A 72,089-nucleotide genomic window follows, 5' to 3' on the forward strand; every position below is an offset into this window, starting at 1 on the left:
GATGCTGAAGCCTCCATTGCTACTCACACTGTTGTCTTATTAGAATATACTGATTCTTTAAGTTCTGATACTGCAAATGCTGGAGATACTGGTGAAGCTGCTCCAACTGTAGATGCTGATGAAGCAGGTCCTTCAGGACATACTCCTCAACAGACTCTTCCTAAGTCTGAACTGGTACAGAAGTTTGTTACCGGGGCTGCACCAGTACCTTGGAGTGAAACTCCTGCAGGTCAGGAGTGGACTAAGGAATGGAACTCAGTTTCATGTGTTCCAACTGTAATACATCTTGTTGAGCACTTGACTAAAGCTGATGAAATGTTAAATTCTGATGATTTAAAAACCCAGCTTAGAGTCACTGCATTGAGTATTAAACATCTACAAGGTCTTCATTCAACTACTCATGCAGAGCTACACAAGATTCAGGAGAACTTTATCAAACAAGAACAAGTTTGGAAAATTGATAAGAAAAAGTTCTTTCAACCTACCATTGACAGGATTGCTTATATTGAGAACACTCAAGAGAAACAACAAGCTCAGATTGATGACATTCTGACAAATCAAGCTTCTCAGCAATCGCAACTTACTGAAATCCAATCCTCAGTGGAATTACTTATCTCTCTTTTACTACCTGCTGATGCCAAAAAGGGGGAGAAGGTAATTAAGTCCAAATGCAACACTAACAAGACACTGCAAGGAAAGGATGATGGAAATGATGATCAAGGATACTCTGGAATGGGTAGCAGTCATAGTCAAGGTAGAAGGTTTACATCAAGACAAGCTAGTCACATGACAACTTCTGATACTGGGAAAAGAATAAGTTCTGCTGCTGGTAAAAGGATAAGTTCTGATGAACTTCTAGATCTTGATGAGGAAATGTCAAGACAGTTATTTCTTCAAGAAAATCCAGGAATGGACTTGGAAAGTTTAAAGGAAGAAGAAGCTAGACTTAAATCAGAGAAAGTCACATCTAAATCTGAAGCTTCTGGTAAAAATTCACTTCCAAAACTCAAAGGCATTGTGATCAAAGAAAGGACATATACTGAAGCAATGTTGGCTAGATCACAACCACAGATAGATCCAAGATCCAAGGGTAAAGAAAAGGTTGGTGAACCTATCAAGGTTTATGTACCTCCTGAGGAAGAAGAAATTACTGATGAAAAGGATGATCTTGCTCTGACTTCAAGAAAAGTTCTTAAAACAACCTCTGACATGGCTCAAGTTGTTCAGAGTCAAGAAATTGTAAGTTCTGATATTCAGAAGAAGCAAGTAACCTTTGACAGAGCTCAAGTTAACTTGATATCAGAAAATAGATCAAAGACACTCTTACCAGGATTCACTAAAGCAAAACAGACTCAATCTTTGAAGACTACCGCAAGTGGTTTTGAAGCAAGAGTAGTTACTGGAAAGGAAGCTAGAGATAAAACTGGATAGGGAAGTGCTGATGAAAGAAGAGTACACAACACTACCAATGATCCAACTTCCTTGAGTGAACCAGGTATTGGAGCAACTTCTGAGAGATTGAATCAACTGGAATCTGTACAGATGGTTTACCATACCTACTTGAAAGAATACATTATGTTGTATTTCATAACAGATGGTAGGGTTTATCATATAAGACAAAATGCCATTCCATTGAAGTATTTTGAAGAATTGGAGCATGTACTTTTCTTACTTCAAGTGGATGACAGAATAACAGAGACTGCTGCAAACTACTTAAAAGAACAGATTCAGAGACAGAAAAGGCTTTATTCTGTTAAGTCTGACAGCATATATGTTCCAAAGTACAGAGATCACAATGGTGACATTGTTGATATGAAGCCTAATACTGCACAGATCAGAACATATCTTGGTATTAAGGGACTTGAATTCAATCTGGATTCTGACAAAGCTTATGTCATAAGACTAGATCAGGAGTTGAGAAAAGCAAAGATCAATGATCTCAGAGCTGCAATCTTTTAAACTGGTGAAGATACTGCAGAGCTTAAAGATGTCAAAAGGAGAATGATTGATGAACTAAGATATGCTGAGAAATGTTTGTTGAAGAACTATCTCAGAACAACTCCTGACATTAGAGAGATCAGAAAATGATGAAGCCAAGTCGAAGATCTACAACTGCTTAAATACTGATATTTATACAGACTGAAGTTGTTATCAGAAGTTGAAATTGGTAAAAGCTTTAAGGACTGTAAGTTGTAGTTATCTAGTCTAATTCTCATGCATTTGTACTTAATGTTTTTGACATCATCAAATATCTGTTAAACTTGTATATTATGTTAATTTACAAGTTGGGGGAGATTGTTAGATATATTTGATAATGTCATGGCTAATATGTTTTATGTTTAGCTTTCAGATCTTACTTGAACAGGATAAATCAGTACTTAACTGTTGATCAGTACTTATACTGGAAGTCAGGACTTAAGGATATCAGTACTTATGTTATCAGGAGATAATCATCAGAAGATAAATATCAGAACTTAAGTGCTGAAGGACAATCAGATAAGGACAGTAGCTGATTAAAGGAAAGAAGATCATGATAAACATAAGAAGAGATATGCATGAAGAAGGAATTCCGTAAAGAATGGAATACTTGGAAGAAAAGATATCTGATTGATATATTTTAGGAAGCAGAATTATATTTCATATCAATTAGCGATTATCTTGTAACTGTGTAGTATATAAACACAGACATAGGGTTTACACTAAAAGTGTTATCATTATTAGAGAAGATTATTCATTGTAACCCTAGCAGCTCTCGTGATATTTGTTCATCACTGAGAGGTAACAGTTCCATACTGTAACAGAGTTTATTGTTTCAATAAAGTTTGTTTTCTGTTACTTAAGTTCTTAAAGTTCGATTTGAGTGTACTATACACTGTATTCACCCCCTCTACAGTGTGTGTATGACCTAACAGGATGCTTAGTTCAATAGCAGTTGATAGTGACAATTCATAAGCTGACAGAGGCACATGGGTTGACAGAGATAAACCGGAATGTGGCAGCCTCTAGTAGGAATCAAGAAAATGCAGCATTTCCATTCTGGTGCAAACTAGGGAGTATTCAAAGATTAACAGCTAAGCCTAAATTGCATTGGATAGAGAAATGAAGAAGAAACATGTGAAGAGCCTTTTAATTGTATTTTAGAGTTTTGTCTTCACTTGTAAACTTGGTGATATATAAACCAAGTAGCAGCTAGTAATTAGATGAGAATTTTCCAGAGCAGTTTAGAAAAATCCAGAGAGAAAATCATCTAGTTTGTACTAGGAAGCAGCTGTGATTTAATTCTTTGAATCACAGATTTTCTGAAATAACACATCTCTGGTGGAACAACAAATCTACCAGAAAAGTTTTTAAGTTCTTTGTGTTCTTTACATTTGTGTTTGAATATATATCTGTCTGTATTAGCTTCAAGCAATTCACACACATTTGCTCACTAAAACACTTAGCCTTAGAAACTGTTCAAAACTTGTAAAAGTTTTGAGATTTATATTCAACCCCCCTTTTGTAAATCTCATTGTTAGTTCACTGGGAATAACAAGCATCTCAATCCTTTTATCAAAATTTCGAACCAAACATATGAACTACATCATCATGCAATCTTATATCCTAACATGCATTCATTTAACTAGACTCTAGAATCAAATCAACCAAATAATCTTAAATCAAATCAAAAACCCCTTTTATAATAGTCAAATTTCGAACTAAAAACCAATTAATCAAATCAAAAGATTCTTTAAATACTTAAACCATAATCAATCTAAGCAATCAATCATTCTTCTCCTTTTAATTCACAAAATTCGAACCTCAACATAGCACAAAACCATCCAAAATCACATGCAACTAGTTTAATGCTATCATTTATACTAAAAATCATTTTCAATCAACCAAATCAACTTATCAACCTTAAACCAATTCAAGATCATTTGAAAATACCAAAGATTGCAACATGCATGCACTAATTTGAACTTATATCCCACAATTCATTCTATTCCATCAACAATTCCTAAAATAATCATCTATAATTCTTTTTCATTAACTAAAATCAACTTATTTACTTTCAAAAATAAAACCCATTCGGTTTTTAACAAAACAACGAATGCAACTTGAGAGAATCATGTCTTTTAATTTAGAGTTCAGTTCGTACATCATAACTCACTACCGGTTCACCGGAGTTCATCACCGGTAGCGGTGGTTTCATGGTGGTGCCCCCATTCGGTGGTTTCCAACCATAAAAACCTCCGATTTTACTATCAAACAACAAAAAATATCACATGCATTAACCATTTATCACAAATCAAGAAGATCAAAGTCAAAACTTGCAAGAAGACTTCGAACCAAGGTTCTCGGCTCAACATCACACACAAATACACACACATGCATGTAAACACCTACACACACATGGAAAAGATTTAAAGCCCATATATGGATTAAGAATGAAGTTTTATGGAAGAATCCATAAAAATTAAGTGAAGAAAAGAGGTGTAGAGAGAGGAAAAGAGAGAGAGAGAGAGAGAGAGAGAGAGAGAGACTTCGGGAGTGAGAGAGAGAAAAGAGAGAAAGGGACGGGGTGAAGAAAGAGAAAAAGGGACAGAGGAGGGAGGATATATATAATGAATGGCCAGGGGTATAAAGGTCTTTTGCCCACTAGCTTCTACGATTTTCTTTTTGCTACTTTTTCCTTAATTTTCAATCTAAAAACGAATTTGAATAATGAATAAGTCTCTTAGAAAAGATGGGAATGCGAAGAATAAAAATTTTAGAACGTAGATCTAGAATTTAGCTTTTTAGCCATATTTTAAAATAATTTTTGTGCGAACGGTTGATTTGATACGAATTTTACAAGATTATGTTGAAAATAACATTTTAACTCCATAAAATCATTTTAAAATTCACTGATCACGAAATAAATTGATCTATCATTTTTGTAAAGTTTCTAGGATTATTTCGAAGATAGAAAAACAAATTTCATGTCCTGACCATACTTGGATAATTTTATAAAAATATTTAAAGGTTCAATAAACCTTATTTTAAATCAAATAAAATCCCTTAAAATCATTTAAAAAAAATAACCAGAGCACATAGTCAAGCATATTTTCAAGTAATAGCACATATTCACATATTACAACTCATATCATAACACATTCGATCACAAAAATTTCCCTTTTAATTATTATACACTTTTAGCGTAACGGGTTGCGTCCAGACTGACGGCCCGACACTGAGCGTTTTCAACTACGCTTCTCAATCATTCTCTTTATACCAACCGACACATCACTGGAATATAATATTCTTTTAAACATTCTACTTTACATAACAACACATAATCACTCTTTATTCACGTAATTTATGATTACAACACAAAAGTATATTTTATGCACTTAATCACGTTGTTAATTTCCTAGTCGCTACATAGTTCCTATCTACTGTGACAACACAAGTGCCATAACAATCTCAAACAATCCTGTTCAGCACTCGAGGACCAAACATATTGATATAAGGTATCATTTCATACGAGAGCATATAATGAATGGTATTGTGAAATTTCATTATGTTCCCACAACGGATCAAATTTCCATCTTTTAATAGACAAGTGGTTGGCTTTAGGCCTCATACTGAACGAGACAAATAGCACCAAAAGCAAAATTACTAACTCTAATCATCACACAGTTTAAATATATCTGAAAAATAAGTTATAATAATTTATAAAATCTGAACTCGTTAAGAATATATTGATAGTCTCATAGTCTATGTCATCTCTATAAAACCCGCACTCGTTAAAAATATATTGATTTCCTGACAGTTGTGCTCATAAGAAATAGCATTGGCGCATACTTGAACAATTAGAATGTCATTTGCTAATAAACCTTTGGACTGGTCATATAATTTAATCAGTTCCAGAAATTTTCTTCTGATCCTGCAAGTAGTTACTTCACTGAAATAGTCGCTTCCTGTCAAAAGAATGTTAAGGTATCTCATGAATTTTGGCCTAAATCATAGTCATATATACTTGTATGTACATTTATTACCTTCTATGGCTATGTCCCTGTGATATAACCGGTCTTTGACAACAAGCATGTATTTTGCGTACAATTTATGGTCGCCATTTCTTTTTAAGACTTCTGAAATTCAGGAAGCCACTCATGTTGCCGCTGTTTGCGTTATTTGTCCCGTCCAACACAAGGCCTAAAGCCTACCACTTGTTCTCCCATATTGGGTAAATTATCAGGTTCCTAATAACAAAATATTGAAATAATGATAGATCACTACCAAATCATGTGAACTAAATAGCTCGGCTACATAGCGAACTGACACAACAAATCTTTATCAAAGACGCCTGGCTATCATCTGACACCTTCCGAAGCACAAAATCATTTTGTAACCATACGAAATACTCTTAACAGATACAAAAGACACATACAAAAGACTTGTAAACGGATTCTATATACTGAAGAGGCGATGCAGATAGCTATACTATTCTTAGGGCGTCAACTACTTTCAACAGATTAGAGATACAAGTGTGATACTTGCTCTGCAAATTGTCATGTTGCATGCTTGTGCTCCAATAGAAGTGCAATTTGCGTTGGATGTACTTGGTAACTAATAATAAACTTTATGTAATGACCAATATATAGCTTACCATTTTCTTTCTCCGGCTAGGAAGGGATGCAACTGATAGAGTTTGTTGTGCCTCTTGGAAAAATTTTCAATTTTCCATGTGAAAAGTTCTTCGCCATCTGGTATATTAACATTTGACAGACTTACGATTGTCTTGCTCACGCGATTCTTTACATAATAGAGCTCTACACCAAACACACAGCTTATGTCATCTTGTAGATATCCATTGGAAGTATCAGAAAATGAAGTCACCAAGATGAACTCCGAAATCCCATGTACACTCCTCGCTTTATCGAATCTCTTCACTTGATTATTGGCGTCTACAAGAAAATTTAAAATTTAATAGGCAAAAGAAGTAGTTTCTTGCATAGACAACTGGTAGTATTACAAAGGTATAACTTAGATGATGTTCATGGGCAATGTACCTTCTACCATCAAGTATCTCTCTTGTGCGTGGTCATACACGAAGAACTTAATAATAACATCGATAGGTGGATTATTTTTTTCTGCCAAAACCAAGTATATAGACATGTAATTTGTGTTTCTTCTTGTTCTGTTATCGCGAAACGGGTATAATGACAACCTCCTGAAATGAGATTTATCAAACAAGATTTTGAGATATTCATCCATGCTACATACAGAGAGAGGGGGAAGAGAGAGAGGGGGGGGGAGAGAGAGAGCTATAAATCCACGATAATAACACCCCCAATTTGCGACAAGAACCCTAGAAATTCGAATTCAAAATTACCACTTCTCGATTGATTTTGATGATTGAAATGTATTACCACTTCTCGATTGATTTTGATGATTGAAATGTGTAGAAGATTGTAAACAGATTATTTTGATTACTCGCACACCGAAAACAAACACTTCTAACCCCTTAAAAGTTGGATTTGATCTTTAAAACTCAAGTACACCTGTAAATCTTATCGTGGAGATATTTATTATTTTTAGTAAATTTCTGATTTTTATAAATAATTTTAAAAATTAAAAAGCTATTTATACTAACAGCCAATTGATACCTTAAAATTAATTAAGGGTGTTTTTAATCCCTTAACAAGAATAATTAGCCCCAAAATTAATTTTATGAGCAATAATTTAAAAAAATATTATTTTTAAATAAATACAATATATATGTCAAAATTCCAAAAAAAAATATGAATGATTCAAAAATGCAAAAAGAACGGATCTTTGAAATACCCATGATTTTATAAAAATAACAACATGAATTTAGAGGCTTTGAGGTCGCGGTAGGGGTCCGGTTCGATAAACTTTTAAAGAATGAAATATTTTTTAAAATAATAATAATAATACCCGAAAATAATTATAGAGCATGCTAAAACACATAATATGCTATAGAACGGATACCATGTAACACGTAGTGATAACGATGCTTTAAATTGCATTTTTGAAATTCTAGAAAAATGAAAATGCACGATAAGAAACATATATTTATTTATTAAATATATAATTATAGTCGCAAAATTTTCGGATATTACAATATCAGAATAAACATAATTTATATATTTTGATTTGAACTAAAACTTAAAAATTTTAAATATAATTATATAATGTTAAAAATAAGTTGTGTATCGCACGAGTTTTAAAATAGTAATATAATGGTGAAAACAATAAAAAAATGTTATGCATGTGAATTTCATTAATTAAAACCCAAAAATAAAAAGATTATGTACAATGTGTGCTCGGTTAATTGAAAAATAGAAAATTATATAATAATATTGAAGCTATACAATACCCCATTTATAAAGGCATATTAATAAAATGTCAAATCAAAATTTTAATTAATATATGGTAATATTAAATAATATATTTGGAGTTCATTAACTTTCGAGAATAAAAGACGAGAATATGATATTATTTACAAAAATTTCAAATTAATTTAATAGTTTAATTGATATAATAATGATAGTGGTAGAAATTATATACTATGATTATATTAACTAAAAGCCAAGAATATAATATGAGAATTATACTCTTTATTAATAAGGAAAACATTATTTCGATGGAACATAACGTTAATAAAGTAGTATAAGTTAGAGTCTATTAATTTAAAATTCAAGAATAACCACTTATTAATAAGGAAACACTATTTCGATGGAACAGTGTTACTAAAGTATCAAAATCCAAATAATACTTATAATTGTATAATATAATTAATGAATTTCAGTTCAAACTCAAGTTCTATTTCACGTAACTACATAGTTATACAAGATCTATTTATTTAGTTTCACAGTAATTTTAGATTTAATTGTCCCTAGCAATTTAATAATTATATAACGATTTATATATAAAACCTAATAATTAGTCTCACTTTAAACTCTGGTCTGATTCCCCATAAGTACATAATTATAGAAAATTTATTTATTTAAAATTACTTATTGAATTTCATCATACTTTTGGTTTCGATTTCAATAACAATATCATATAATTAAATAAGTTTTATTATTAATAATTAAATACTTGAAATTGAATAATATGACTAATTATTTTGGTCCCGTGCTTGACAAGACTGATCGGCTAGTAGTTATAAAATAACTAATTACAAAAAATTATACAAATAGGCTTAACCGGGTTCGCTCCATATCACATGGCCCCATAGGAATTTACAGGAATTTACAAAATTAATATACTACGTAACTAAGTTTATAAATAGCTCATTGTTCCCTGTAATTAGGGTTGTTCACGAACCGAGCTATTCGCGAACAAGGTCGAGTTCAGCATGTTAAGACCCCGTTCGCCTCGGCTCGTTAACGAACAAACTCGTGTGCGGCTCGGTTTGTGAACAGTCTTACCCTTAATGAAACCACAACATACTTTTCTCTCAATTGCCTCTCACTTTTGCTCTTAAAATCTGTCTTCTTCTCTTTAAATTCTCTCTCACTTATACTCTTTAATGTCTCTATCAAGAAGTCACAAATCGATAGAAAATAATAAGTTTTACGTTCTCTCTAATTGTAAAGCAATGTCATCTAATGCTAAAGCAGTGCCACTGTAGGAGGAGGAGACGTCCCCCGTTTTTTTGCCCAGATACTCTGAATAAAGAGAAGATCGGCCCCAACAAGAAATCCCAAACTGGGATTCCAAAATCAAAAAATAAATAAATACAAAATAAATTTTAAACAAAAATTTGTATACGGGAGTACAAACTGAACTCGGATATTTCAAAATTTTCAGGTGGTTTGTTTTCGACTAGCCACCTAAAGTTTATGTTGAAAAAATTATATGTTATAATTACAAAGTAACCTCACAACTGCAATTTACAGTATTTCTCTCAGGAAGGATATATTTATTTCGCTCTTGAAAATGTATATCTATTTCTTGAGTGATACCATACTACAGCTTGGTTTGTATACCACCAAGTTACATTACTTACTAGACAATACATAACACAATTTTTTAGGTCCAGTAAGTTTGCTTTTGTATTCTTTTCCATGAGAATTGACAAACGAGACTAAATTTTATCTTGATATATTACTTTGAATATCCTTCCAATTTGTCATGCATAGAAATAGAATGTTTCTTCTTTTTTCATAATCTAATATCACATTCAAAATTTGTTTTACCTTCCATTTTCTTCACTGAGATTCCCATTAATCCATGTGTTGTGTCAGACTCAGAACTTGAACATTATCAAGTCATGACCATAACTTATTTGAGTTTTCTTAGTCGTTAACAACAATTGGATTAGCCGTTGATGTAGTTAGTTGTTGATACTGTAACATCACTTAACAGTTGATAGCTCACTTCACTAAATCATAATTATATGTCATCAAGTATTTACAATGAACCACTCTATTCAAGATTATCCAGTGAACATAACTTCACAAGAATCGCACATGAAATGTTACTAAAACCTCATTAATTAATTGATGGGCTACTCCATCAACGGCTATTTCTTGGGATGGTTAGCTGTTGAAAGTTACAATTTGATTTAACATAACTATGTCACATTATTTTCTTATCATCAAGATTCAGGTTTGATTCTTAACAATTGTATATGAGATTTATTTATTTAATTTAACTGTTTTAATTTCATATGGTTTAATTCCCTTAAACTACGTAATTTAAAAGTATTCATACACTCTCATCAGGTACGATTTCATACAAGTACCAGTTTATTTAATAATTAATATTTAATTTCGACGAATTAAGAGGTTCATTTATTTGCAAATATTAGTTTAATATTTTTAATCTCGGACACGTGTTTGGTACATGTTATCTTTTAGTACTATTTGTAAGGACGCTACTAAAACAAAGATGAACTAAGACTTTAAGTTCATTTAGGTTCAATTTAATTATTCTGGTATATAATTGGCATGATTTGGTTGTCAGGGATATAATAGTAATGTCAAAAATAATAGTATCAAGTAGATATACACAGGTTCGACTACTCGGTAGAGCAAACATTAAACTTTAACTTATTATATTCTATAATATTTAATAATATAATTAAGATAAATGAGTTAACTTGATCAAAACTTAATCATTCCGCTAAAATAATAATTCAAAAGTATAAAACATAAGGTCTTTACAATAAATACATAAAATATCATTTGACAGGGTGAATAAAAACAAAAAAATAATTCTCAAAAGAATATAAAACTGAAGATTAAAAAACCGCTCGGGGTACAAAACTAGTAATAATAAAATAATTAATTACGAAATGTAGCTTAACCGGGTTCGCTCCGCATCAGGCCCACATGGGAATTTAGAGAATTTACAAAATTATCCGCAACTGAAAGCTTATAAATAGTTCGTTGGAAACCCACAGCACTATTCTCTCAATTGCCTCTCACTTCTGCTTAAAATCTCTCTTGCTCTCTCTCTCAATTCTCTTAAAATCTCTCTTGCTCTCTCTCAATTCTCTATCAAGAAGTCACACAGCGATGGAAAATAATAAGTTCTACGCTCTCTGTAATCCCAAAGCAGTGCCCCCACAGAAGAAGAAGACAACTCCCCCTCTCCGACGCCCAGATACTTTGGATAAAAAGAAGATCGGGCACAACAAGAAATCCCAGACTGGGATTCCAAAATCTAAAAAATAACTCATTTCTTTCTATATTATATGCTATTGTTCTCTCTTTATGCACTCTCTACTTATATATTTCACACATTATCACACACATTTGCTTTACTGTTCTTTAGTATTGACTCTGTCTTTTTGTGTCTTGAAGGTCCAAGATCGGCCTCTAAAATGGGTGCAAGTTAAACTCCTGTCAGCTTATCCAGGGTAATTTTTCCTTTCTTTTTCTTGTAGTCTTACATCAAGAATCTTGATTTGATCTTTTCAAGATTCTTGACATTTTTTAATAGTTCAAGATTCTTGAATTCTTTTTAACTGCTGTTTTATGTGTCTTGGATGTGACTTGGTTTGATGTGTTCTGAATGCAGCAGTACTTAATTTCCATCTTTTAATGCAGGTCTTTGTTGTGGAGGAGATGCTACTCAAACAAGTTCCAGCATTATAGATACGAAAATGAAGATTAAGCAGCTTTAGTTACGTATTTAGTTAATAGGAGGATATTCTGTGACGAATTATGGATTCTTGCGTTTATTTAGTTTGAATATGATCTTGAACCATTTACGATTTTTTGTGTTTATCTGGTTTGAATTTTTGATGTCTGGATTGTACTGTTACAACTTTGTGGACTGGTGGGAATGAATTGTTTACGGGTTTTAAATTGCATTCTAATATTGATCTTTTGCTTTTGAATGGTTGGTAATTGTATGTTGTAGTTTAGACTGAGTTTTAGTTCTTGTTTGGTTTGAACAATCTGTTCAAGATTAATTTTGAGTCTAAAAAAATATTTCTTTGGCTCTATTGATGTGATCTTAGTATCTAACTGAGACTGGGGTTATATTTTGTGTACAAATTGTGGTCGATGTTTCTGTTAAGAGCATCTTAGTGTGAAGCCACTCCTGACTCTGCAATTAGGATGCTTAAATATATCTGAAAAAAATAAATTACAATGATTTATAAAACATGTACTCGTTAAAAATATATTGATAGGTCTTATAGTCTATGTCCTCTCTACACTTCGTGACATTTGTGCTCAAAAGAAATAGCATTCATGCGTATTTGAACAATTAAAACGTCATTTGCTAAGAAACCTTTGAACTGGTCATGTAATTTACTCAGTTCTAGAAATTTTCTTCTGATCCTGCAAGTATTTACTTCACTGAAATAGTCGCTTCCTGTCAAAAGAATGTGAAAGTATCTCATGAATTCTGGCCGTAAACTTTAGTCATATATACTTGTATGTACATTTCTTACCTTCTCTGGCTATGTCCCTGTGATTTAACTGGTCTTTGACAACAAGCTTGTATGTTGCATACAATTTGTGGTCGCCATTCCTGTCAAGACTTCTGAAATTCAGGAAGCCACCCCTGCTGCTGCTGTTTGCGCTATTTGTCCCGTCCAATACAAGGCCTAAAGCCAACCACTTGTTCTCCCATCTTGGGTAAATTATCAGCTTCCTAATAACAAAATATTGAAATAACAATAGATCACTACCAAATCATGTGAACTAAATAGCTCGGCGAACTGACACAACAAATCTTTATCAAAGACGCCTGGCTATCATCTGACACCTTCCGAAGCACAAAATCATTTTGTAACTATACAAAATACTCTTAACAGATACAAAAGACTTGTAAACAGATTCTATATACTAAAGAAGCGATGCAAATAGCTAAACTATGCTTAGGGCGTCAACTACTTTCAACAGATTAGAGACTTTCAACAGATTAGAGATACAAAGTGTGATACTTGCTCTGCAAATTGTCATGTAGCATGCTTCTGCTCTAATAGAAGTGCAATTTGCGTTGGATGTACTTGGTAACTAATAATAAACATCACGTAACGACCAATAAGATAGTTTACCATTTTCTTTCTCCGGCTACAAAGGGATGCGAGTAATAGACTTTGTTGTGCCACTTGGAAAAATTATCAAGTTTCCATGTGAAAAATTCTTCGTCATCTGGTATATTAACATTTGACAGACTTACGATTGTCTTGCTCACACGATTCTTTATAAAATAGAGCTCTACACCAAACACACAGCTAATGTCATCTTGTAGATATCCATTGGAAGTATCAGAAAATGAAGTCACCAAGATGAACTCCGAAATCCCATGTACACTCCTCGCTTTGTCGAATTTCTTCACTTGCTTATTAGCGTCTACAAGAAAATTAAAAATTTAATAGGCAAAAGAAGTACTTTCTTACATAGATAACTGATAGTTTTACAAAGGTATAACTTATTATATAATGATCATGGGCAATGTACCGTCTACCATTAAGTATCTCTCTCGTGCGTGGTCATACACGAAGAACTTAATAATAACATCGATAGGAGAATTAATTTTTTCAGCCAAAACCAAGTATATAGACATGTAATTTGTGTTTCTTCTTGTTCTGTTATCGCCAAACGGGTATAATGACAACCTCCTGAAATAAGATTTATCAAACAAGATTTTGAGATATTCATCCATGCTACATACAGAGAGAGGGGGAAGAGAGAGAGAGGGGGAGAGAAAGGGAGAGAGAGGGGGAGAGAGAGAGAGAGAGCTATAAATAAACATTACCATCTGTATCCACCAGCTTTGAAACAGCCTGACTGATAGTTGTCCATGACTTCATTCATCTCCCTTAATAATAGAGGAAAGTCTTCGATCTTCAGGGTATAGTCTGCTGGAGGCATATCTCTAAAAGTTCTTTTCACCATAACCGCAGGCACGCAACAATTTTCATCTTCGTCCATTGTCAACTAATTTTAAGGGTTTATCGAATCGACTGTTTAGAGGTTGCAGGTACAAATATATATATATATATATAGTTCCATAAATAAAATTAAACTATGAGTCAAAAGATTTCAAAATCTTAATTAGAGTGCAACTCTAAATTATGAATACATGAAGAAATAGGAAAGGAAAAAACAAAGAGAACTCCATTATTTAGCACACTTCCGCTAAGTATATAGATCTGAAAAATAGTATTTTAAAGAAACCTCTAAAATTTATTAAAACCCTCAGATAAAGAGATTTATATTTATATTTCAATCTTAATTTGTGTAGGCAGAAAAATATTAGAAAATATTAAGACAGAAAATTTATGTTACTTTGGTGTTTGATTCCTGTATGAAGACCACATTGCAAATTATGAGTACATGTAGAAATAGGAAAGCAGAAAAACAAAGAAAACCAACTCCTGTTCTGTTTTGGAGGGTGTCTGGTAAAATAATATATAAGCAGATGTAAAATATCAAAGAAAACCTGGGAAATCAATAATGGTATTGCATAGTTCAATATCTCCCAAGAAAAAACAAGGTACTCTCTGCACCATCTTTATTGGTGAATTTAGAGAAAATTAAAGCTCATGTAATTTTTTTTTGACTAAAACTGTTGTGGTTGCAGAACTGATCCACGGGACAAGAGATGTACCTCCGGCAGATTTTCTGCTCAAAATCGAAAGTTTTTCCAAATTACCAGAGTTGATCAACAATCAGAAGAAGAAGTATTACGAATCTTGTTGTTTTGAAGCTGGTGGATTCAATTGGTATAAATTGTTTAAACATATTCGTTGAATTTAGAATCTACGTTTTACCTTAGATGGCCAACATGTTATTTTTATATATGATATAGGAGGTTTAGATTACTTGTACTTCGTGCAAACAGAGTTCAGGAGAAGAAGATTATTTCCGTCTACTTGGTGCTAGATGAGTCCAATGTTTTGCCAACTGGTTCTGATGTTATTGCCAATTTTAAGTTCTTTATATATGACCAAATTCGAGATAATTATCTCACTGTCGAAGGTACCTTTACATCTTCAGTTCATTACTACTTAAAAATATTGAACATATGAATTTTATTGTAGCTGAAATCTCACCAAAAAGACTGCCGTTAAGTATTAATTTCACCGTTGCAATATTTCAGATGGTGACAACCGGTATAAGCATTTCAACAAGGAGAAGACTTGTCAAGGGTTTTCAAACGTGATTTCCTTGAGTAGACTCAAATGTGCATCTAACGGATATCTAGTGAATGATTCATGCGTGTTTGGTGTTGAGGTTCAAGTAATAAAAAATACCAGAACAGCAGAGTGTCTATCATTTATACAAATCCCACCTGAAGATCTGTTTGTTCACTCTTGGAAGATTAACAACTTCTCTAGGAGGAATGCTCAACTTTGTGACCCTCAAGCATTTACATTTGCAGGGAGGAAATGGTAAATGTTATCCATACATTATAATTACTCTGTTGCATGAGTGATTTATTGTTCATTAAAGGTTTATATAATTGATTAATTGAAAACCTGACATCTATTATTTTCAATTGTGCTAGGAGGATTCAAATCAAGACTGATTACGTTAACAACTCGCTATGCATGAAGCTCAAATTGGATGATACTAATTACGGAACCTTGGCAGGGCTGATCGGATGGTTACGTAGGGAAAATGATCATAGATTGTATGCAATCTATACCTTGGGCGTGAAGAACCAACTACACAAAGACCAAGACGTGAAGTACAGCAGTAAGTCTAGTTAATTTGTTTTCGAGCTCCTCAATCACCTTCTTTTGTCCTTAAAACAACTCTCCAGTAGTTAATTAGCTGAATCAAAATAACACTAAAGTGCTAATTAAGTCTTAAAAAGATTGTTTAATTAATTTACTAGTCCTTGTTTTTATATTGACAGTTGGAAAGTGGTTCAATCCAGAACCAACAGTTGTAACTTGGGAGCACATAATTGACATGAAAGAGTTATATAATCAGTCCAAGGGCTTCCTGGTAGATGATGTCTTGATTGTCGAAGCACATATTGAATGGATGTTTGCTAGCAAAGACATTATTGTGGACGGAATGAAGGTGGGAGAAGAGGAAAATTAAAGCTCTGATAAGAGTGAGGAAATGTAAATTTTTAACCTCTCAAAGCAGCCAGATGAAGAAAAGGAAAAGATATCTAGAAATTTAACTGACCAGGATTCTATAGTTATACTATTAATTTTTGCTGATTGATTTGGAACAATGTTGCATAACATTGGCATATTAATCTATACGCTATCACTCATCAGTCAAGATTCTAAATGGAATAATGAATATACACCATCAGCCTGCAGATGTATTGTTCGAACTCAGTGCCAGTCTTGGTCCAGAGCTCTCCGGATCAGGAGGTTCAAAATTATATTATCCATGTGCATGCTTGAGTATACAAATGTGGTACTATTTTGTTCTAGTTCATATGACACTTTCTCACGGGAAGATTAGATTTGAGTAAATGATTTTTTTTGAATATGTGTTTAGTTTTTGTTTGATGCATTCAGATTAATTTGTTTGGATGAAGGTTTGAAAAATTACTGTTTAAGAACTTGAAAATTCCTGATCATGAATATTGATTTTGTTTGTTAGGCTGATCATGAATATTGATGAATGTGATATTAGTGTAACTTGACACTTAATAACCAATACAGATAAATGTGATATTTATGTAAACCAAGTTCTCTCCTGATTACAAAATCATGAGTAACTGCTTATCTTAAATCATGCAAATTAAAACTAAATATATTTAAAAGATAAATAAAATAAGATTAAATAATTGAATATCAAAAATATTGATTATGTGTAAAAAATAAAAGTTAAATTTCTAAAATAATTAAATTTGTATTTTAATTGATTGACATGTCTAGGATAATATATTATATAGAACATTTTCTAATAAAATAAGTTGTCTAAGTATATATCCATAACCAAATTCAGATTTTCAGTTAAAATTGTATCGTATATTCTCTCAAATTTTATTAAATAAAAATTCTCTCAAGTTTTATTAAATAAAATAAGTTTTTTAAAAATATACCCATAACCAACTTCAAATTTGCAGTTAAACATGAATTATTAGCGCGTGTTCTAGCCCTAACAAGTTTTTGGCGCCGCTGTCGGGGACTCGGTGTTAATTTTTAGTTTATGTGTTTGTCATCAGTGATCGTTAACGTTCATTGACTCGGAAATTATTACTTACTCTTTTCCTTGTCGTGTTTCAGGTACTCTAGCGAGCGTGTATGCATACGCGTTCGTGGTCTCACAAGAGAACTCTGGATCAAGCCGAGGAAGAAGTTGTGGTTCGACAAGAGGAAGAAGGGAAAGTTAAAGAACCAGCTCTTGTAGTGATGGGTGATCAAGCAGAAAATCCGAAGGCTCTGATGGACTATTCTAAGCCTATATTAACTGAAAATTTGAAGTTGGTTATGGGTATATTTTCGAACAACTTATTTTAAAAAATTAAATTTTGAGAGAATATTCAAAGAAATAATAAATTTAAATATTTTAAAAATTCCTAATTACAAATATTAACTTAATTTTTTTAATTTCACTTGAAACGATACCATAAATTTCAAAAAATCGGACATAACATTATGTCCTTTATATATAACTAGCTCGCACGAGCAAGATCTTATATCAACTATTATAAAATTTATATATGATGTGAGATACACTTTTTTTCAATTTTTTATCAGATGATTAACATATGATTTTTGTAAAAATGTACCTCAAAGTGTTCAAAATTTTGTTAAATTTCATAATTATTACTGTATAGCATTGAACTTCTTTATTTGACAAGATCATATTTATCAATTACGAAAAAAGTGAGTTAACTTGTATTAGTTACCTTAATTTCTTATATCTTGTATGTATATTTATATGTGTATATGCATGCATTTATGTATGTATTTATGTATATATGTATGTATGCATGTATGAATGTATGTGTGTATGTATGTATGTATGTATGTATGTATGTATGTATGTGTTTGAATTTTAAATGTGTGAAAATAAGATACTCCCTCTGTCCCTCCCAATTGTTATCGTTTCTGGGAGAGTGTCCGGCACGCATTTTAAGATGAATAGAAAGTATAGTTCTATAATTTTTTTTTAAAAATTTTCTTTTTCTGAATAAAAATAGAATGTTTAAATTTTTATTCAGAAAAATAAAATTTTTTAAAAAAAGTTAAAGAACTATATTTTCTCTTTATCTTAAAATGCGTGCCGGACACTCTCACAGAAACGATAACAATTGGGAGGGACGGAGGGAGTATAAGGTAATTAATTTGGCACAATTACGTGTGTATTGTGAACTTATAATACAAGTGTTATACATATTTAAATAAGAATACGATATTTGTTTTTTCGTTTGAATTTAAGTTTCTTCTACTGTAAATGGAACAATTAAAATGTGACATACGACATTAAATGCGATAATAATAATATATATATATATAAACATGATAATATTAGAATTTTTGTCTATATTTATAAAATACATATGTAATTATAAGTATAAGCATAAGTTCTTATTATACAATAATGGATTAGTAATAAATATTTAATTATTAGTAATTAATGAGCTAGATATAATTAATATATGTTATTAAATTTGATATTTATTAGTACATATTTATGAGGGGTAATTAAATAATTTCAAATGAATAAATTGTCTTAATGAACCCCATAATTGCTCTATTATATATATAATAGATAAGCGTAAGATACTTCTTATCCAAAACTTTGGTCATGTACCACCAAAATAATCTAAACTGTTTATTTGATATAATTAAAAATAAACGATTATGATTATATCTTATTAAAATAAATATATTTTTAATACAATCATAAGAAACTGATTATATCATTCGAATATTATTCAAACGCCTAATACAATTTTTAAATAGAATATAATTAGAGATTTAACCAATTATAAAAAGATTACATTATTCTACTGCTATTTAAACACCAAAATATTATACAATTATACAACAGTAGATAAAATATGATTAGATATTGTAATATATATAACTGTAATTCAATTCATCATCCATATATTTGATAACATAACACGTGTTATTAGTACTAACTAGCTTTAAAACTCGTGCGAGGCACGAGCAAGTTCTAGAATAAATGTAACTTTTTTTATTAATTTTAGATTTTTTTCGAGTTTTCAAAAAATTAAGTTAGAAATAATTGTTCCGGGGTTAGCATCCTCTATTTTTGTGTGATGTATTCGTTTTGTACGTAGGAAGTTCGATTATTTCCGAGTTATTCAAAAAAATTAAGTTAACAATTATTGTTCTGATGTTAACATCCAATTATTTTTGTGGGATGTTCGTTTAGTACGTAGGAAGTTCATGTAAGACACATGAATAATTTATGATGAAAGCGCTAAATATCACAGTTGAAATAAACGGTGCCCAGAATAATTACGAGCGGAATATGTGCCCGAAATAACCAAACTGTTGTGTATATGCTGTGTACTTGATGATTTAATGAACAAAATACCTTGGTAGATTTTACTTAGTGAAATTATGTAGCACTCGACGGATAAGATTTATAGTCCTGACGGATGACTCAATATAGTCCCGACGGATGATGACTTATTATCCATCGAGTGAGTAGCCTATGCAACAATAAGTTTGTAGCACATTTCTGCATATACCATTGTATAGATTCTGTAAGTAGTATTCAAGTCATGTTGACTTTAACTAGATATGCTGAATAGGTTGATTAATTGTACATAGATGATGTCTTGTAATTCTGCATAAATGACATGAAGTCAAGTGCCAGATTGCTACCCGACGGATAAACTACAATGAAGTCGACGGATGATCAACTAGACAACCTGACGGATGATCAATAACCCGACGGATGATCATGAACCCGACGGATAAAGAATTCAAATATCTGTTGACAGTGACAACACAGTCACATGCGTCGAGTGGATGCAAATGGAATGTGGTAGCCTATTCAACTGGGTTTTCGAGAACAAAGAAGCATTGCCATTTCCATGCTATTATGAAGATATTCAAAGATGCTAGAATAGAGTAATGAAGTAGCATTGTAATAGACTAGATAGTTTTTGTTTTATTATCCTGTCTCATTACTTTGTAATCTTGGTGATATATAAACCAAGAAGTAGCAACTAAGAAACTATTGAAATAAGCAACAAAGCAGAGACCCATTTGTAAGCAGAATTCTTAGCATTTCTCTGTACTCTTAGTTGTTCAATTGTTGTAAGCAGTTGTGAGCATTTTGCACACAGGGTTCTCTCGATATATAATATATATCTCTGGTGGAATCATTCAAATCCACCAGAAAGTTTTTAAAGACTCTTATTTTTAATTACTTGTGATTTGATTCATTTAAGTAACTATTCCGCATTGTGCTAATCAATTCACACTTATATATATATTCGAGTTAGAACATTTTTATTTCAAGAAAAAGTTTCATAAATTCCATTTAACCCCCCTTCTGTAATTCTTGTCATATTGTTAAGGGACTAACAATTGGTATCAGAGCGAGCTCTTAACTTACAAAGAGTTTAAAGATCAAAATAATACAGCAAGATGAACAAGAAGGATGTTGGAGTCAAGATCCCTTTTCAGGATAAAGATAATTATCATCATTGGAAGGTAAAAATGCATCTTCATTTGCTTTCTCAAGATGAGGCATATGTTGAATGCATAGAAAGAGGCCCTCATGTTCCAATGAGAGCTACAACAGGAAACGAGCCAGCAGTCCCCAAGCCAAGGCATGAATGGTCTGATCCTGACATTGAATAAGTCAGGAAGGATAAAAAGGCCATGAACATCCTGTTTAATGGAGTTGATGGAGACATGTTTGACAACATTATCAACTGCAAAACTGCCAAGGATGTTTGGGATACAATACAGATCATCTGTGATGGCACTGAGCAAGTTAGAGAAAACAAGATGCAACTCTTGATTCAGTAATATGAGCATTTTAATAATGAAGAAAGTGAGTCTCTCACTGACATTTTCAGTAGGTTTCAAAAACTACTAAATGCTCTAAAGTTGCATGGAAGGATCTATTAGACAAAAGACTCTAATATGAAATTCCTTAGATCTCTTCCAAAGGAATGGAAACCAATGACAGTCTCATTAAGAAACTCACAAGATTATAAGGAGTTTACTTTGGAGAGACTGTATGGCATCCTGAAAACTTATGAGCTTGAAATAGAGCAAGATGAGAGGATGGAGAGAGGAAAGAAGAAAGGAGGATCCATTGCACTAGTTGCTGAGTTGGAGAAAGAGAAGGAGATGAAGATGGAAGCTGTTGAATCAACTTCAAGGGTCTGTGAGAACAAGGGAAAGGGGCTTGCAGTAGAAAGTGAAGATTCTTTGAGCCAAGATGACATGGAGGACATTGATGAACACCTAGTATTTCTTTCCAGGAGATTTGCCAACCTCAAGTTCAAGAAGAACTTTGGAGCAGCCAAGCCAAATAGAAACATGGTGGATAAATCAAAATTCAAATGTTTCAAATGTGGCTTGTCAGGGCATTTTACCAGTGAATGTAGGAAGTCAGATTCCAGTAAGAAAAAGTTTGAGCCTGTGGATTATAAGCAAAAATACTTTGAACTGCTCAAATAAAAGAAAAGGGCTTTCATAACACAAGAAAATGACTGAGCAGCAGATGGTCTGGATGAAGATGAAGATGTCAGCTATGTCAATCTAGCCCTAATGGTCAAGTTTGATGAAACAGAAACAAGTTCTTCAAGTAATCAGGTAATTACTACAAACCTTGCACATTTATCTAAAGCTGAGTGTAATGATGCCATAAATGACATGTCTACAGAGTTATATCATTTACGTGTTACACTTAAGTCTCTTACTAAAGAAAATGCTAAAATCAAAGAAAACAATTTATTTTTGAATGAGAGAAATAATATGCTTGAGTCTCAGTTCATTGATTTCGAAAAGTTAAGAATTGAGTGTAAGATTGCCAAGGAGGAATTAACCGAGTCCTTGAAGATAGAAGAAATTTTGAAGAAGCAGCTCGAGCGTGAACAAGAGGTGATTAAGGCATGGAAAACATCCAGGGATGTCCATGCTCAAATCACTAAAGTTCAAGGAATTGAATCTTTCTGTGATGCTGCCTGGAAAAAGAACAAAGAAAAACTAGAACCAAATTTGGTAGATGGAGTGTTGACAGATGTAGACTCGACGGATGATGAGGATCATCCGTCAGATAACAAAAAGGGTTATTTGTCGAATGATGAAAATCCTCATCCGTCGGTTGTGAGCAAGCCTATCAGTAAAGCCAAATTAGTTAAGCTAAATGAGAATTATGGGTCTGTTTCCAAGAACTTTGTTTCAGGAGAATTGAGTCAAGTTAAGAAAGGGAAAAAGGCTAATGTTGGTCACATGACTGTCAAACAGTTAAGTGACAGACTTGAAAAGATTGAGGTAAAAACAGAGACTAAAAAGAAAAATAATAGGAATGGTAAAGTAGGGATTAACAAACACAATAACTACACACCTGATAAATATGCTCCTAGAAAAATTTGTGTCAAGTGTGGTAGTGTAAATCATCTGTCTGTTAATTACAAATCTGCCATGCCTACTTCCATGTCTGTGCCACCTCAATTTCATAACATGAATGCCATGCCTTCCATGCCTATGAATGCTATGTCTACACAGAATATGAATGCACAGTTTGCTAACATGCCATTTGCACCTAATCCTTATTATGCTGTATTTAGTATGCCACAAATGCCATTTAGCATGCCTTACTGGAATAACATGTTTACTAACAGCATGCCATTCCCTGTTGATTATAATATGCATGATAATTCTGTTGCAATGAATGGTTTCAAAGGCCCAACTCAAATGACCAAGGTTGAATCTGATGTCCCCAAGTTAAATGAGATAAAGCCTAAGAAATAAAAAAAGAAAGCTAACAAGGCAGGACCCAAGGAAACTTGGGTACCAAAATCAACTTGATTTGATTTTGATGTGTGCAGGGAAACAAAAAGAATATTTGGTACTTGGATAGTGGTTGTTCAAGACACATGACTGGTGATTCTACCCTGCTCACAGAGTTTAAGGAGAGAGCTGGCCCAAGTATTACTTTTGGAGATGACAACAAGGGTTATACTGTGGGATATGGCTTGATTTCAAAGGATAATGTCATCATTGAGGAGGTTGCCTTAGTGGATGGTCTCAAACACAATTTGTTGAGTATCAGCCAGCTTTGTGATAAAGGCAACTCAGTAACCTTCAATTCAGAAGCCTGTGTTGTGACTAACAAAAGAAGCAACAAAGTGGTTCTCACTGGTGTGAGAAAAGGAAATGTGTACCTAGCTGATTTCAACTCATCTAATGCAGAATATGTTACTTGTCTTCTCAGTAAAGCAAGTCAGGATGAAAGTTGGCTATGGCACAAGAAGCTATCCCATTTAAAATTCAAGACCATGAATGAGCTAGTAAAGAAAGAACTGGTTAGAGGCATTCCTCTAGTGGAGTTTTCTAAGGATGGACTGTGTGATGCCTGCCAAAAAGGGAAGCAGATTAAAGCATCATTCAGGAAGAAACTTGATTCAACAATTGAAGAGCCTTTGCAACTGCTTCACATGGATTTGTTTGGACCAGTCAATGTGTTGTCCATCTCAAGGAAAATATTTTGCCTAGTAATTGTAGATGATTTCTCAAAGTTCTTTGGACATATTTCCTAAAGTATAAAGATGAGGCTAGTGAAATCATCATCAATCACATAAGGCAAGTCAATAATCATCCTGATTTCAAGGTTAGAAGAATCAGGAGTGACAATGGAACTGAGTTCAAGAATTCTGTCATGAGAGCATTTTGTGAGGAAAATGGGATTCTGCATGAGTTTTCAGCAGCAAGGACTCCACAACAGAATGGAGTAGTGGAAAGGAAGAACATATCACTTATTGAAGCTGCAAGGACAATGCTTGAAGAATCTAAACTGCCAACCTATTTCTGGGCTGAAGCTGTAAATACTGCATGCTACACTCAGAATATTTTTCTGGTTAATCAAGCAAGATGCATGACTCCCTATCAATTGTTCAAGAACAAGAAGCCAACTCTAAATTTTCTTCATGTATTTGGCTGCAAATGCTATATTCTGAGAAATCAAACTGATCAAAATGGGAAGTTTGATGCTAAAGCGGATGAAGGAATTTTTGTTGGATATGCTGTTGGTAAAGCATATAGAGTCTACAATCTAAGAACCAACATTGTTGTGGAATCAATACATATTGTGTTTGATGATAAAAAGATTGAAGGACTGAAAGATAGAGATTACCATGAGAGCCTCAAATTCGACAATGTGGAGATGGTTAGTGATGACAGTGATGATGAAAGTGATCAAGAAACAGTGTCTAAGGATAATGCAGATAAATCTACTACCAATGAAGCACAAAACTCAACATCTGTCGAGTTGCATAATGCTTCATCTGTTCGAAGGCAATCTGTAACGACCGAGAAATTACGCTTGTATTATATCATAATAAAGATAAATTATGTGTATTATTATGTGATTAAATGTGTTGAGTCATTAAACCCAAACTGCTATGTGTTACGTGTTGTCTGTTTTGATCCAAACGTGTTTTGGATATTTATTGAGTGTTTTATCGTAAGTTATATATTTTATATCAAAACCCGTACAGCTCAAAACCATGTTTTAAAAGCCCGTATTTCAAACAAAATCATTGGCCCTATTTTGCCAAAAATGCCCTATACCATATCGCTATTCTCAACCCCTAGACGTTTTACAAATTTACTTTTTTCGCGAAAAATGACTTTTCCGGACCCCTTCGGGTACCAAAAACCCCACAAAAATCACATTTTTATTTTTATATGATCATAAAATTATCATACATTATTTTTCTTTGCATTTTTCTAATATTCACAATTTTTGGGAATTTTTAGCATTTATTTTGTATTTATTAAATATTTAAAAATTCATTATTAATACCCAAAAATTATAAAAATTGAGGCCAAATATTTTTATTAGGAGTGTAATTAGCCCCTTAATTTTATTTGGGGGTATTATTTTCACAAGTATAAATAGCTGATTTACTGTTAATTAATTAGTAATTAATAATAAAAAAATCAGAAAAAAAAAACAGAAAATCAAGAAATTCTTGTGTGGGTGAAGAACAGGGCAGGAAAATCAAAGCCAATTTTGATCGTGATTCTGTTAACCAAATCAGTCATGTAAGTATCCGTTTTGAAGCTGATTGAGTGTAGTTTTCAATTATGTAATCGTTTTTGTTGTTAGTTTAATCGATTTCTAATTTGTATTTTCGGGTTTTTATTTCAAATTCGGTCTGAATGAATCGTTAGTTGTTTGTTGATTCTGTTGATGGGAATGAATAGATCATTGAATTTACAGTCGAACGGCACCGGTTTCGTCAGTTTTGGTGTTGATTTCGTCCTCGTCGGAGAACTGCCGCCACGGCGGTGTTCTTCGTTTTTCCGATGACATCGTCGACGAACGGAGAAGAAGGAAGGTGGGAGGAGGTTGCTATGGTGGCCAGGAACGATCACGCAGAAGAATCGGACTGGAATCACACGATTTGGCCGTGTTTTTACTCGCCGGAAAATTCCCGCCGGCTTCGGGTTTCTGGGCTGCTGGGTTCGTGTTCTTCGCGACCCGGGTTCGACCCGGTTTGCAACCCGGTTTCGACCCGGGTTTGATCCTAAAAACCCTAATCTGAAATCCTGAAACATGTTTCTGATATATTATTTATTTATTATATTTTCAAAAATCAGAAAATCAGTTTTAATAATTCTAATAATTAATTAAAAATCAGTTTTAAATTCTTAGAATTATTTTCAGAATTATCTTATTAATTTATAAATTCGAATTTAATTAATTATTTAATTATTTATCTAATTATTTATTAGTTATCTAATTAATTAATAATTAGGTAATTAATTAATAATTAGGTAATTAATTAATAAATAAGTATTAAATAATATGATTAATAATAGGATAATTAGTTAATATTACGTGTAACTCGTATTTATGCGAGTAGTGATTCAATAATTAGAATTATTATTCGAGCGATAATTATTCGAAGAATGTCGTAATAATTGTTCGTATCGTATAATTAAATACAGATAATTAATTGATTAACGAATCGTATAATTTACAATAATAATATAATGGTTCAATATTTATGTGAGGATCGCTAATAGTTCGTATTTATACGAGTAATTAATCGTTGAGTTAGATTATAATTCGAGTAATAAGTAATTATTCGATAAATAGCGTATCAGTTAATTGAGTCGATTGATTATTTGTGAATAATCGATCTGATCGAGTGAGTATTAATAATTTGTAAATAATTGTAATAAATAGTAATTAATCTTAATAATTAGGGATTAATTATTTTAAAATACAATAATTATAAATTAATTATTTAAAAATATAATTAAGGATTATTTATTTATAATTAATTATTTATAATTAATTATTAATTAATTAAATCTTGTTTAATTCATAATAATTAAACCGTTAGTCCGATTTGAGCGAAACGAGGACCCCTAGACTCAGAAAAATGAAACGAATCCAATAAAAATAATTGTAAGTTATAATTTCTTCCGGAAGAGAGTGGTCTTGTGATAATTAATTATTTATAGGCCCTATTAGGGGTAGAATCGAGTCAAATAAATTCCGAAAAATTGTAATAAAATCAGATAGGGTTAGTTATTATAAATATGAGTCTAGTATCGATTCTAAAAATAATTATAAGTCTAAAAATTAATTATGTGCTTTATGTACTATGTGCTTTACGTGGTTATGTGAACCTTACGTGCTATATAATTATATGTGTATATATGCGAGTCAGATAGAAACGCATGGGTAGACTGATGAGGTTACATAGTATCAATTCGAGATACACGTATATAGAAAGTTATCTAAACGACTATCTTTCTATGATTGGTTCAGTGTCAGCAAGGCAGAGCAAGCTAGAGACCGAAGGTGCTGAGTTGAACCAGGTTAAGTATGCGCAACGCAAGTTTTCCCCTATTCTAAATTCAGAATAGTGAATTATATCTCATTTTCCCATATCAGTTATCTTTGATAATTTTGTTCATATACACTGTTACAAAATTATTGAATCTTGTTTCCATTTCATTTCGATTCTTAATATCTCCCAATTTATTGAATCCTCTATTCATATTCCAATATTCTTACCCTTGTTACATATATTATGATATATCCTGATGTTGGGATATATCAAAAGCATTCCGATTATTCCGGATGTTAAGCTTTGGACTGGATGGTTACGATGCGGACTGGGTTTTACCCAGACCTTTAATTAATAGGCCATAGTTGCCTGAGTACTCCTTATATTGGTTGGGTCTATGCAGTTGGGTATAGATCCGCACTGTATCTTGACTGATCAGCAGGTTCCAGTGCATATGTTGGTTCTTGTTTCCAGTCTTGTTCATTTGGCACTCGCCAGTGTTGGCAAATTATTATCCTATACAGATACAGATGGTTGTTCAAACCAGCAGCTTATTGGTTCACTTATTTCTTTCCAAGGAAGAGCCAAAGAAGGTAGAAGAAGCTTTGTTAGATCCTGATTGGATTTTAGCTATGCAGGAGGAGCTAAACCAATTTGAAAGGAATAATGTATGGAAGCTGGTGCCTAAGCCTAAAGGAAAGAATCCAATAGACACCAAATTGGTATTCAGAACCAAGATGGATGAAAATGGCATAGTAGTCATGAACAAAGCTAGATTGGTTGCTAAGGGCTATTATCAACAAGATGGTATAAATTTTGATGAAATATTTGCTCCTGTTGCAAGACTTGAAGCCATCAGAATCTTCTTAGCCTATGCAGCCCATGCCAATTTCAAAGTCTATCAAATGGATGTCAAAAGTGCCTTTCTAAATGGAGATTTGGAGGAAGAAGTCTATCTCAGTCAACCTCCTATTTTTGAAGATCCAAATTTTCCAGATCATGTCTATTATCTTTTAAAAGCACTTTATGGACTGAAGCAAGCACCTAGAGCCTGGTATGACACTTTATCAAAGTTCCATTTGGAAAATCACTTCACAAGAGGTACTGTAGATAAAACTTTATTTTTTAGAAATATTAATGGTTCTAGTATACTTGTTCAAATTTATGTAGATGATATTATTTTTGGCTCTACAGATGAGAAACTTTGTAAAAAGTTTGCCAAACTGATGCAAAATAAGTATGAAATGAGTATGATGGGAGAACTGATTTCTTTCTTGGTTTACATGTTAAGCAAGTCAGTGATGGAATATTCATTAGTCAAACTAAATACATTTTTGATCTTTTAAAGAAGTTTGATCTAGTGGATTGCACATCTGCAAAAACTCTCATGGCCACTGCAACTAAGCTTGAATTAAACACTATTGAAAAGTCTGTGGATATTTCAAGTTATAGAGGCATGGTTGGCTCACTTTTGTACTTAATAGCTAGTAGGCTAGATATAATGTTTGTTACATATTTATGTGCTAGATTTCAGGCTGATCCTAGAGAATCTCACTTAATAGCTATTAAGTGAATTTTCAGATATCTCAAGGGAACACCAAAACTTGGCATTTGGTACCCTAGAGATTCTGGTTTTGATCTAACTGGTTATTCAGAAGCAGATTATGCAGGTTGTAGAATTGATAGAAAAAGTACAACAGGAACCTATCAATTTCTAGGAAACAAGCTTGTGTCCTGGTTCAGTAAAAAGCAAAATTCAGTTTCTACTTCTACAGCTGAAGCTGAATATATTGCTGCTGGTAGTTGTTGTGCACAGATTTTATGGATGAAAAATCAATTGCTAGACTATGGTTTGCAAGTTGAGAGGATTCCTATTTTTTGTGATAACACAAGTGCAATTGCCATCACTGAAAATCCAGTACAACATTCAAGGAAAAAGCACATAGATATCAAGTACCACTTCATAAGGGAACATGTAATGAATGGTACCGTGGAACTATATTTTGTTCCAAGTGAGAAGCAGCTTGCAGATATCTTTACCAAGCCACTGGATGAATCCACCTTCTCAAGGTTGGTAAGTGAGTTATGTATGCTTAATTACTCTTAAATCTATATGAGTTAATTTGCAAGTTGAAATGCAGCCAAAAATTTAATTGATTTTTCAGTCTTGGATGAAATTTTGGCTAAGTCAAAATTTACATCTCGACAAATGATCTTTATCCATCGAGTTTGATCATCCGTCGGTATATTATTTGCTAATAAAAATCAATTATTTTTCTGGAATATTTTATGTCTCGACGGATAACTGTTTATCCTCATCCGTCGAATTGTCTTAATCTCAGCCGTTAATTCCCTGTACAATATCCATCAAGTATACTTACAATTTGTAAGCATAACACGACGGATAATGGGTGCAATTTTTACAGTTTATTTTTAAACGGCTATTTTAGGCAATTTCTATTGGTTACTTTATTTTACTTTATTATTTTTATCAGTTATTTTTGAGATAGTATAAAAGCTTATATTATTTCAATCGCTTTTCTTATATCATTCTCAATTCAACTGCTCTAATTTCATTCTCTCTCAAAGCACTTACTCTCTTTCTCTTCAAGCTTTTATTCTTTAATAATGGCACCTGTTGTAAAGATTATGTCTCAAACTGGGTACATTTATGAGAAGAACAATTTCACTGCACTAGTGAACAAGGGTATTCAGCAATCTGGTGACTATCACAAGATGACGGACTTTGTGAAGAATTGCAAGCTCAATTATGCCATGCTGGAATCACCCATAATCTTCTGTGAAGTTGTTGAAGAGATGTGGACCACTGCTACCTACAACTCTACAGATAAGACCATCATACTAACCATTAAAGGTAAAGAATTATGTATCAATAGTGATGTGATAAAAGCATGTTTCAAAATTCCTGATGATAATGTGACCTCACCACACACTGACACTGATATAATCAATATGCTTAATTTCATGAACTATGCACTTCCTACTTCTAAACTGAGTGACATTAGGAGAATGGGTCTTAGAAAAGAATGGAGTTTCATGTGTGATGTAGTTACAAGGGTTTTCTCAGGAAAGATCAGTAATGTTGATTCAGTGAATATTTCCATGCTTAACATGCTCTACATGCTAGTTACAGATAAGTATTTTAACTTTAGTGACCTTGTTTCATTTAAGTTAGGTTTTAAACTGGGAGAGTTAAATAAAAGAGGTAAGAATGTGTATTATGCTAGATTACTTATGATGTTAGCTAACCACCTTTGTGAAGAGATTGTGCTTGAGAACCCTAACAACAAATTAGATTGTTGGGTTCAAGAGAGAAGGCTCATTGCAGATTTGAACAGGGTCAATCATCACAAGGATGTGCCATTGTTCTATTTTCCTGTAATGCAAGCACCTCAGGCAAGTGAGGTAAGTTCATCTATCCCTACAACTATTCCAACCTCAATAATTTCTTTGAGTTCTAGTGTGGCTATGGCAACTGTGTCAATGACCAAATAGTTGCCTACCCAAGCTACCAAACCTACAATTATTTCAAAATCCAAATCAAAGAAAACCCCCTCTGGTATCTCTTAAAAGATTCCAGTTGCAAAATCCACTAAAGCCAAAGAGGGGAGTGTGAAGGAGGGTAAATTAGGTGAGGAAAAGGGTGAACATAAAAGAAACCCCAAGAATAAGGTTGGAGAGTTGAGTGGATCCCAGCCTAGCCACACTGCAGTTTCCCAACAAACTGCAGTGCTTAAAAATGACAAAAGCTCATTTCTAGCTGCATCCTCCCAAAAGGATGTAGTTATTGAACAAAGCTCTCAACTTAGAGCACATGCCAAGAGGGTTAAGGACACAAGCTCACCCCAAACTTATGCCAGAAAGAAGAAATCTAAAACCTTTGGGGATGCACAGGGTACACACACAGTGCAAACTGGTATAACAGACACAGTCATTACACCTTCACAAATTCAGTTTGATGTGGCTCCAATAAATGGGGAGTCACAACCAAAATCTCTAGTTATAGAAGCAGCTCAAACACCTAGCACACCAACAAATTCTCTGGATGTGGATATGATAAACACATCAATTCCTGATTCCCCTTCTTTAACTCTGTTGGGAAACCAAAATCTAGTATAAGTGAGCATCATCTTTTAGATGATTTATTGGCTCACTTGCCAATTCTTTCAGGAACTGTTGTATCATCTGTGCCCAAAATAACTTCAATCAGCACAGAGTCAACAATAGTTTCTATTCCCAGCTCATTCATTTCTACTCTCTCGACGGATATTGCTCATCCGTCGAGTAGTGATTGTATCCCGACGGATAAGCTTGACAGCAGTTATCCGTCGGATACCAAAACCACTCACTCGATGGATATAACTCATTCGTTGAGTATCTCTGCACAGCTTCAAACTTCATTTATTTCTAGTGCAGAAGATTTAGTGGTTGTGCAGTCACTCTTAGGATTGAGAGAGAAGAGTGTTTTGAGTGAGAGTCTGGGTTGCTCCCAGGAAAAAAGAGAGGAAATGAGTGAAACTATGCAATCCATTTCTTCAGGATTGGCAAAAGAGAGTGAGAGGAGTCCCACCTTAGTAGGTGAAGGTGAGGGTGTGAGGGTGGGGAGCCAGGGTGAGACCCTGATGCAACAAAAGAGAGAAAATGAGAGAAATACAGGTACTGGAGCTATAAGAATGGATGTCATTGCTAGTGAGTCAATGAATGTCCACTATCTCAGCATCCTAAAGCTGATATAGATTCCACTTCCCTTGATGCTGAGGCATTTACTCACCCTGTTCCAGCTTATCAACTTCTAGCTGAACAGGGCAATGACAATGCAGAAAGGATGCTGAATTTGGTGCATACCACACAGTCTATGATGAGAGCTAAGGATGCCATCACAACTTTGCCTTCTACAGCTGGTGATGTTGACTATGAGACTGGTGGTTCAATTAATTTCTTTAGAGATAGGAGTGGGGATAGTGAAGATGAAGCAATGGACATAGGGGGAGAAGTAGGCTCAAGTTCAAGATCAGGTATGCCTTCATGGGCTTTCTCAAAGCACTGTGATGAGCATTACTTCAAGACAACCCTGATCCAGCTAATTAATCAGACAAATACTGCTCTTCAAACCACTACTAATGCCAGCACCAAGAAGCTCCTTCAGGCACATCTAGCCTCCCTGCAACTTCAACAAATCCAGGGCTTCCAGCATGCTAGGGATGTAAACACCATGAAGGGTGATATTGAGGAGATGAAGAAGGCCATTTCAGATAAGATAGATTCTAAACTTCCAGAAGCTACAATGCTTGACGTCAAGAGGCAATTAAGGAAAAATTATGATCTGTCAACCAAGATAGATGCCTTGGACACAAGAATGTCAGCCATGGAAGCATCTTTAACTGCCATTCATCTTCATCAAGCCCAACAGACAAATTTACTGCAAAAAATGGTGGCTGCTCAAACTCCCTCCTCACCTCAACTTGATGATAACAAAAAGGGGGATAAAGGACCAAGTGAGGGGGGGAGACCTAGTGAGGGGGAGAGGCTACAAATTCAAATCAGTAAAGTAATTGTGCCTTCAATTACTGTCTCAAAGCCATCAGTTACAGATAGTATAGATCTGATCAATGCAGCAGCATCCAACATAAGAGCAGCTGATAAGGAGAAGTTGAGTTTAGTCAACTGGGAGAAGATTGATGAGGAAATACAGAAGAAGTTTGAACTTGTCAAGGAGCCAGTTAAGTCAGCCATCCATCACTCTCAAGTCAAGCAAATTAGTGTGAATGAGATGAGCATGAACTATCTGGAAAGAGGACAGCCTTCCTGCATCAAATCTCCAAAGGCTGAAATAATTCTTAAACCAAGGGTGAACTACTCAAAATCATCATTGAAGAACCCCTTGGATACTGTATATAAGACACCCAAGCCTGATGAAAAGAAACTTCTGTCAAGATCAATTGCTTTCTACAAAGATCCAGCTGATTTAGCTTCTAAAAGGAGAATTGCCAAGATTTTCAGGAATGGGAAAGAAATTTGTGTGGTGGCTGGACATCCTTAATTTGCTCAAGCAAAGAGAGAAGAAAATGCTAGATTGAAGCAGGAAAAGAAGCAAGCTACTCTAGATGCTAAAAAGGCTAAACAGAAGAAAGAGAAAATTGTTATCTTAGCCAAGCTACATGCTGTAAATTTATCACAACAAATTCCTGTTCAGCCATCTGAAATTACTGAATCAAAGAAGCAAGTTGAACAACAGAAAAACTCTCCAAGAATCAAGGAATTGGCTAAAAGAACTAAAAGAAAACTGGATATTGTTGACAAGGAATTGAAAGATCAATTTCCTAAGGAATCCACACCATCTACAACTCAAGCATCAAAGCCCTCTATGGTTTTTGAAGATATCAGGGTGGTGGATCCCTACAGGAATATTCATGGTGAACCTATTGTGCCCAAGGATGAACCTATAGAATGGGAGAACATACCAATTCCTGACTTCAATCTACCAATCCTTAGCAAGCCAAGAAGAACAAAGTCAAGAGCAGTCAAGAAAGTGAAGCTGTCACCTCTCAAATATAAATCTGTAGTCAAAACTCAGTCCAAAGTCAATAGAGGAGATTACATGTACTTGTGTGACATCAAAGAATTTTCTGATCTAAACCTATATCTAGATGAACTAGATGAAGTGAGAGGAATTGATGCATACAGAAACCTACCTGAAAGGTTAGTGTTCAAGTACAAATGAGGAAAGGAGATTCAGTGGCCACTTCACAGGATCCTTCAAGAAAGCCAAACTGTACTGATAAAAGTTTATTCATCCTTCAACAAGAACTTTGGGTTCAACATTACTGCAAGAAGATTGGTACTGAAGAAGATTGAAGAGCTAAGGAGTGTTAGAGCTAAAGATGCACTTCCAAAGACTCTAATTATCCCTTACACAGGGAGAAGAGTGCATCTAAGACCCTACTGGCTGATGGAGTTTATGGATAACAAAGGTGTGAGAAGATTTTTCAGATTAGAAGACCAATTGAGCATCTCCAGCAATGAGACTCTTTTGGAAATGCAAGGAAAGCTAAATCTCTCAGAATCTGATGAACTGGAATTCCACAGGCAGCTCCAAAATCCGATTGGAGAAAATAACAGAAAGCTTGGAAAGAGATCTAGACCTTTAAGGAACTAGACAAATCTGCTCAGGCTGGAGGAGCATTTTGAAAATGACTGTGAGCAAAACTTTGTACATTTTGTTATTTGAAGCACTTTTCAGTAATATCTACTTTCTTTTTAAAGTTGTATTTTTAGGGTGTTTTGTTATCATCAAGTATCTCTTAATTTATGGCTACAATTCCAATAGACATAAATTGGGGAAGATTGTTGTGTATATGTTGTGTACTTGATGATTTCATGAACAAAACACCTTGGTAGATTTTACTTAGTGAAATTATGTAGCACTCGACGGATAAGATTTATAGTCCCGACGGATGACTCAATATAGTCCCGACGGATGATGACTTATTATCCATCGAGTGAGTAGCTTATGTAACAATAAGTCTGTAGCACATTTCTGCATACACCATTGTATAGATTCTTTAAGTAGTATTCAAGTCAGGCTGACTTTAACTAGATATGCAGAATAGGTTGATTAATTGTACATAGATGATGTCTTGTAATTCTGCATAAATGAAATGAAGTCAAGTGCCAGATTGCTACCCGACGGATAAACTACAATGAAGTCGACGGATGATCAACTAGACAACCCGACGGATGATCAATAACCCGACGGATGATCATGAACCCGACGGATACAGAATTCAAATATCTATTGACAGTGACAACATAGTCACATGCGTCGAGTGGATGCAAATGGAATGTGGTAGCCTATTCAACTGGGTTTTCGAGAACAAAGAAGCATTGCCATTTCCATGCTATTATGAAGATATTCAAAGATGCTGGAATAGAGTAATGAAGTAGCATTGTAATAGACTAGATAGTTTTTGTTTTATTATCCTGTCTCATTACTTTATAATCTTGGTGATATATAAACCAAGAAGTAGCAACTAAGAAACTATCGAACTAAGCAACAAAGCAGAGAAACATTTATAAGCAGAATTATTAGCATTTCTCTGTACTCTTAGTTGTTCAATTGTTGTAAGCAGCTGTGAGTATTTTGCACACAGGGTTCTCTTGATATATAATATATATCTCTGGTTGAAACATTCAAATCCACCAGAAAATTTTAAAGACTCTTGTTTTTAATTACTTGTGATTTGATTCATTTAAGTAACTATTCCGCATTGTGCTAATCAATTCACACTTATATATATATTCGAGTTAGAACATTTTTATTTCAAGAAAAAGTTTCAAGAATTCCATTCAACCCCCCTTCTATAATTCTTGTCATATTGTTAAGGGACTAACACAAACATATACAACATCGCCACCGACTGACTCCCTTTTTAGCGTACATTAACGAAATGATACAACCTCTCTATTTTCATACTCAAAAAATTCATATTCAATAGAAAGTAATCAAATCTTAATTTCAAATTATAGTCTAGTGATAAAGCTTACTTCAAATTTGAAAAAAAAACCCTGTATTTGGGCTAATTAATTAAGTAAATTTGTGTATGTACGATTGAGTTTTCCGTGTATATATGAGTGTTTATATATCTTTAACAAAGTATAAAAGAATGTTATGAGCGTGAATTTTGGTGCCAGATTAGAAAAGGAGGCAGAGATGGAAAAATGTGACCAACGTTAGAGTTATGGTGGTTGCAGGTATGGATTTGGTGTACGCATTTATTGAATGGGAATTCTCCTCGACAAAAGGGCACTCGGCCCGACAAGTGATAATTTGGACAACAGGTATATAAAATAATATTATTTAGGGCATTTTCTCTATAATTTACATGTAATTCGATTTGTAAGTAATTATTTGATATTATGTAATATATTATTTACTCGACATGGTTTACATGTACTTAAAGCTTAGTTGATGATGAATAATAAATTTTGTCATTCCATCATACTAATTAACATGATACGAAAATATGTCATATTATTAAAATTCGGATACCACGAAATCATGTTATATTTGTAAGTTTTTGAACATCATTAATTTGTTAATAACATTTTATTAGTTTTTATGTGATATATTATTTAAAATAAAATAATCAAGATTAGCTATTAATGGGTAGAGAATTAAATATGTTATAATAATGAAGGTATTAATACGAAATAAATAGGATGAGAGTTAAAATGTCATTTTTATATCTTAGGGGGTATAACAATTATTTTACTTGATTAAATTATCTCATTGAAACCCCCATTTGCTCTATTATACTCCCTCCGTTTCAATATAACTGTCCACTTTCAAAAAAATTACGCATATTAAGAAATTATAACATTGTTAAAAAAGTTATATTAGTTATCATATTTATTGTATTGACTACATTAACTACACCATTATTTATGATAAGGAGTTAGCCTTGGAAATAGAAACTAGTGATATAATAATTGTGTGTGGTGTAGAATTTATCTTGAAAATATAAACTAAATTTTATATCTTGCATAGCGACATTGAAAATGTAAGTGGACAATTATTTTGAAAAGAATTTTTTCTTCAAAAGTGGACAGTTATTTTGAAACGGAGGGAGTATATATAATAGATGATAAGGTTCAGCCGGAGAAATACTACTAAATAATAAGTTCAGTTGCTAAGACAGAGATGTATCATCGTTATCCCATATAGTGCGAGACTGTAAGTTTGTAACTCTACTCTATAAAATATAGAGCATTATAATGAATAATCAACACACAAGGTGTTGAGTTTACTCCTATGTTCATTTATTTTATGGTATCAGATCTCAGATCTTGTTGAAGATCACATTAATCTTATTATATATACTTTTTCCACCCTCTCTTGTCATTCTTATGGCAGCTTCTAACAACACCCTCCCTTCCTTTTCCCCATCGTCTATTACAACTTTGATTTCGATCAAACTTACTGCATCCAACTATCTACTTTGGCATTCTCAGTTTGTTCCTCTCTTGCGAAGCCAAAAGCTTATGGGTTATATCGATGGAACTATTCCATGACCGGCCTCTCTTATTTCCAATGGAGGGAGCGATGCTACCGCAGGTTCAATTCCAAACCTAGCGTTTAACAAATGGCTTACAACAGATCAAGTGTTATTGAGTTGGATTAATGCTCCACTTACGGAGAAGTTCTTGTTGAAGTTGTCGGTCTTTCCTCGTCAAAAGATTTTTGGGAAAAGCTCAAAAATACTTTTTCACAGAGATCAAAAGCCCGGGAATATCAATTCAAGCAAGAATTACAAAATTGCAGGCAATGACAGGGAGAATTTATTCATGATTATCTTCGTCGTTTTACGAATCTCTGACTCATTGGGTGTTATTGGTCAACCAATCTCGGATGAAGATAAGGTTATCTGTGTTCTAATGGCCTGCTTCCAGCATATGATTCCTTTGTTACTTCAGTATTTGCTCGTCCACATGTTCCTCCATATGATGAATTAGTACCTAATCTTCATGGCCAGGACATTCGTATGAATTCTCATCATAATTTTGATACTGCTTTTTTTGCAAAGAAAAACAAATTTAATTTTGCAGGGTAACAAAAGCAAGGAGAATCATTCAAAGGCTCGTACAAGAAGGGTTATACCAAATCTAATTTTGGTTCATCGCACCCCTCATTTCCGTCATGATTCAGTGATCCATCTTCTTGCCAAGTTTTTGGAAAACGTGGGCACACTACAATTAAGTGTTGGCGTCGGTTTGATAATAGCTACCAAGATGCCAAAACTCCGAAAAAATTCTCTGCTCTCACTATCGCATATGTTAATGATCCAGAATGGTACCCAGATTCAGAAGCCGCATCTCATATGACAAATTCTGAAGGTAATTTCACTTCCATGACTCCCTTATAATGGGGATAATACAGTTCAAACTGCTAATGGTTATACTTTATATATTTCTCATATTAGTGACATTAAATTTGGCAAACTTCATCTCAAAAATACGCTATTAGTTCCTTTGATAACCAAAAATCTTATTTCCATTAGCAAGCTAACTAATGATATGGATTGTCATTGTGATTTCTCATCATCTGAATTTCTTGTTAAGGATCGAAAAATGGGAAAGATACTTGGGAAAGGAAGTAGGCGTGATGGACCATATATGTTTGACCATTTATTTGATCCAGGAGACATAAATTTAAATTCATCGTCAATTGCTTTGGTAGCTTCTTTATAGTAAGAAGGATCTCATGAACGGTGGCACACACGATTGGGGCATCCCTCAAATCGTGTTCTTTCATTGTTAAATAAACAGAGTTTTATTTTATTTAATTTGAAGTTTGGTCTAGTTTATTCTAGTTGCCAATTTGGCAAACAATGTATGTTGCCTTTTTCTTTGGATAATAAAATTGCTCCTGGATTATTTAATTTAGTCCATGCCGATGTATGGGGAACTGCTCTTATTTCGTCACCCCAATACTTTCGTTATTATCTGGTTTTTGTCTATGATCATTCACGTTATACTTGGCTTTATCCTATGAAAAACAAATCACAAGTAATGGAAAATTTTCATAAGTTTCGCATGATGATTCTTAATATTTTTGGAAATGCTATTAAAGTGTTTCACTGTGATGAAGGTGGAGAGTTCACTAAATGTGCATTTTAATATTACCTCGATAATAATGGGATTATTTATCAATATTCCTGCCCGCATACACCCCAACAAAATGGCCGCGCTGAACGAAAGCACTGGCATATTACCGAGACGGGTCTTTCATTATTATATCTCTGTAAAGCTCCTATGTTTTTGTGGGTCGAAGATTTTCACACAACGGTTTGACTTGATCAATAGGATACCTTCTAAGGTTATTGGAATTATCTCTCTATATGAAAAGCTTTATGGCACAACACCAACTTATTCATCACTTCGTACATTTGGGTGTCGTTATCCGAATTTGGCTGATTATCAGAAGACTAAGTTTGATCCAAAATCTATACCATGTGTTTTTATTGGCTATAGTCAATATTACAAAGGTTTTCGCTGTTATCACCCATCTACACGAAGAGTATATATCTCCCGTCATTTATTATTTGATGAATCATTGAGTATAAACTGCTTCAAGTGGTATTTTTTGCACGGTTTATATAACACCCTCCAAATTCGGGGTATAGATTTGGGGCATTATTAACAACAATTACCAACGATACCTGCACAAGCGGAATATTAATATAATAATTACCCCGAACTATCACTACTCAGGATCTTTTAAGGGTTGAGTTTGGAAACAAGAATCATGCACTACACTTTATTACAAACCCAACTAAATAAAACCTGTCTCAAGAACTCTCTTTATTACAAAACTTTATTCTATCTACAGTTTCACTACGCAATCTTTTATTCAAACTACACAAAACTTTTATTCAACCCAACATTACTACTTATCCTGCTACACCTGATCTGGCAATTCAAAGCTCTCTTCGGGAATAGGAAGGAACACTCTTGGTATAAGAGGGTCCCGCTGCTTGACTCGCTTCTTGACTATGCGGGTCCTGATGGGTTTCATTCTCTACCTTAACTGTAAAACAATAGGAGTGACAATAAAAGAAATGAGCCAAAATTGCTCAACAAGCCTGCAACAATATATATATATATATATATATATATAAAGAGAGAGAAATAAATGAACCAATAAGCTGCTGGTTTGAACAACCATCTGTATCTGTATATGATAATAATTTGCCAATGATGGCGAGTGCTAAATGAACAAGACTGGAAACAAGAACCAACATATGCACTATAATCTGCTGATCAGTCAGAATATAGTGCGGATCTATACCCAACTGCATAGACCCAACCAACATAAGGAGTACTTAGGCAACTATGGCCTATTAATTAATGGTCTGGGAAAAACCCAGCCTTTATAGTAACCATCCAGTCCAAGGCTGAGCATCCGGAACAATCGGTATGCTATTGATATATCCCAACACCAGGATATACCAGAATATATGTAGGGTAAAAGAATTGAAATATGAACAGGGAATTCAATAAATTGGGTAAATCAAGAATTGAAATGAAACTGGAACAAGTAATAATAAATGGACAACAGTGCATATGAACAATGATTATCAAAGAGAATTGATATGATAGAAAAGAAATATAATTCACTATTCTGAATTTAGAATTGGGGAAAAACTTGCCTTGTGCGTACTTAACCTGGTTTAATTCACTGCCTTCTGACCCTAGCTTGCTCTGCCTTGTTAACACTGAACAAATCATGGAAATATAGGTGTTTAGATAACTTACTATATACGTGTATCTTGAATTGATATCACGCAACCTTATCAGTCTACCCATGCGTTTCTATCTGACTCGCATATATATACATATATTTACACAACACATTTATGCACATAATCACATATAACACGTAACACGTAAAGCACACAATTAATTTCTATATTTATAATTATTTTTAGAATCAATTCTGGGCTTATACCTGCATTACTAGTCTTATCTGATTTTATTATAATTTTTCGGGATTTATTCGGCTCAATGATATCCCTACTAGGACCTACGAACTATCAGTTATCACCAAACCACTCTTTTTCAGAATAAATTATAACTTACAACTATTTTTATGGGATTCGTCTCATTTTTCTGAGTCTAGGGGTCTTCGTTTCACTTAAATCGGACTAACGGTTGAATTGTTATGAATTAAACACTGATAATTCAATTTATTATTCAATATAGATAATTATTACAACCTTTTAAATCCTAAAATAATTTTTAAATAATTATTTAATAAAAATCAAAGTCAAAAATAATTTTTTTATAATTTTTGGAGTTAAAACGAAGAAGTTACGATTTATTGAAAATTATGTGATTAATTATTGAAATAATTAATCACTTAATAAATAAATAACTAATAAATAATTAATAGATAATTATTTACTAATTTAAAATAATTAATCCCTAATTATTAGGATTAATCACAATTTATTACAAATATTTACAAGTCATCGTTATTTATTTGATTAGATCGATTATTTACAAATAATCAATCAACTTAATTAACCGATACGCTATTTATCGAATAACTACGAATTACTCAAATTATAAACCAACTCAACGATTAATCACTCGTATAAATACGAGCTACACACTATTCTCGAATATTACCGAACTAATATATTATTATTGGAATTTAAACGATTCGTTAATCAATTAATTATCAGTATTTAATTATATGATACGAATAATTATTACGATATTCTTCGAATAACTATCGCTCGAATAATAATTTTAATTATCGAATCATTATTCGAATAAATACGAGTTACTCGTAATATTTAACTAATTATTGCATTATTAATCATATTATTTAATCCTTATTTATTAATTAATTACCTAATTATTAATTACCTAATTATTAATTAATTAGATAACTAATAAATAATTAAATAAATAATTAAATTCGAATTTCTAAATTACTAAAATAATTCTGAAATTATTAATTATATATTTTTTTTCAGAATTTAAAACTGATTTTTAATTGATTTTACAATTTAGTAAAAGCTAATTCCTAAATTATAAAATAAAAATAATTAATTAAATTCTAAAAACATAATTCAGGGAAAAGGATTGGGGGTTTTTGGATCGAAACCGGGTCGAACACCGGGTTGGAACCGGGTCGCACCCGGGTCGTCCAAGAACAACCCCTCACCCACACAACACCGGCGCCGTCACCGGTGATTTTCCGGTGAACGAATCCGGCGAACCCAGTCGGCTGACACACGAGTTTTGGCCTGGTTTCTCCCACGAATTCAATCCGTAGCATCTCGTGTGTCTTTCCCATCTTTCCCTGTCTCCCTCTATCACAGCTTCGCCACCAACCGAGCCGGAAACGGAAAAACGCGGCGGCGGCGGCGTCAAAATCCGGCGAGCTCGCAAACGGAAGCCAAACACAACGATTCTGGTACCAATCGACTGTAAAAACGACACCCTACTCATTCGTAGTAACAGAAACAACAAACAATCATTCAACTAAAAACCCGAATTCAAAAACGGGTTGAAAACTCAAAAACTCGAATCACAAATTCGGGAATAGAAAAATCAATTAAAAATACGTATAATCATCTACACAACCTGAGCAATCTATTCATATAACTCCCAGCAACCAAAACACAATGATTCACAAATACCCAATTTAGTTCAAGAACCCTAAAAAAATCGAATTTAAATTCGAAGCTATAAAACATGAAATTGATTACATAAATAGAAAGTAGAGATCAAGAGGATCGTTTTGGTTACTCACATGATTGAATTGGACAACAGAATCACGATCAAAATCCGGTTTGATTCTCTGCCCTGTTCTTCACCCACAAACCCTAATTCTTAATTTTCTGAATTTTCTGATTTTTTTATGATTAATTAACTAATTAATTAACAGTAAATCAACTATTTATATTTATGAAAATAATACCCCTAAATAAAATTAAGGGGCTAATTATACTCCTAATAAAAATATTTGGCCCCAATTTTTATAATTTTTGGGTATTAATATTGAATTTTTAAATATCCAATAAATGCAAAATAAATACTAAAATTCCCAAAAATTGCGAATATTACAAAAATGCAAAGAAAAATGATATATGATAATTTCATGATCATATAAAAATAAAAATGTGATTTTTGTGGGGCTTTTGGTACCCGAAGGGGTCCGGAAAAATCGTTTTTTCGCGAAAAAGGTCAATTTGTAAAACGTCTAAGGGTTCAGAATAGCGATACGGTATAGGGCATTTTTGGCAAAATAGGGCCAATGATTTTGTTTGAAATACGGGCTTTTAAAACATAGTTTTGAGCTGTACAGGTTTTGATATAATATATATAACTGACGATAGCACGCTCAATAAATATCCAAAACACGTTTGGATCAAAACAACCAACACATAACACATAGCAGTTAGGGTTCAACGACTTAACACATTTAATCACATAATAATACACATAATTTATTATTATTATAATATAATACAAGCGTAATTCCTCGGTCGTTACAGTTTAACTAAATTATTAGGGTCCGTACACTTTATTTCTAATAAAACATGTGCAAGTTAGAATTTTAAAAATTACATAAATTCCAGATGATAGTATAATGGGCATTCACCTGCTCTTTAAACTTACGAGACGATTTATTTTTGGATGCCAACATGTTTAAATTATCCATAGTCAAATGAAGATATTTTTATACCCTCCCTCCACGCCCGTGTAAGAGGCGTATTTGCATTCAACTAATAAAGACTAAACATGTATTAACATTTTCACATAAACACATGGATCTCCGTACCACCCCATACCCATAGTTAAGGGTGATCATCAAAACGCACAAATCAAAAAAACCATTCAAATCGTCCCACACCGCACCACAAAATACGGTTTTTTATTTTTTGTGATGCGACTGCAGTTTGAATTTTAAAAAACCGCGTGGTACAGTGCAGTTTACGGTTTAACATTTTAACATTACGATTTAAACCGCACCGCACTGCAATTTATAATATATAAAATATTTATATCTATACTTATATTTATATTATAAATAAATTTTTTTGTTTAATATAATTCAGGTTTGAATGATAATCACTTTCATCTATTAGGTTACATATTTAGGTTTAAAGTATTAGTATCCAAGTCCAGGTCTAATCTATTTAAGTCTGGGTCTATTACTAGTATTAGTCAGTTTAATTATGGGTAAGATGGTTATTAGTGTCATTGTTGATCTTAGCTCTTGAAGTTGTGTCTCTCCTGAGTTCAGTTCATTTTCCGAAAGTCATTATATTGTTCCTGCAAATTCTTGTAATGAGCTATTTCAGTCCTACATGGTTAATAATATAAGCTTTGATGATTAAAAACATGATAACTTAAATATCACAAATCACCGACATGTATTTATTTTTAATTAAAGACATTATTTTTGGCCACCATATTGGCTAAAATTTTATAATATTTCTATGTAATTAGATTTTTTTTTAAAATATGTAAATAGCACACACCGCACACACCGCACCGTATTTTCATAATACAGTTTATGCGGTTTTTAAGTAGCGTGACACGGTTTGAAAATTTGACCAAACCGCATTTGAGGGTTGATTTGTGGTTTGAGTAAAAAATCACAGCGCTCGCACCACGATCACCCCTACCCATAGTAGTCTACCAAATTTTACAATCTACTAAATTTTTAGTATCTCTCTATTTCCAAATCTAAATTTCAATTTTTTTTTTAAATTAATCAAAAAACCCAATCTTCCCTCTTCCCTTTCAAATATACTGGCACACCTTCACCATCTTGATATAGATACACACGCTATATTGAGAAGTATCAGATCGAAATACTTGATTGTGTGAGGCGTATGAAGTAAATATGATAGTATACCACATGCAGTAATTTGGAGATGATTAGAGCCTCAAGAGGTTCTACCTGATTATATAGGTGTTATTTATTCAGCGGTAAGGACTGTGTTCGGACGTTATTAGGAGATACTCATTATTTTTCAGTTGAGGTGGGCATTCTTTAGGACTCGGTATTAAACCCCTTGATTTTTATTGTTATTTTGGATGTGATTACTCGTACCATTCAAGCTCCTGTTCCTTGGTGTATGCTGTTCACTAATGATATTGTGTTAATCGCGGAATCTAAGGCTGAGATTAATACAAACTTAGAATGATGCCGTGCATCATTGGAGGCTAAAATATTGCGTTTGAGCCGTTCTAAGACTGAGTACCTTTGAACTAATTTCAATGAGGAGAATCAAGAGAAGGGTGCTGTCATTTGTATTTCAGATGACCGTGTTTCACAAACTGATAGTTTCAAGTATTTAGGCTCTATCGTAAATAGCAATGGTGATACTCCAGCCGATGTTACGCAACTCGTATTAAGGCATATTGGATTAGATTGAAGGCTGCTACATAAGTGTAATGTGATAAGAGTGTACATTTAAATTTGAAGGATAAATTTTATAGACTGACAATTATACTGACTTTGTTGTATGGTTCCGAGTGTTGGCCATTGAGTAAAAACGAAGAACGTATATTGGAAACTGCAGAAATGCATATGTTGCGATGAAATTTTGGTTGCATAATGGCAGATTATATTCCAAATAATACTTTAATAAGAATTTTGGGTGTTGAATCTATTTCCATGAAAATAATGGTGGAACGTTTACGTTGGTATGGGCATGTTAGACGCAGACGTACTTCCACCTCAGTTAGACTGGTTGAAAATATTTTGAAGAGAAACAGAGGTAGACTGCGTAGAACGTGGCATGATTAATTGAATTTGGATATAGAGGCCTTAAATCTCACGGGTGACATGACATTAGATAGGATTGATTGGAGATGACATATTAGAATAGTTGAGGCTGAATATCGTGACTTGCACCGGATTCGGTTGTAAAGTTTCATGTACACGTATGTGGTAAATGGTTTTCTTTGTAAGTTGCAAGTGTAAAGTTTAGATTTCGATAGACACTGGTGTAGTTGTTCACATGTAAGTCTCATGTGAAGTATGTCATGACCTCAGTTATCGCACATATACACATTTATCTTCCCTTTCACTAAGTCGGGGTTATTCACGAAAACAGGTACCCTATTTTCCAAAATAACAATATGGCTACGAAAATTTTACTTTGTTCAGACCCCGCTCTAAACGGGACCCCGCTCTAAACAAAGTATACTAAGTATATTTGGTTTGATTTACGGGACCCCGCTCTAAACAAAGTATACTAAGTATATTTGGTTTGATTTACCCTTGACCTAAACATATAACACTAATTCCTGAGTAGAAAACGGAAAGAGAAGTTTTCATCATATGCACCAGTACTAGTGGCGTAACTACTAATACACCTCACTTAAGGCGCGACTTTATATAGAATAAGAGGATAATGTGATTATAAGCCGGGGTACTAGATGAATAAGCGTAATATAATGATACGCACTTGTCTCATACACATCATCTAGGTATTTGATCACTGCTACCGCTCACAGATATTTCTCTTGTTCAGTCAAATAATGAGCATTAAATGCTTTTACTCTTTTATTTTTAGATATTTCTTAGTATATTTTACCGATCGAATCGACATTTCACTACTTAATATAATTTCTGACGATTTTTAACCGTTTCTTATAAAAAAAACATGTTTAATATTGGATCAAAAATCTTTTAATTCATTTTTTTATAATAAAGTCTATTAATTACGGCACAATCTATCAATTAATCACCAACTTTGGGGAATATAATTTAAAGTGATATGTATAAATACATTGGCTCCGGAAACACACCACCACCTAATACCTATCGCTCTCAAAAGCTCTCAAAAAATTCAAACACCTTCCTCCAAGAATGGAAAATAATAAGTTCTTTGTTTTGTTTAACCCCAAGGCCAAAATCACCACCTCCCCCCACCTGCCATGCCACCAAAACCTTACCGAGATGAAATCTTCAACACAACCTTCCGTCCAACCTAAGAAAAAAATAGGCGCCAACAAACGATCCCAGATGGGGATTACGAAAACCAAATCATAGACTATACATTACTGATTTTAGACACACACACACACACAGTTTCTTTACTCTTTGTTCTTCTGTTGATTACTCATTTACTCTGTTTTTCTGTCCTTCATTGCAGATGTAAGTCAAAACTGGTCCAACATCGTCGCAGCTTCTCCGGGTTTTTTGGTGCGTTTCTTAATTTTACATCATTCTTGTTTTCTTTATTTTACAGCATTCTGGTTTTCTTTATTTTGCATCATTCTTGTTTTCTTTATTTTGAAGTTCTTGCGTCTTGCTTTACATTCTTGAAACTCAACTGTAGGAGTAAGTAATTAGTGGGTAAGCGTATATATGTGTAATGTGTGTGAGAATATCGAGTAATCTTTAATCTTTAATTCGTGTATTTGGCTTTTCTCAGCATATATGTGCGTGGAAATATTGAGTAATCTTTAATACTGATGAATATCTGGCTTTAAATGTAATCTGGTTTAGTAGTTTATGTTTATAGTTCAATTGTTATTTTTACTGTGTGTTAAAGACAAGATTGTGTGTTAAAGACAAGATCTTGTTTTTTGACTTCAGGGGTTTAGCCCACTTTTGTGGTTTTAATGATGTGTTACAGTCCGTGGTGAAAGTGGACATTGAACAGTTTGCAAGAACTGTGGCACTTTAGGTTTTATATTCCTTAGTGAAAGATGATTTGGGGTTGTTTTTTTGCACTTGTTTTGATTAGGTTATCTTAATTTTTATTCATTTATTCCATCTTAATTTTATTTGTAAACTCTCATGTGAGGTAACAGATCATACCTCGTGATCGTGTCTTGACTTGTACGAAGCGTCTTCAAACATTAATCTCTCCCAACTCAAGTATAGATGTCTGTGCTGCTATTACTGCAGGTAGCATTTTCCCTTACTACCTTATATATTAAATTTAAATTTTCACTTGAATTCACAACAAAGTTTGTATTTTACAGAAACTTATTATGAATGACCACAAGTTATCTGAATATGAAGTCCATCAAGTGTCATCTCATAATAGTAGTAAGTCTCTACCTCCGCCAATGTCATGTCCTCATTTCTTGTAGATCTTTCTGAGTTTCTGACTAGCCTAAGTTAACAATGTGGCTTTTCAAATTTTTTGATACATTCGTTTCTTTTTAATTTGATTTTTCTGAGTTTCTGACTAGCCTAAGTGTTAACCATCTTAGGAAGGTATAGAGTTTTAAAGAAATGAAGGGGACAGCTTTTAAGAAGTCATTTCCAACAATGTGTCACCATTTAAGTAGAATTGAAGCCATCAGGGCCCGGACTTTTGTTGACTGCTAGACCTTTTACCGCTTTGAACAACTCTTCCGATGTGAAATCGACATCTAGATTGGAAACTTGAACTTCAGTAAGGGTTAGGGAAGGCAGAGTAATGTCTAAAGGGAAAGATGACGAAAGCAATTTTTTTGTTGAGCCCTCGCATGTTGCACCAACAAAAATTCACATTAAGTAATGATTTTTTGAATCTAAAGTTTTACACCAATATACTCATATGCCCATGTGATTTTAAAGTATTTCTTTTTATCTCTGAAGTACTGAAAACGTATCTTTTAAATTTTGGACCGCCCGGTTTGTAAAGGTTTATTTCTGCGGTCCTTCGTTTTTTTTCCCGATCGAAGATTTAAAAGGTACATTTTCAGTATTTTAGAAAAAAAACACTTTAAAACCACCGGGACAAATGAGTATATTGTACAAATCTCGAAATTCAAAATGCCATTAAGTCTTAAAAATATGTAGTGGAGAGGAGTTTAGCCCACGTATATTGTTGCGCACAGAGCAGATGCTCCTGCTGCAAGTATTCTTACAGTTACTTTGTATTGATATCATTTTTACTTTCTTAGTTCTTCTTACAAGGAAGTTTCGAAGATACTGTTTGATAATGCCATTGCAAAAATGCACGAGCCCAAATATATGATTTTTCGTTTTCAAAAAACACACATAAAAGGAATGAACGGAAAAGAAGGGGGCAGTTAGTTACAGTGGCAACTGACAATTATTCTGCAGACAAGATATACAAGTGAGATAATTTAACAAATATGACATTGTGCTCTGCATATTATGTAGTAATCATGAGCTGCTGAGCTCAATCATTGTGCAGGAGCTGCTAAGTTGCATAAAATCGCCAATAAAATAAAAGATTGCCAGTAAAATAAAGCATGTGAATAGACTTTGTCGTGCACTATAAGTTTGATGAACATTTGACAGACATACCATCTGTATAAATATATAGATATATCTCATCTACAATCAGTAATCTGTTACCACAATTCTGCATCCAAAATCTAAATAAATTAAATTTCTCTGTCATAATATATATGATGAATCTCTACTCCAATAGTCAAGGCATCGTTTAGCAAGAAGCTTTTGGAAGTGTCATGCAGCTCTGTCAAGTCCATGAATTTTTTATTCACTTTGCAGGTTGTTGCTCCACTGAAAACTCCCCAACCTGCAACAGTTGGCATATAAACTAATATCAGCAACAGACTATAAACATGTTTAATAGAATTGTGTTTACTCAAGTTGGTTGTATATACAAACATAATGAACTATACTTTTGGCTTGAAATGAAAATTACATCACTCACATGCTTTTCCAAAGTTGGTGTTTACATCCGAGACACCAAACTGATCATGCACGACAAGTCCGAACATTGCATACAACTTCTGATGATAATAAGACCTTTTAAGCCATTTATCCAAACGAAACAAGCTACTTGTATCCGCTAGTTCCACGCCAACTGCTAAGTACTTTTTATCCCATCTGGGATGAAGTAGCAGTCTCCTAGACACATTAAAAAGTAAAATTTACACTAACTATCAGAAATCTGTTACAGAACATTAATTACCGCATTGTTAGGAAGAAAAAAGACTTATATAATACCATTTTCTTTCTCCGGCCATGAATGAATTGGAGTAGTAAACTTTGTTCTTCCTCTTGCTAAAGTTGTCAATCTTCCAAATATGAGCTCTCATTATACAATAGTCATTCTTTGGCATTTGAACATTTGACAGACACACTGCCTTGCTAGTCATGTTCTTTATAACAAAAAGTTCTACCCCAAATATGCACGAGTCATTTACCAAGTACCGGCTAGTTGAGGCATTACAAAATTCATGTACCGGCATCATATTCAGAATCCCATGTGCACGCTTTAGCTTGTGAAATTTCTTCGTTTGCACGGTAGCATCTGTAATATATTAGTAAATGCTGTGAAATTATAGTATATATGAGATGAAGTGACAGACAAAAAGTAATTGGCGGGAAAGTACCTTCAAATACGTTGAAATTCTTCTGGATTTGGTCATACACAAAGAACTTGAAATTAACATCAATCGCTAATCCATTTTCTAGAACATCTGGCTCAGCAAAAACCAAGTATACTGATATGTAACTGCCCTCTCCCCCTGTTCTACCTTCACCGGAATTCTTATTACAATTAAAGTGTACAGATAACCTCCTGAAACATTACTTACTAGCTGTTAACCGGAGAATTTAATATTTAAATCACAGGGGTAACATTACATAAAAGCTACTTGTATATACAGGATTACAGATAATTACCATTTGTATCCACCAGCTTCAAAAGAGTTGGATAGGTAGTTCTCCATTGCTTTGGACACGAGAGAGAAGTTTTCAATCTTTAACATGAAATCTGTTGGAGCCATGCGTCTAGCTGTTCTTGTCACTTCTTCTAAATCATAATACAATTAGTTTGTTTAAGTACTAAATTATGAAACATATAAGCCAATTTTAAAATTTTCAATTACTAGAATACACAGATTCAGTCGACAAATAAAACCTAAATACAATCATTACCGCCAGACGAATAGTTTGATTCTTGAATAGGAGAACATCTATCGATTTCGCTTGACAGCGTCATCTTGATCCCACCAATATACCGAGAGATGATAGGGGAGATTCAATCCATGCATAATGTGTAACTTCAAATTGGAGAACGGGAGAACCACATTCAAAAGAAGCAAGAATGCTAGAAAGATGCACATATTGAATTTTAGTTAACATATTTGACAATATTATACGCATACTAAATTTTTTTTGGACTTTAGAGTTGAGATTTTACTATTCGGTCAAGATATAATATAAACACAAACTAAAGGTCGACTTATTTCAAATATATTTTCCAAGAATCTGATTATTTAAATTTATTAGTATTTAGCAAAGTATTTTACGAACTACATTAATTAAAGTATATATGAGCATAACTATTTTCCAAATTTGTTTTAATTTAAACACTTATAGTTATTTTGTTTAAAGACATTTTTACTGGCGTCATATAAAATCTATTTTAAGAGTTTAATTCGTTAAAATTATATTATAACTAAAACATTTATAATACTTAAAGATATTTCTATGAAAACTAAAGAAAAAATAAAAAATCAAAATCATCCACCAATACTCTCTCAATGAGAGTCGACCCCCAAACCCTAGTTAGCCGCCTCAAAAATATTTAGATCTACTCCTTCTTCATTAATTAAGCCCTCTTCCTTTTTCCAAAATCACTTCCATGTTCTTCTCCCTCATCTAATAATCAGTTTTTTATTTTTTTTAAATAATCATCCTTATTTTGTAAGGATTACTATCGTACCCAACCTTTTTGGGTCTTTTGTTTGTCCTCCTTTTGGAGTGGTTGTTTGTCCTCCTTTTTGAGTGCTCCGTATGTTTTTGATATTTTGACTTGTTGGTTTGTATCGTTGAGAATGATTCAATTGGTGTTTCAGGGAATCTTGAAAGTTCGCATCGAGTCTGAATCGTTGGTGAAATTGCAAAAACTCACCTTTCACAACGGAAGATTGTTCTACAAGGGCATCTGTACCTCCAATCACTTCTAAACATTGGATTACAACTGGAATTAATTGTGTGAAGGTCAATTGTGATGCTAGTGATTTTGGAGATAGTGTATGATGGATTTCTTGGGAAACTATTGTAATCTTTTTCAGTTTAAATAATATTTATATTATGTATGTTAAGCGATCTGGAAACAAAACGGTTATTCATTTAGCTCGTTTATTTGTTTGTCAACCTGATCGCAGTTTTGGGGTTTGTCCAAACTGCATTAAGTCTTTTTGACAAAATGCATAATATTTTGGCAAAAAAATAATAATAATAATAAAAATAAAAAAATATCATACTTCTAAAAGAACTTAAAAAGTTAAAATAAAATGATGGAAACAGAAAAGGAGCGGGAAAGGTATGGTAAAATTCGAATTCTATTCTGAATTTGCTAGGTATGTAGATTATTAGATGGCTGAGCCCTAAACCCTAGCTAATTTATACACGTAACAGGTCAGGTGCATATGATTTGGTACATATACAACTACTTGAGCTTATATTCTATACTAGATGAGAAGTTAGACTCTGATTTATAATAAAAGATTCGTTCATCTCTTCTTCCCAAATCCTCTTCCTTTGCCTTCTTCGAGCAGATTCTATTTAGGTTTCTGGTGATACCTGGTTTTTTTATCGTTAAACTCGTGCACACCCCATGAGTCGCACCTTTGACCTCTGTTAGAAAAGCTAAGAACCACTGCAACAACCCTTGGTCAACACTAGTGTCTCGCGATACCGGTCAATTTATATTGTACTTTTTGGTAAACTTCATATTTTCAGAAGATATTTTATAATTGGTTTGTGTGTACAAATATTCTTCTGTTGTGATCCTTTTATTGGTTTAAAATTCATCATACTTTCAGTTTTATGACTCGGTATATTGGTGGGATCAAGATGACGCTGTCAAGCGAAATCGATAGATGTTCTCCTATTCAAGAATCAAACTATTCGTCTGGCGGTAATGATTGTATTTAGGTTTTATTTGTCGACTGAATCTGTGTATTCTAGTAATTGAAAATTTTAAAATTGGCTTATATGTTTCATAATTTAGTACTTAAACAAACTAATTGTATTATGATTTAGAAGAAGTGACAAGAACAGCTAGACGCATGGCTCCAACAGATTTCATGTTAAAGATTGAAAACTTCTCTCTCGTGTCCAAAGCAATGGAGAACTACCTATCCAACTCTTTTGAAGCTGGTGGATACAAATGGTAATTATCTGTAATCCTGTATATACAAGTAGCTTTTATGTAATGTTACCCCTGTGATTTAAATATTAAATTCTCCGGTTAACAGCTAGTAAGTAATGTTTCAGGAGGTTATCTGTACACTTTAATTGTAATAAGAATTCCGGTGAAGGTAGAACAGGGGGAGAGGGCAGTTACATATCAGTATACTTGGTTTTTGCTGAGACACTAGTGTTGACCAAGGGTTGGTGCAGTGGTTCTTAGCTTTTCTAACAGAGGTCAAAGGTGCGACTCATGGGGTGTGCACGAGTTTAACGATAAAAAAACCAGGTATCACCAGAAACCTAAATAGAATCTGCTCGAAGAAGGCAAAGGAAGAGGATTTGGGAAGAAGAGATGAACGAATCTTTTATTATAAATCAGAGTCTAACTTCACATCTAGTATAGAATATAAGCTCAAGTAGTTGTATATGTACCAAATCATATGCACCTGACCTGTTACGTGTATAAATTAGCTAGGGTTTAGGGCTCAGCCATCTAATAATCTACATACCTAGCAAATTCAGAATAGAATTCGAATTTTACCATACCTTTCCCGCTCCTTTTCTGTTTCCATCATTTTATTTTAACTTTTTAAGTTCTTTTAGAAGTATGATATTTTTTTATTTTTATTATTATTATTATTTTTTTGCCAAAATATTATGCATTTTGTCAAAAAGACTTAATGCAGTTTGGACAAACCCCAAAACTGCGATCAGGTTGACAAACAAATAAACGAGCTAAATGAATAACCGTTTTGTTTCCAGATCGCTTAACATACATAATATAAATATTATTTAAACTGAAAAAGATTACAATAGTTTCCCAAGAAATCCATCATACACTATCTCCAAAATCACTAGCATCACAATTGACCTTCACACAATTAATTCCAGTCGTAATCCAATATTTAGAAGTGATTGGAGGTACAGATGCCCTCGTAGAACAATCTTCCGTTGTGAAAGGTGAGTTTTTGCAATTTCACCAACGATTCAGACTCGATGCGAGCTTTCAAGATTCCCTGAAACACCAATTGAATCATTCTCAACGATACAAACCAACAAGTCAAAATATCAAAAACATACGGAGCACTCAAAAAGGAGGACAAACAACCACTCCAAAAGGAGGACAAACAAAAGACCCAAAAAGGTTGGGTACGATAGTAATCCTTACAAAATAAGGATGATTATTTAAAAAAAAATAAAAAACTGATTATTAGATGAGGGAGAAGAACATGGAAGTGATTTTGGAAAAAGGAAGAGGGCTTAATTAATGAAGAAGGAGTAGATCTAAATATTTTTGAGGCGGCTAACTAGGGTTTGGGGGTCGACTCTCATTGAGAGAGTATTGGTGGATGATTTTGATTTTTTATTTTTTCTTTAGTTTTCATAGAAATATCTTTAAGTATTATAAATGTTTTAGTTATAATATAATTTTAACGAATTAAACTCTTAAAATAGATTTTATATGACGCCAGTAAAAATGTCTTTAAACAAAATAACTATAAGTGTTTAAATTAAAACAAATTTGGAAAATAGTTATGCTCATATATACTTTAATTAATATAGTTCGTAAAATACTTTGCTAAATACTAATAAATTTAAATAATCAGATTCTTGGAAAATATATTTGAAATAAGTCGACCTTTAGTTTGTGTTTATATTATATCTTGACCGAATAGTAAAATCTCAACTCTAAAGTCCAAAAAAATTTTAGTATGCGTATAATATTGTCAAATATGTTAACTAAAATTCAATATGTGCATCCTTCTCGCATTCTTGCTTCTTTTGAATGTGGTTCTCCCGTTCTTTTAGCAAATCAAATAAATGGGGTAGATGATAGGGGAGATTCAATCCATGCATAATGTGTAACTTCCAATCTAGGTTCAATCTACCCCATATAAGTTGTTTTATCTTAGACAGAGAGAGCTGGAGAATTATATTGATAACTATATTTTTATTCATCTAAATGATTCAAGATAAATAAGATTACAAAGCAACGTTAATGCTAAAAAACAGGAACTACAAACCACGATTCCTCCTACTACTTTGCATCTATCATTTATTCAAGTTGAACTCCTAAAAACTCTCATGCAGTTGGTGACCAGGTCATTCGGCTACAAACACGACGAAAAATAAAGTACGACACATAAATAAGTAATACAAGTTAAGATTAAATATGCAACAACAATTTCTTGCTTCTGAAACCACCAGAAGTTGATCACCCACCAGGATTCACTGACCGTCGACCCAATACCTTTCATTTCGTGCCCAAATCCCCAAGAGCTCTCAACTTTGAGTCAGAAACCAAAGATGAAATCATGCATACCCCGGAAGAACAAAGGACCATGTTTGCAAAAGTAGAGAGAGGAAAAGAACTCCATGAGAAGGCTCCATGAGTAAAGCAGGCGATAAGTCAATAAGCCGAGAAAAAATCCCAACTTGAGATTGCAGGCACTTTGCCTGCAAAGAGAGGAAATAGAACTCCATGAGCAGGCTCCATGAGGTTATGGAGACCGAGGAAACCCAGAAAACATACTCAGATGTACGAAGGGAGAAGAGAGGGCTGGCCGACTCAAAATGGGAAGCGGGCGACGGAGGCGAGCTGATCAAGACGAATTTTTAGATTCAGAATCATATTCGGGGAGATCCCGGTCTAACATTGTACTATCATCAGATTCCGAAGAGGATGAGGAGCCTCATATTCAGGCCGTATACGTCAGATGGAGAAATCCATGTTCGAAAAAGGAAGATTAGCCATGAGGCAGTGGTAGTTGAAGAAATTGACCTTCGCCTGGGAGGCAGTTCTTGAATATGACAACCCTAATCAAATTCCAAGTTTTTTTTGAAAATCGGGTCAAGTCTCGATTGCGAATCCAAAATAAGCCAAAGCCTACTGTCCTGAGTGGAGCAAACTAGGATAAAAAACATGCCCACCACAGGACCCCAAAAGATCATAATTTGTTGGTGCATGCAGTAGTAATATTTTTCCTTATAAACATAATAAAAGTCCCAAATCTCCTCGATGTGGGATTGGGATGTTACAAACGCTCCCACTTAAACGCCTGATGAGCATACTCGTCAGGATAAACAGACAGCCTATAGGTCCAAATTGTTCCTCTATATCAATTGTGCGATAATACCAGTTGGTTACGTGTCCCCACCTCTGGCCCTTTTGCCATTATGGGATAATATAACCAGCCTTCGTTCCCTCTCCTCCGACAACTTGATGCACCAAACTTTCCAGAGTCGGCTCTGATATCATATGTGACAACCCAGATCAATTTCCGAGCCTTCTCCGAAAATCGGGTCAATTCCCAATTTTCATATGTATGAGTTTAATAAAAAATTCGAACACGAAGACCACTATGAGAAGTAGGGAAGAACATGACTGATTCATTTTTGGATAAAAGCACAACATGAGGTCTTCATTTTTTTAATTGAAAATCAGAACTGAACCATTAATTCGGTTTTGGTTTTACAAATCTCAGTTCATTTTTTATCGGTTAGGTTTCGATTGTAAAACTGAATAATATTAAAATGAGAAAAAAATTACAACACAAATAATTTTATCTAGGTTTACCGAACTCGAAATATAGATGTCAAAGCAAAGTGTGTCTTGCTGGAAACAAGGTCGTTGACATATGTGATAACTAGTGCAATAAAAAAGATAAAAGTTATAATAAATTTAATATCAAAATTAAACATTGTTGTTGTCTAATTGTCATTGGTGGCTGATGTTCTTACATATCAAGTCTTCTTCATAAACATATAACAACCACACTCATTCTTTAATATATCTAAGACAGCCTCAACTCCGAGGGCTAGATTGACATTATAAATAATAATAAAACAAGAATATATAGTGATTAGAATGAAATTAAATATACAACCATAACAACTACGACCCCCTGACCAAGTTTTTGCCAGGTTTAAGTATGAACAAGATTATACAATTATTAAACTAAGGAATACTTAAAATAAATCTGGTACAAACTATGTCTATCATACATACCACAGACCTAACAACTGGTCTAACTAGTACTACCTCAAAAGATCCAAACAAGGGAGGAGCCGACACCCGGCCCTGAGTACGACCAATAGAAGCTCTTCTAGCGGGAACACGGTCTCTAGGCATCTGAAATAGGTTAATATAGAAGTTTTCAAGGATGAGCTATCAATCGCTCAGCAGTACAAAAATATATGAATAAACAAAATATATAGATTTCCTTCTAAATGGTTATAAGAATAAAACATTTGAAATCATTAAGAACTGGAAAACCACCATATACTAGCATGTTCTTTTAAAACGGGACACAATACATAGATTAATGAATTAAACAGTTCAATTTTAGCATGCAATCTTTTATCTGAATAAATTGACTATAAACATTTCAGAAATTTGAATAATCAGATACATTGGACGTTTAAACGGGTGAAGATAGCTGATCAGTCTATCAATCACCGAACAACTCTAATGGCCATCCAAATTATGTGTTCCGGAACTTAAATATTAGCTAGGTCTTTAATAACATTGGACTAATCGGTTATGAGAATATGCACAACCGACTTAGCCTCTTACGCCACCAATGCTGGGCAGTTACCGAATAACGGACCTCTTACGCAACTCCAATAGAATATCCGATTCATTTTAGTCCAGTTCTAAAGTTTTGATTTGATTATACCTATCTTTTCAAAAATTTCACGACATAGGTGAACATAATTTTCATTCCAAACACGACTTTAATCACGAAATTTAGTAATGATTGATTACTAAATATTTTCCGATTGCAAAGCGCAACTTATAGATAGGTATCGCTATAAGTTACTCTTCCTCAAAACATTATTAAAAGTAAACCAGGAATTTCTAAAAAGGGGATACGCAACTTAAAACGTATTAATCAATTATGAAATATAATCAACAGTTCATTCATATAAAACACTGAACCATAAAAGATATGATCAGAGGTACTTGCCATGCTGCAGTGGGCTACAGAGACACGAACCTATCCTAGGTTGACCTTAGAAAAATGTGACCTTTGACTGGGTACTATAGAATTGAAACACTTTAGATTAGATATTCAATTATGCTACACATATCCTCGGTATTTAGTTCTACCCGATAAAATAAAAGTGAGGCTATAACACATAATTATATATCGTATAATACAGAATTACTGAAAACGAATATTTTCAGAATAATAATATAATACCAGATACGCATCGAATTTAGTTATATAAAATAGGTTTTCAAAATCCTTTTTACAAAATATTTCACCAAACGAATTTAATATTAATAGCTGTTTGGAAATGAATTACTTGAAATACGAAAGTAAATTTGTAAAAATAATTTATAAAAAATAATTATATAATTGATTGATATTCCCGATAATTAAAGGATATACTCCTGAATTTCTAAAATAAATATTTTCTAGAAAACCGGCAGCACCTCATCTATTTTTGAATATCAGCTAATATCATATCGACACCAATCAACAACAAGCACCAACAACAATACTTCCAATTAATCGAATTTCTAAATTCACGAATAATAAATATAATCATTTTGATTTTTAACTTGGATTTTCTGCGAAATAATTACGTAAACAATTCAGAATATTTTATAATGCAATAAACAAAAATAAAATGAAATGTTTTTCACATAATAGGGCTCAGGAGTACATCATGGTCCACCACCGATGATGACACCGGAGTTCATCACCGGTGGCGACAAAATTCGGTGGTACTCCTTTATTTCGGGTTTCCGATACGAATTCCACCGATTAAATTATAACATCAATTAATTTCATCAACCATATGAATTTTGGATGAAAAAAATTTGAAGCCAGAGACACATATAAACATGCATGACTATTGTCGGAAAAACAAAAATAACGGAAACAGAAAGGAATAGAGGCGGCGGCGGGAAAAAGAAGGGAAAATCGAGGGGACTATTACCAGGGAAGGAAGGACATGGAGGATAAGGAATATCGAGAGAGAGATAGAGAGAGAGAGAGAGATGATAGATGCGAGAGAGAGAGACGCTGACGTTTTTGTGTGTGTATGTTTTTATAATTTTTTATAACAATCTGTGAATAGGGCACGTGTCCCTCAAATAAACAGGATGAGTGTATATGTATTGTCATGTGTCTCTGACTGTTATGCATGCTTGGTTTTGATGCCCGCTTCTGATTTTTAACGATACAATTTGCGGATAAAAATAAGTCAAAATAATTTCAAAATAATTTTAAAATTCACGAAATACTTGAAACTAATAAAATAATTTTTTGATATTTTTTAAAATATTTTTGAATTTAACATTGAACCATCAAATAATTACAATCAGAAAATAATTTGGGACTGAATATTTGACAAAATATTATTTTCTAAATTTTATAAATTCCTATAAATAATTATTAAAATTATAGAGCCATAAAAATAATTTTACCAATAATATTCATATTTATAAAAATTAAACTTTGAGATCCCTTTTTAAATAGAAGAATAAAATAATGCAATTTTAAATATTAAACCGAAATAACAATTAATAGTAAGAATAATTCAACACGTATATAATATTTAACATGCAACACATAATTTGCAGAATAATATTTTATTTTATATATATTTTAATAATAGAAAATACAGAGTCGTTATAGCCCCCTCGTAAAAAGATTATGTCCTCAGAATCTCACCAATCTGAACAAGTGAGGATATTGGTCTAGCATATCAGACTTTAACTCCCAAGTAGACTCTTCTACTCGAGAGTTTCTCCAAAGTATAACTATTGGGATAGACTTATTTTTAGAACTCGCTCTTTACGGTCTAGGATCTGGATTGGTTGTTCCACGTAGGACAAATCTGGCTGAATTTCGATTGGCTCATACTCGATGACTTGATTTGAATTAGGGTTTTACTTCTTTAACATGGAGACGTGGAACACATTCTTAATATGACGCAGATGTGGCAACAAGGCTAATTCATAAGCAACTTTTCCTACTTTCTTCAAAACTTCAAATGACCCGGTATATCTGGGACTTAATTTGCCTTTTTGGCCGAATCTAACCAATCCTTTCCAAGGAGAGGCTTTCAATAACACTAGTGATCCAACTTCTATTTCCATGTCATTTCGATACAAATCTGCATTCTTTCCCTGTTTGTTCTGGGCCGCCTCTAATTTTCTCTGAATTATGATTACTACATCTTTTGTTTGTTGAACTAGTTCCGAACCTAACAATTTTCTTTCACTGACTTCCTCCCAATAAAGTGGAGATCTACACTTCCGACCATACAAAGCTTCATAAGGCGACATTTCAATATTAGCATGATAACTGTTATTATAAAAGAGTTCTAGTAACGGTAAATGATCATCCCAGTTTCCTTTGAAATCTAAAACACATACTCTTAACATATCTTCTATTATCTGAATCGTCCTTTTACTTTGTTCGTCTCTTTGGGGATGGTAGGCAGTGCTCATCTTTAACTTGGTTCCCAAACACTCCAGTAATTTCGTCCAAAATCTCGAATTAAATCTTGGATCTCTGTCGAGAACAATTGATACTGGAACTCCATGCTTGGTCACAATCTCATCCAAATATAACTTGACCAACTTATCTAGAGAATATATTTCGTTGATTTGAAAAAAATTACCCATATAGCATCGTGATTCGATTTGGTCCTTGGTAATCCAACCAAAAAATCTATAGCAATCTCGTCCCACTTCCACTGTGGAATCTCCAAAGGTTGCAGCAATCCGCCTGGTCTTTGATATTCTGCTTTCACCTTCTGGCATGAATGACATTTACTAAACCAGTCAGCTATCTCTTTCTTCATTCCTGGCCACCAATTTTTTTTCTTTTGATCCTGATACATCGTAGTACTCCCCAGATGGATTGAAAATCTTGAACTATGGGCTTCTCGTAAAATTTCATTTTTCAATTCAGTCACATTCAGAATCTATATTCGGGAGGAAATTCTTAACACACCTTTACTATCCTTCTGGGTATAAATCTCTTCTCCGGTTAAATTATCTAAGCTTCGATCCATTACTTCCTTCTGATATTTTTTAATCTTTTCCATAAGTTCTGGTTGGAAGGTAATCTCATATAAGTTTTCTTTACTACTTCCCGACATACGAACCTCAATCTCCAGTTTCTTCAATTCTGATGACAATTCCTTAGTAATGTCCATCATATTTAATCTTTTCTTTGTGCTCAGTGCATCTACTACTACGTTAGCTTTCCCCGGATTATAGTTAATAGAACAATCATAATCTTTAATTAACTCCAACCATCTCCGATGCCTCAAGTTTAAATCTTTCTGAGTGAATATGTACTTAAAACTCTTATGATCCGTATAGATATCACACCTTTCCCCATACAAGTAATGTCTCCATAACTTCAGTGCAAAAACCAATGCCGCTAACTCTAAATCATGTATATGATACTTTTGTTCATGAGGCTTTAGTTATCGGGACGCGTATGCGATAACTCTATCATGTTGTATCAACACACAACCCAATCCTTTCAAAGAAGCATCACTATAGATTACGAAATTACCTTTTTCATCTAGCAGTGCTAAAACTGGAGCTGTCACCAATCTTTTCTTCAATTCCTGAAAACTTTCTTCACATTTATCATTCCAAATAAACTTCACATTTTTCCTGGTTAGCTTCGTCAATGGGGTTGTGATCTTCGCAAAATATTTTACAGCTCGTTGGTAATAACCTGCCAGTCCAAGGAAACTCCAAACTTCTGTCGACGTCTTTGATTGTTCCCAATTTGATACAGCTTTGACCTTTATGAAATCTACCTTTATGCCATCTGAAAGGACATCTTCGATTAATTATTTATTTTGATATTTGCATAATTTAACATAAAATTTGAAACACGTATATCCTCTCCAAAGAGGCATGAATTTAATTGACATAATCAAAAGTGAAAAGCCATATCTAGAAAAAAAATTCAAAAATGTTTTTTATAGTGTATTTATATTTTTAAATATAAATATAAGAGATATTCCAATTTACTGAAAATCAAAATATAGTTTCAAAAGAATATACTCTAAAGCAATGAGATCGTAAAGAATTATCGGAATATGATCTTTATTAGGCTCTCTTGCAATATTAGTAAGGCAACCAGTTTGAAAAAGGGATACCAGAACTTGGATATTCTTTAGAAGGCTCGTGCTAAATTTATTTCAAAAACAGATGTTTTTAAAAGGGATAAAATATATATCTTTCACTCCATAAAACATTTATAAATCAAAAGATATATTTTTACATTCTTAGAAATTAATATTTGATATAGGAATATTAATATCTCATTTTATCCCCCTCCTCAAAGTTTTCAAAGTAATTTTCTCTCGGATCTCAAATATATTATTTATCGGAGAAAATACTTTTAAAATACTTCAAAATATTTCCCACACTCTCAAAATATTTTATATTTAAAGAAATATATTCTAAGTATTTATTTTAGCCCAAACTAGGCCACCAAAGTCTATCTGATTTCATAAAAGATCGTTCGTATTTTATTTGGAACTAAACCCTGATTTAATCATTTTAAATCGAAATAAAATACTTCCACTTGCTAGAAAATCTTGAAGCTTAAGATTTTTCACTTAAATGGTATTTTCTATGGATGGTTAAAGTTTCATATTTTTAAGAAATTTTGTCCGGGTGTGATTTTTCTGGGTGTTGACAAAGATTTTGACCGAGCGTTTGACCAAGCTACCTTTGACCAAAATTGACAAAAACTTGCAGATCATCATTTTATGATATTTAGGTAATTATCATATTTTTGGTTGTATTTATTAAAGGGTTTTCAAAGTTGTTATATTTAATGGTGCTAATTACTTAATTAACTAAGTAATTAATAATTAATTGAAAAAGCTAAAAACTATTATTATATAATTAATAGTTTCTGGGATTTTTCTTATTTGTTCTATATTCAAGTTTCAAACAAATACACCTTATCCTCCATGTCATCAATCCACACAACTCTCTTCATCCACCATTCATTTTAACTCAATATCAACCACTCCCTTCAACTAACTTCTTCTGTAAATAAACACCCACCCCCCACCATTTTTTACACAAGCTAAAAGCTAATAGATTTCTGGGAATTTTCAAGAAATATTCTCTCTACACACTCTCTAAAATCCAAACCCAAATACTTCATCTCAAAAACCTTATCTCTTACAAATATATATCATATATTCAAGGTTTTTGATCTTCAAGCTTAGTTCCACTAACCAAGCTCTATCGTCCCAAGCAAAGCTCATCCATACCACTTTTTTGCCTCCCGGAGGGCTGCCCAAGTTCGACCAACAAGCTAAAATCCGGCCGAACCTCCGACGAATTTTTCCGGTGAAGTTTTCCATTCATCTCTTAAAAGTGGTAAACCTCTTAGCTTTCATCCGAGTCTTAACCGACCACTCTTAATATTCATATAAGAAGCTTAGTAACACCTTCTCTTCATCTCTACAAACTCTTATATAGAATAACTTAAAGAAAAACAAATCCATACAAGGATTGTTTTCTATATATTATACACTTCTAAGCACGAAGTGATAATTTCATACAACGGTAGGTTTATATTCCTAACTAGCATCTTTAGTATTTCGTGGGAATTAAATTACAAAACTAGCATTTTATTTTTTAAACTTAAACGCACTGATTTTGGCCATATATTGATATATTCGTTATAATTTTTTAACAAGATTTAAGTGACTTTCCTTACTAACACCTTTAGTGTTCCGTGAGAAAACCTTAAGACTTATATTATATATATATATACATTTTTATTATATTTAGTTAAAATATTTGAGTGAATTCCCTTACCAGGATCTCTAGTATTTCGTGGGAAGATCTTAAAACTTTTAAGTAAATATAAGTATTTATATAATCGTATAAGAATTAAGCGACTTCCCTTACTAGCACCTTCAGTGTTTCGTGGGAAAAACTTAAAGCTTATATTGTATTTTATATATACACATATAAACCGTGCTAATATAATTAAAACTCTGCTATTATATTCTGTGATATATTGTGTTTAAATTACGCACCTTTATTCTCTCGACCAAATATTTTATAAGTGCAAATAGTTAAAGAATAAGTGTAACATTCTCGATTTATAAAAGTCTACACACGACTATATTAAACAAGAAATTATTTTATCGAAGATCCAAAATCTATAATGCTTCACCAAGGACTTGATATATGTATTACTTCGAAAATAACATATATTATTCAAAATGAAGTAATACCGAGTATACTCTAACTTTCACTTAATCTAAAGAAAAGTATACATTAATAATCTTTTAAGAATATTTGTTCATCCGGTCTAGTTAAGTATTTTACTAGTCCAAACTCTTTTTATCTATAATGGGTATTGTTTCGTAGATATTGTCTTCTTCGTTTTGCAGTGAGGTGAGGTATAGTGAGGTGATTCCCGTTCTAAGACCCAAGTCCTAGACGTACTAACAGGGAGTTAGTAGTCTTCGCACTGTGAGGAAGAGGAAAGACCCAAGACCAACTACTGAGATCCAAGATCGGAAAAAGCTTAGAAGGACAAAGACTACACTAAGGGTTCTACATCAACTTTGAAGAAGTAACAGGGTGTTATTGTCTAAGATAGGTTGTGTAGGTTTGCACATTTATTTTGAGATGGTAACCCGAAGTTACGCACCAAGACAAATATTTGTGGGGTTGTAAAGGTTTCTCCGCCTCCGTAAGGAGCAAGGTTATTTTAAGGTAAAAACTCAGGTCCTGGAGAGGAACTCGGGGACTGGACGTAGGGGTGAGCGAATCTATTAGAGGTTGCACCATCGCGAACCAGGATAAATCTCTCGTGTGGTATTTTCTTACTTGTCTTTTATTTCCGCATATATAATCTACATCGATAAAATATTTAAAACGGGATAAATATTTTAAAAATGTCATAATAATTTTTAAATTGGTAATTAAGCTATACAACCCCCTTCTAGCTTAAATAGCTCCTTTACGGGACCTAACAATTTGTATCAGAGCAGTGCTTTTTAACATGTTTGTTAAGTGATTTGCAGGTTTACAGGCATAACAAAATATGATCCGAAATGGCGTATCTAAATACTATTGGATGTGGTGAAGGTCTATCTAGCTCTCGCCCTCCTCTATTTGACGACACCAACTTTGCAACATGGAAATCAAGTTTCGCATCTATGCTAGATCTCAAGGAGTCAGAGTTTGGATGACCATAGAAGATGGAGTCGTTATCCCTACCAAAACAGTTGATGACATCATCATCAAAAAGAATGTTAATGAATATAACACGATAGAGGAAGAAAGAATTAATATATCTGCCAAGGTAGAAATGGTACTCACAAGTGCACTTGCTGAAAAAGAATATAAAAGAGTGAATAATTGCAAGTCAGCACAAGAAATGTGTGATAAACTAGTGGTTACCTACGAAGGAACCACGGATATAAAAGATTCTCGAATGGAAACTTTGATCCAAGTATACGAGAACTTTAAACTCCAAGAAGGAGAAAATATCATCGACATGGAGACTAGATTCACTCGTATTGTCGATGAACTATCTCAACTCGGAAAGAGTTATACACAAAATGAAAAGAACCGAAGAGTTCTTAAATCACTACCTCCAAGTTGGAAGGTGAAAATAACCACAATAAAAGAGATGCACAATCTCAATGATTACAAAATAGATAATCTATTTGGAAATCTTCGTGCATACGAAGAAGATAATCTACAAGAAAAAGTCATTCCAAAAGTGGAAGACAAAAAGAAAAACATGGCTTTAAAATCTATACTTATAGATGAAGAATAAAATGACGATGAATTAAACGAATAAATCCAAAATGTTGATGAAAGAGAAATTGCTTTACTTACGAGACAACTTCGTCATGTGCTTCAAAGCAAAGCTCAAAGATACTGAAAAGGCTTCCTTAAATCAAATAATTAACAAAGAGTTTTTAACTCTAATGGAAGGCCAAATTACTCTCAAAATTACACTCCTAACTATAAGAGTAATTTTCCGTCAACGAGCTATAATAAAGGCAAATGTATGCAAAATAATAATATCTATAATAAATAACACTCCTACTTACACTCCTCCCAAACAAAAAGAACACAATACAGAGGAAATACAAGAGGTGCGTTACGAATGTAAACAACCCGATCACTTTAAACGAGAATGTCCTAAACTTATAAAAGGACGATCTCTCGTGGCGGAGAACGGGTGGGATTTAAGTTAAGATGAAGATGCTCCGGAAGCTAGTGAAGAAATTGTGAATATATGCTTAATCGCTATCGGGGATGCATCTACTTCAAAGGAAATCTCCACTTCAAATCAAGAGGTAACCCTTTCTTCAAACTTCATTCAATTATATGAATATAATTTGAATCTTGTAGATATGAATAATCATGATTTAATTGAACTTGTGGTAAATATTAACAACAAGTATAAAGATCTTGACAAAAGACATCATCTATTATGGTCCGAGAAAATGAAACTCGAGGAGATACATTATAATCAAAGTAAAGAGTTTACTCGGATGATGGACTCAAAAGTACAATATGAAGCTGAAATTTCTTCTCTAAATAACCAAACCCACTTCTAAAAATTGAGAATAATACTCACAAGGAAAATATTCTCAAGCTAGAAGTGGAAAATATGTCATTAATTTTCCAATCTGAAGAAATGGAAATTGAGAATTTACAAATAAATGAAAATATTTGTAAACTTCATGTTGAATTGTTGAACTTAAAAATACAAAACGAGTCACTCACTCAAGAAAGTTCAACAACTAAATCTCAAATAAACAATCTTGAAAAAGAAAAAGAGCTACTACAAACCATTGAGCCTAAAAGAAAAGATCTAGAATTAGAAACTCAACGGTTAAAACAAGAAAATTTCAAGCTTATTTCTCAAGTTAAGGATCAAGAAATTCCTTAACAACAAGATTGATGCCTTAAACAAAGAAAAAGAAAATCTTGAAATTGTTATTCAAAGATTTACAAAAGGCAATGAGATATTAAATAAAATGGTACATTCTAAAAAATTCCTTCAACCATGAAGGTTTAGGATATGATAAGAATGTTCAACCAAAGAAAGTTGTTCAAACACCCTGAACAAACTAAAAATAATGCTCACAAATCACCTTCATTTACATGTTCTTTTTGTAACAAACACGGACATAACCGTTTCATACTGTAAATTTAAAAGTGGTGAATTTAAAGGAAAGCATATATGGGTTCAAAAAGGATATAAGTCATCAAAAAATGTTGAAAAAAATGTATTCCATCCTAAGGTAGCTAATAACAATCAAAGGCAACCTAGATCTCAATTATTTCAACCACCTATTAGGTTTGAAGATAATAAACCAAAATATCATATCTTTCCTAGAAATAATGTGTATTATCCAAATGATAGAAGCATGATATATTAACTTGGAAAACTCTAAAAGTTATGCTAGTACAAGAAGATCAAAATTAAATACCACATATCCACGGGGAACTACTTTATAATATTAGGAATGATGCATCTAGAAATCTCTATGTGAATAACAATGCTTATCCAATGCCTAGATTTTTCCATGCAAATTCAAATGTTATTTATGATGTACTAACCCTGGACCCTCAATACAAAAGGGTAACCTATGTATTTAATTGATCTATTTTGTAGGTTTGCCTTACTTCTAAGCAAGACTTGTGGTACCTTGATAAGTGGATGTTCGAGACATATGACCGGTAATAAGTCACTCTTGAACAACATTAAAAAGGTCACTGTTGGAAGTGTCACGTTCAGAGATAGCAGTAAAGGTATCATTATTGGCATCAGTGACATCGGGAACGAGCACTTCAAGATATCCGGTACAACTAGTCACGGGACTAAAGTACAACCTTCTCTCGATAAGTCAACTTTGCGATAATGGAAATAAGGTAATTTTCTATCCTACCCATTGTTCTATTCTTAACAAAGATGAAAATTTAGTCCTTACGTGTCCTCGAGGCAAAAATTTCTATACATGTGACATGAGTAAGCATATTAATATATGCCTAATCACTACTATAGATGAACCTTGGTTATGGCATCGAAGATTAGGACACACAAACATGAAGTTGATTAAAAACATATCAACTAAAGAACATGTACGAGGGATAACAAAATTAAATTATAAAAAGGATCACATATGTGAAGCTTGTGAAATTGGCAAACAAATACGAGACTCTCACAAAGCAAAATTTATGGTATCTACCTCATGACCTCTCGAGCTTTACACATGGATCTTATCGGTCCAGTCCCAATACAAAGTCTCGGAGGATGTTCATATACTTTGGTAGTTGTTGATGACTATTCACGATTTACGTGGACAGAATTCCTCAAAACCAAAAGTGATGCTTTTGAATTTTTTTCTTCTCTATGAAAAAGAATTCAAAACCAATAAAATAATATCCAGAGTCTATATAAGGACTGATCATGGTAAAGAATTTAAAAATTCAAACTTTACAAGTTTTTGTGAAGCTAATGGTATCACTCATAACATTTCTGCTCCTTATACTGCTCAATCTAACGGAGTAGTTAAAAGGAAGAACAAAACATTACAAGAAATGGCATATACAATGATAAATGAATATCGCCGTCCTAAATATTTCTGGGCCGAGGTAATGTCTACTGCATGCCATATACTAAACAGAGGCTTATTATGACCTATAATACAAAAGACTCTATATGAGCTCTATTTTGGTAAAAATCCTAAAGTTAATTACTTTAGAGTATTTGGAAGTAAATGCTATGTATTAAACTCCAAAGATTACCTTACAAAATTTGATCCAAAATCAAATGAAGGTATATTCCTTGGATATTCAACAAATAGCAAAGCTTATAGAGTATTTAATTTAAATTCTCTAATGGTGGAAGAATAAATGAACATAGCTTTTGATGAATCAAAACCATCACCTAAATACAAAGATCTTGTAGACAAAGAAGATGTCACACAAGACAATATTGAGAATATTATTCGACAATTCAAAAATATGGAATTTAGCTCATCATCTCCAACAAATCCACTAGAATTGTTAGAAACAGATATTGAACTACCTAAAGATGTTCCAAACATTAGAAGTCATCCTTTGGACAATGTTCTAGGAGACTTAAGTAAATGAGTTCAAACGCGGTCACAAGTTCAAAATATTGTGAAACAGCTTAGTTTTTCTATCACAAATAGAACCTAAGACCGCTAATGAAGCTTTGTTAGAAGAAGATTGGATCTCTTGCAATCCAAGAAGAATTAAGCCAATTCTCTTGTAGCAAAGTTTGGTAACTTGTTCCAAAACCAAAAGATACTTCCATAATTGGAACTAAATGGGTATTTAGAAATAAGTTAGATGAAAATGAAATTGTTGTTCGAAAATAAAGCTCGACTGGTTGCACAAGTCTATACTCAAATGGAAGGTATAGACTTTGATGAAACATATACACCGGTAGCACTGAATTGAGTCAATTCGAATGCTATTAGCTTTTGAATGTCATAAGGATTTTAAATTACATCAAATGGATGTAAAATCTGCATTCTTAAACGGGATACTAGAAGAAGAAGTATATGTTAAACAACCTCCCGGCTTTAAAGATGCAACACATCCAGAATATGTATACAAATTATACAAAGCTCTATACGGATTAAAACAAGCCCCAAGAGCCTGGTATGAAAGGTTAAGCGAATTCCTGTTAAAAAATAATTTTAAAATGGGAACGGCTGATAAAACCTTATTTACAAGACAAGAAACAAATGATATCTTGCTTGTACAAATATACGTAGATGACATCATATTTGGTTCAATAAATGATGCACTATGTAAAGAATTCTCTGACTATATGAGCAAAGAATTTGAGATGAGTATGATCGGTGAATTAAATTTATTTTTGGGATTGCAAGTAGGACAATCTGACGAGGGCATTCATATTTCATAATCAAAATATTGTAATAAAATGCTAAAAACATTTGAAATAAAAAATTGCAAACCAATTTCCACAACTTTGTCAACATCTGACAAACTAACGGAGGATCCCAAAGGAATTCCCGTTGACACTAAGAAATATCGAGGAATGATTGGTAGCTTATTATATATTACAGCAAGTCGACCCGATGTACAATATAGTGTTTGCAAATGTGCTAGATTTCAAGTAGCACCTAAAAGAATCTCACCTATCCATAGTAAAAAGGATACTGAGATATCTTAAAGGTACCACGAATATTGGTCTTTGGTATCCCAAAGGAATACCATTTGACTTGACTTGTTATTCTAATTCAGACTATGCTGGACATTTAGTCGACGGAAAAAGTACAAGTGGTACGTGTCAGTTTCTGGGTGGATGTTTAGTTTCATGGTTTTCAAAGAAATAAAAATCTGTATCTATATCCACCACTGAAGCTGAGTATATAGCTGCTGCCAAATATTGTGCACAAATACTGTGGATGAAACAAACATTGGCAGACTATAACACAAAATTTGTTGTAATCTCCATTTTGTGTGATAATACGAGTGCTATTAAATTAAGTAAAAATCTCGTGCTGCAATCTAGATCCAAACACATAGATCTGAGATATCATTTTTTACATGATCATGACAACAAAGGCGATATAAAAATGACTCATATTTAAACTGAGTATAACATCGCTGACATCTTTACAATACCGTTAAATTCTGACAGGTTCACTAAACTCCGTTTGGATTTATGAATATTGAAATATTTAAAATAAATAATATGTTCTCAAAATATATTATTTATATTACGGGTAAACATTTATATATATCTATTTTAAAATAATTTTTTTTGCTACTATATGTTAATTCTCTCAATAATTCAATATTACTTATTGATCAGATTTTGAGAAATTAAATGAACTAAGTGCATTGAAAAGAAATTTATTTTAAAATAATTTAAATATTATTACTCATTAAAATATCAAAATTATTTTCTAAATATATACATATATATATATATATATTAATTCGAAAATAATTTTTAATTATTTTTTAAAAACATAAATTATTTTCTATTTTATTTAGTTAAAAGCCCAGCCCATTTGACAAATAAATCTATAACCTTTAAAAACATTCGGGCTTCAATTCTTTCAGACTATTTAAACAACCCAGCCCATTTTTTAACCTTAAAATCTATACCGTTCAATTCTATCAAGATCTAATCCTAACCGTTAAAATACATAAATATATATACACCCATTTAGGGTTGACACTGTTCACTCAGTATCTCCTCTCGCCTTCTTCTCTCTCATTTTTCTCTCAGAAACCCTAGCTGCCGTTCTCATTTTTCCGATGAGTTCATCGACTTCTTTCTCTCAAAACCCAATCAAAACCTTCATTTCAGATGCTATACATATACTCGTAAACGATTTAATTAAATCAAAGTTTAGGGTTGGGCAAATCGAAATGATTTTGATTAAATATACTCGAGTTCAAATCGATTGAACTAGGGTTTTAAATCGAAATATACATGCACACACATTTATATATATATCCAACTATAATTCTACTGAAATCGGTGAATTTTAAGACCCTAACTGGATGTTTTTGAGCACTTTTTGCAGGATAAACAAAGAACAAGAACAGAAGAGTGATAGATCGAGAAGAAAAGTGAAGATTGGTGAAGGAATCGGCTCGACTCAGTTGAGTCAACTCGGACGAGTTATCCGAGTTAACTCACTGAGTCACTCAACTCGGGGTCAGACGAGTTGAGTCAGGTAAGTATCCATGAATGCTTCAAGGCCATGGACTCAGGTATATCTTTTAATTCGAAGCTGATTATTGTGTGACTATTTAGATTATTCAAAATAAACTATTTTGATGATTAAACTTTGGATTGCTTGGTTGTTTGAGTTGTGATTCGCTGTTTTAATTAAACAAAGTTTTTTTTATTTTGATCCCTATGCATGAACTGTTATAGTACTT

General features: G+C 33.2%; 4 protein-coding genes and 1 long non-coding RNA gene across 5 annotated transcripts; 3 read left to right on the forward strand and 2 right to left on the reverse strand.

The window, feature by feature from the left end:
- Positions 1–12,664: 12,664 nt before the first annotated feature.
- On the reverse strand, positions 12,665–13,932 carry LOC141702105 (MATH domain and coiled-coil domain-containing protein At3g58410-like). Its single transcript, XM_074505793.1, has 4 exons — positions 13,923–13,932; positions 13,517–13,814; positions 12,908–13,110; positions 12,665–12,828 (listed from the first exon to the last, which is right to left on the reverse strand). The coding sequence occupies exons 1-4, from the start codon at positions 13,930–13,932 to the stop codon at positions 12,665–12,667; spliced, it is 675 nt and encodes a 224-aa protein (XP_074361894.1).
- Positions 13,933–14,921: 989 nt separating this feature from the next.
- Positions 14,922–16,520, forward strand: LOC141702101 (uncharacterized). The gene is made up of 6 exons (XM_074505790.1): positions 14,922–14,961; positions 15,049–15,190; positions 15,277–15,446; positions 15,568–15,859; positions 15,976–16,166; positions 16,330–16,520. Exons 1-6 carry the CDS (start codon positions 14,922–14,924, stop codon positions 16,518–16,520), a joined length of 1,026 nt encoding a protein of 341 aa, XP_074361891.1.
- A 20,605-nt stretch (positions 16,521–37,125) lies between these two features.
- On the forward strand, positions 37,126–38,894 carry LOC141702102 (uncharacterized). Its single transcript, XM_074505791.1, has 4 exons — positions 37,126–37,513; positions 37,918–38,050; positions 38,150–38,337; positions 38,563–38,894. Exons 1-4 carry the CDS (start codon positions 37,351–37,353, stop codon positions 38,598–38,600), a joined length of 522 nt encoding a protein of 173 aa, XP_074361892.1. The 5' UTR covers positions 37,126–37,350; the 3' UTR covers positions 38,601–38,894.
- An 8,030-nt stretch (positions 38,895–46,924) lies between these two features.
- Positions 46,925–48,524, forward strand: LOC141702104 (uncharacterized). The gene is made up of 4 exons (XR_012567015.1): positions 46,925–47,185; positions 47,800–47,896; positions 47,974–48,040; positions 48,208–48,524. It is a non-coding gene; the product is annotated as an uncharacterized LOC141702104 (long non-coding RNA).
- An 811-nt stretch (positions 48,525–49,335) lies between these two features.
- Positions 49,336–50,857, reverse strand: LOC141702103 (uncharacterized). The gene is made up of 5 exons (XM_074505792.1): positions 50,606–50,857; positions 50,314–50,501; positions 49,925–50,231; positions 49,629–49,825; positions 49,336–49,490 (listed from the first exon to the last, which is right to left on the reverse strand). Exons 1-5 carry the CDS (start codon positions 50,707–50,709, stop codon positions 49,336–49,338), a joined length of 951 nt encoding a protein of 316 aa, XP_074361893.1. The 5' UTR covers positions 50,710–50,857.
- Positions 50,858–72,089: the final 21,232 nt, after the last annotated feature.

The sequence above is a fragment of the Apium graveolens genome, unplaced genomic scaffold, assembly GCF_009905375.1.
Source record: "Apium graveolens cultivar Ventura unplaced genomic scaffold, ASM990537v1 ctg4659, whole genome shotgun sequence".
Taxonomy (NCBI): Eukaryota; Viridiplantae; Streptophyta; class Magnoliopsida; order Apiales; family Apiaceae; genus Apium; species Apium graveolens.

Bases quoted from the DNA above. Each gene is read 5' to 3' on its own strand.
- LOC141702102 (XM_074505791.1), top strand. From the start codon at position 37,351: ATGGCAGCTTCTAACAACACCCTCCCTTCCTTTTCCCCATCGTCTATT. The intron at 38,051-38,149 runs GTAACAAAAGCA...GTCATGATTCAG, and splicing joins AACAAATTTAATTTTGCAGG to TGATCCATCTTCTTGCCAAG. The intron at 38,338-38,562 runs GTAATTTCACTT...TTTCTTGTTAAG, and splicing joins TCATATGACAAATTCTGAAG to GATCGAAAAATGGGAAAGAT.
- LOC141702101 (XM_074505790.1), top strand. From the start codon at position 14,922: ATGGTATTGCATAGTTCAATATCTCCCAAGAAAAAACAAG. The intron at 14,962-15,048 runs GTACTCTCTGCA...TTGTGGTTGCAG, and splicing joins ATCTCCCAAGAAAAAACAAG to AACTGATCCACGGGACAAGA. The intron at 15,860-15,975 runs GTAAATGTTATC...CAATTGTGCTAG, and splicing joins ACATTTGCAGGGAGGAAATG to GAGGATTCAAATCAAGACTG.
- LOC141702105 (XM_074505793.1), bottom strand. The intron at 13,111-13,516 runs GTAAACTATCTT...TTTTGTTATTAG, and splicing joins GTAGCCGGAGAAAGAAAATG to GAAGCTGATAATTTACCCAA. The intron at 12,829-12,907 runs GTAAGAAATGTA...TTCTTTTGACAG, and splicing joins CAGGGACATAGCCAGAGAAG to GAAGCGACTATTTCAGTGAA.
- LOC141702103 (XM_074505792.1), bottom strand. From the start codon at position 50,709: ATGGCTCCAACAGATTTCATGTTAAAGATTGAAAACTTCTCTCTCGTG. The intron at 49,826-49,924 runs GTATTATATAAG...TAATGTGTCTAG, and splicing joins ATGGCCGGAGAAAGAAAATG to GAGACTGCTACTTCATCCCA. The intron at 49,491-49,628 runs GTGAGTGATGTA...CAACTGTTGCAG, and splicing joins CACCAACTTTGGAAAAGCAT to GTTGGGGAGTTTTCAGTGGA.